Source organism: Quercus lobata, chromosome 2 (assembly GCF_001633185.2).
Source record: "Quercus lobata isolate SW786 chromosome 2, ValleyOak3.0 Primary Assembly, whole genome shotgun sequence".
Classification (NCBI taxonomy): Eukaryota; Viridiplantae; Streptophyta; class Magnoliopsida; order Fagales; family Fagaceae; genus Quercus; species Quercus lobata.
Genome location: NC_044905.1, coordinates 86,494,215 through 86,566,303, shown reverse-complemented (window position 1 = coordinate 86,566,303; position 72,089 = coordinate 86,494,215). Strand labels below are relative to the sequence as shown.

The 72,089-nt window shown below is 35.5% G+C and overlaps 4 protein-coding genes and 1 pseudogene across 5 annotated transcripts; 4 read left to right on the top strand and 1 right to left on the bottom strand.

The window, feature by feature from the left end:
* LOC115973229 overlaps positions 1-3,221 on the top strand; it is a 12,534-nt pseudogene extending 9,313 nt beyond the window's left edge.
* Positions 3,222-5,222: 2,001 nt separating this feature from the next.
* Positions 5,223-8,478, top strand: LOC115976996 (pentatricopeptide repeat-containing protein At5g55740, chloroplastic-like). The gene is given in 2 exon segments (XM_031098611.1): positions 5,223-7,321; positions 7,323-8,478. Coding segments are annotated over 2 exon segments (2,541 nt in total). The 5' UTR covers positions 5,223-5,297; the 3' UTR covers positions 7,840-8,478.
* A 6,608-nt stretch (positions 8,479-15,086) lies between these two features.
* LOC115976995 (probable inactive receptor kinase At2g26730) lies at positions 15,087-19,106 on the bottom strand. The gene is made up of 2 exons (XM_031098610.1): positions 17,531-19,106; positions 15,087-16,077 (listed from the first exon to the last, which is right to left on the bottom strand). Exons 1-2 carry the CDS (start codon positions 18,843-18,845, stop codon positions 15,428-15,430), a joined length of 1,965 nt encoding a protein of 654 aa, XP_030954470.1. The 5' UTR covers positions 18,846-19,106; the 3' UTR covers positions 15,087-15,427.
* Positions 19,107-36,002: 16,896 nt separating this feature from the next.
* LOC115973225 lies at positions 36,003-36,614 on the top strand. Its single transcript, XM_031093470.1, has one exon. It carries the CDS (start codon positions 36,003-36,005, stop codon positions 36,612-36,614), a length of 612 nt encoding a protein of 203 aa, XP_030949330.1.
* A 23,167-nt stretch (positions 36,615-59,781) lies between these two features.
* LOC115976994 (sodium/pyruvate cotransporter BASS2, chloroplastic) lies at positions 59,782-66,153 on the top strand. 2 transcript variants are annotated; one of them, XM_031098609.1, is made up of 13 exons: positions 59,782-60,151; positions 60,384-60,505; positions 60,859-60,982; positions 61,138-61,179; positions 61,264-61,377; positions 61,458-61,520; positions 61,868-61,995; positions 63,060-63,141; positions 63,621-63,672; positions 63,804-63,901; positions 64,027-64,185; positions 65,523-65,612; positions 65,746-66,113. In XM_031098609.1, exons 1-13 carry the CDS (start codon positions 60,092-60,094, stop codon positions 65,821-65,823), a joined length of 1,212 nt encoding a protein of 403 aa, XP_030954469.1. In that variant the 5' UTR covers positions 59,782-60,091; the 3' UTR covers positions 65,824-66,113. The 2 variants fall into 2 exon arrangements, with proteins under 2 accessions (XP_030954469.1, XP_030954467.1); XM_031098607.1 differs by having other exon boundaries at positions 59,785-60,151; positions 60,391-60,505; positions 65,746-66,153.
* Positions 66,154-72,089: the final 5,936 nt, after the last annotated feature.

The window sequence follows — 72,089 nt, the reverse complement described above, 5'->3', positions numbered from 1 at the left end:
CTAACAGAATAAGTGAGACTGAGGTGTCCAAGGCACAAGAAAGTGGAACAAGCTCCAGCAGAATTAGAGGTAAGGCCATTAACCTTTAGCGGGCTTTGTTTGTCAAATGTTGTCATTGTCACTTTCCAAGGATGTGACAATGTTACCCATACGTATTTTAGTTATCCCTTAGAAATGCTAAGCAATATATAAACAAAATACTTTCCAAGTTTTGGGGACATAGGTCTCATGATATCATGCATGCATCAAGAATAATACATGACCATAAAATTTTTACATTCCTGTGAATTTGACAGATATGCATATAACAAACCAAATGTAGAAATGTTATAATACCAATATTACGATTCCAAGATACAAAAATTTCAAGAATACAACATGTGAGAAAATATATGACTCGGTGAATCAAATGGCCCCTTGGAGTTGAGATTGTCCAAATGATGCCTATAAAATGTGATCACTAAGACTATGTATGAAATAACAGAAGCCAATGCAGTTGACAGACATGAGGGGCGCGGAATGCCTCTCCCATTCACACCTATTTCTCTGACCTTTAAGGATATCAGATATTCAGTTACAATGCCAAAGGTAATTATGCTTTATTGCTTTATGATTCATGTGAGTCATACATTGATTGAAAAAACTAAAAAGTTTCTGCTACGAACTCCATAGGCAATTGAAGTTCAAGGTGTTTCACAAAATCGATTGGAACTTCTGAAGGGAGTTAGTGGAGCTTTTAGGCCAGGAGTCCTTACTGCTTTAATGGGGATTAGTGGAGCTGGTAAAACTAAACTTCTAGATGTGCTGGCTGGAAGGAAAAACTCTGGATTTGTAGAGGAAAACATTACCATTTCAGGCTACCCAAAGAGGCAAGAAACTTTTGCTCGAGTTTCCAGATACTGTGAACAAAATGATATTCATTCTCCCCTTGTCACTGTTTATGAGTCCCTCTTATACTGAGCATGGCTTCGTCTGCCACCAGCGGTTCATGCAAAGACAAGAGAGGTTGTGGAAACAATCTATAGTTTATGTAACCTTCTTTTGTATCGTGACTATTTCCTTTTAGAACTTATTTTCAGGTTTATGTGGAGGAAGTCATAGAGCTAGTTGAGCTAACAACATTAAGAGATGCATTGATTGGATTTCCAAATGTAACCGGACTCTCCACTAAGCAGCACAAAAGATTGACCATTGCTGTTGAGCTTGTGGCAAAACCCTCTATAATATTCATGGATGAGCCCACCACAGGTCTAGATGCAAGAGCAGCCGCCATTGTAATGAGAACTGTGAGAAATATGGTGGACACTGGAAGAACTGTGGTGTGCACTATTCACTAGCCAAGCAATGACATATTTGAATCATTTGATGAGGTAAGAAAACATTAATTTATAAAGATACTCTAAACCATTTCTTCTTTCACTTTGGAAATCTTAATGCCTTCGATTCCAAAAATAGCTCATTCTATTGACACAAGGAGGTGAAGAAATATATGTCGGTCCCCTAGGGCCAGGTTCTTGCCATTTGATCAATTACTTTCAGGTAAACCTTAACTAAACTGGAATCTTTCTTGTTTCTTCTCTCACTGGATTATCCATTTACATTGATTTTTCTTTTCCAATTTTTTGTTTTCAAAGGATATACCTGAAATTGATAGAATTGAAGATGGTTATAACCCAACAACATGGGCCTTGGAACAGACAACAAGGGAAAAAGAAGAGGCGTTAGGTGTCAAATTTGCAGATGTATACAAAGCATCAGATCTTTTTAGGTTAGTAAACAAAGAACCACTCTTTACTGTGTTACCCCAAAAAAAACAAAAACAAAACATATTGACCGCTAGTTGTTGAAAATTAATCCCTCTTATGCAGAAGAAACAAAGCTTTAATAAGGGAGTTGAGTACAACTCCTCCTGATTCACAAGAACTTCACTTTCCTTCAAAGTACTCGCAGTCCTTTTTTACTCAATGCACAGTATGTTTGTGGAAACAGCACAAGTTGTATTGGAGAAACACACCATACAATGCTGTGAGACTTCTGTTTGGAATTTCACAGTCCATTTTGTGTGAAATTATATTCTGGGGTCTTGGCACCAAAAGGTACATGTATCCAAAAAAAACCTAGGAACAAGGTGCTCCTCTTAAGGAAGTTCATAAAAAACTTACTTAAGATGTTTGAATTTATAGGACAACAGAGCAGGGCATTTTCAGTGGGTTGGGTGCACTGTACACTACACCTTTGTTCTTGGGATTTAATTCTGCTAGTGCAGTCCAACCAGTTATAGTTGCTGAACTAAAAATTTATTATAAAGATGGAGCTGCAGGAATGTACTCTGCTTTGCCTTATGCAATGGCACAGGTATTCACTATTCAAACTTTGAATTTTTTTTTTCCCAGTTGTTGGACTATGCCAATTGCCAAACAAGAGTTTAAATAAAATGACAATGATACTATGGCCTTGCTTCCAATGAAAGTAATATCTGATATCTCCTGTTTGCCTAAATTTTCTGGACCTAAGTGGTCATATTTTGTGGCCACCAAAGTTTATAAAGTTTGCTTCTATGACTTATCTAGCCTAGGTCATTACTGGTTTCTTCCTTGCCTCAACTTTCATTTTTCAGGTGGCTATAGAGATTCCATACACTTTTGCTATGGTCTTTATGAACTCTGTTATAGTTTATCCAATGATTGGATATGAGTGGACCACAAAGTTCTTCCACTACCTTTTCTACCAGTTCTTCATAGTTCTCTCCTTGATATACTATGGAATGATGGTCATAGGAATAAGTCCTAATCTTCAAGTTTCTTTTGTAATATCTGGTGCCCTTTACACAACATGGAATCTCTTCACAGGCTTTGTCATTCCCCAAAAGGTAGTTTTCTTCTAATCCTTGTTGTAATTCTTTTAGCTTCCTATGAATAGGAGGGATGTGATTTGTGACATTAAAGAAATTAACTAAATTGCAGAGAATTGCCATATGGTGGAGATGGTTTGCTTGGATATCCCCCATATCATGGGGTTTCAATGGGTTGGCCACTTCACTATATGGAGAGGTCAAAAATAAGCTGGACTCAGGCAAGACAGTTGCTGAGTTTATTAAGGATTATTTCGGGTTCAGACATGACCTTTTGTGGGTGGTATGTCTTGCACTAATAGGCAGTTGTGTGTTCTTTGTCTCTCTATTTGTTGCTTCTCTGAAGATCTTTAACTTTTAGAAAAGATAAGGAGGGAAAAGGTTTTCCAACATGAATTTCAGTGATACCATTTTGCTTGTTGAGTGTTGTCTAGGCCCTAATGTAGCAACCATGTAAATGAATTTAGAAATTAAAATGTGACAGTTTTTTTTTTTTATTCCAAATATATAATGGGGGTTGGTTGGGATTTGCACTTGAACATTTCTGTTGAAAACACCACAAGGTGTTAAGTTACAACTTACAAGGCTTTTGGCATGTAATGGTTTTTCAATGGAAATTTTCATTTTGATTTGGACATGAAATTCTTTTGCTATGAAAGAAAAAAATTTATTAGACCAAAACAGGAGTAAATAAGTAGCATTTCAAAAGGATTGGAGAAGTACAAACAGAACCAAAATAGCCACGCAAGGAATTACGTAGTGACCATCGAGCTAGAACATGAGAGGCCTAACTTGTGTCTTTGGGAATCCACATAAAACTAAAAGACAGCACCTACACTTCTCTTTACTTCTAATCTCTACAAGCACATTGGCTATTTTCCATGGAATAGCAGCAGAAGGATAATTAATACTGAGTATACATTCCTTGCAATCCCCCAACATTTGCCAGATTGTAGTTCAAGACTATATTGACAGCCCTGCCTAAAGCTTTGGCTTCGGCTTGAATAGGAAGATTGATGTTCACTTTGATGGAGAAGGCGAATACCAAGCTCCATTTTCAATCTCTATCGATGAGGGTTATAGCTAACCTGTTTGGATCAACTGCCGTGTCACAATTGATCTTAAGACCTCCCTTTTGATGACAGTGTAGATTGGTGCTATGCAAATTTTTTGTACAATCCTCTCCCAACTCCCAAGCTCCTTTGTCGAAAGTTTGAGGCCATAAATAACTTTGTTTCTTAAATTCCACACAATATCAGGGTAGCATACAAAGTGAAACTCTGCCTTTGATCTTATTCTGGCATTTGGTCTTTTGGAGGATCACAAAGAAGTTTAGTTGTCGCGTAGTGCTTACTTGGAGGTTAGATATTCTAAGACCCCAGCTACATCTAAACTAGAGGGCTTTCACCAAAGGACATTAATGGACAAATGCAAGGCAGTCTCTGCTTCATCTTCACATAGAGGGCAACTGAGCTCAACATTAGTGAAAAATTTTGCTATGTTGGCTTTGTAGGGGAGAATACTTGTGTCCCCAACTAGAACGAGTAGAAAAACTATTGAGTTTGAGAACAGAAAAAATGTCAAAGAATTAAAACCCAAGAAACACCCAAAAGGGACTCCTTCCAAAGCAATGGTTGTCCCTGCTATGTCTGCTACTGTGGTATTGAAGTGAATATGATCATTGGTTCAAGCCTCAAGGATGACTACTCCCTACTTCTGTGATACTGCAAATTCGGAAGTTTGTCTTGGTTGCTGAGAATACTATGAGAATTGTTGTGAAATGAACCTTTTTTTTTTTTCTTTCTTGTGAAATGAAACTTCTGTGATATATACTTTCTAATTTTGACAAAAATTTAGTTCAATTCACTGACTTTACTTTTGTGCAATTGAGTGCTCTGACTTTCAAATTTATTCAATTAAGATTTCTCTCCACCCCCAAAGGAGAACTTAAAAAATATATATATAATTTTTTTTTTCAAAAAATTATTTTTATTTGCTAGTTGGATTGTTTAATTTAAAAATTAAAAGAAAAATATATATGACGCCATTTTGGGACACTTAATGGCAATCTCCTAATAGATGTAAATGAGAGATCTTAATTGAATAAATTTGAAATTTAATGTACTTAATTGAACAAAAGTGAAGTTCAAGAACTCGTTTCAAAAATTTTTGTAATTTTTTGAAATTTTTAACGCAAAAACTCATAAATACTCAAAACAATGTTTTTGGAGACACTAACAACACAAATCTAACTTAGACTAACAGGAGATTAACGTGACAAGATTGAATTAAATTTTGGACAAAATTAAAGAGTGTAGTTTGTAATTTTATGGGGAAAAAAACAAATTATCAAATTCCATTGTCGAAAATACCCTTCCCGCTTTGTGTGGCAACTGTCAACAATGATCGCCAACCATATCAACACCTTGTTTCAGCTTCTCTATGCATGGCTTCTCTTGCCTTTACCACCACTCCAAGCCCACAGTTCCCTCCTTTCAAACCCAAAAACTCTCACAAATTCACACCAACCCATCTCACAAAGCTTCAAGAAGATGCCAAAAGCCATCAAGTTTTGTACAAATCTTACTTCCACCACCTCTCCTCTTTATGCAAAGAAGGCCAAGTTCAAGAAGCTGTGAACCTTCTCGCTGAAATGGAGCTCAAGAATATCAGAGTTGGGCCCCAGATTTACGGGGAGCTCCTTCAGGGTTGTGTGTATCAACGAGCTCTCTTCACGGGTCAGCAAATTCATGCCCATATTGTAAAGCACGGCGATTTCTTTACAGAGAATGAGTATATTGAATCAAAGTTGGTGATTTTATATGCGAAATTCGATGTTTTGGAGGTTTCAAACCATTTGTTTCGCAGGCTACTGGTACAGAACGTGTTTTCTTGGGCTGCAATTATTGGTATGCATTGTAGGATGGGTTTTAGTGAAGAAGCTTTGTTGGGTTTTGTTGAAATGCAAAGAAATGGGTTCTTACCGGATAATTTTGTAGTTCCGAATGCGTTGAAGGCGTGCGGTGCTCTGGGGTGGATTGGGTTTGCAAAAGGGGTTCATGGGTATGTGGTGAAGATGGGTTTTGGTGTGTGTGTGTTTGTGGCAAGTAGTCTTCTGGACGTGTATGGGAAATGTGGGATTTTGGAGGATGCAAGGAAGGTGTTTGATGGTATGCTTGAGAGGAATGTGGTCGCTTGGAACTCGATGATTGTGAGTTATGTCCAAAATGGAATGAGTGAGGAAGCGATTGAGGTGTTTTATGATATGAGAGTGGAAGGTATTGAACCAACTCGAGTCACTGTTTCAAGCTTTCTTTCAGCTTCAGCTAATATGGGTGCACTTGAAGAGGGTAAGCAAGGGCATGCTATTGCAGTATTAGGAGGATTAGAGTTGGATAACATATTGGGTAGTTCTATTATAAACTTCTATTTCAAGGTCGGTTTGATTGATGATGCAGAGCTAGTTTTTAGTAGGATGCTTGAGAAAGATGTAGTGACATGGAATTTGCTCATATCTGGTTATGCACAATTTGGGCAGGTTGACAAGGCACTTAATATATGCCGACTGATGAGATCAGAAAACTTGAGGTTTGACGCTGTGACTCTTGCATCCTTGTTGTCTGCTTCGGCAGATATAAGAAATACGAAACTTGGTAAGGAGGGGCATTGTTATTGTATTAGAAACAACCTAGAATCTGATGTGATTGTTGTGAGTAGCATTGTAGATATGTATGTCAAATGTGAGAGAATTGATTGTGCAAGACAAGTTTTCAACTCCACAATTAAGAGAGATATTATATTGTGGAACACTATGTTGGCCGCTTATGCAGAGTTGGGTCAAAGTGGTGAGGCCTTGAAATTGTTTTATCAGATGCAGCTGGAAGGTGTGCCACCAAATGCTATATCATGGAATTCTGTAATTTTGGGTTTCCTTAGAAGTGGCCAGGTCAATGAGGCTAGAGATATGTTCTTGCAATTGCGTTCCCTTGGTGTCCAGCCTAACTGGATCCCATGGACTACTCTTATCTCTGGTCTGGCTCAAAATGGTTTTCCAGATGAGTCAATTTTGGTTTTCCAGCAAATGCAAGAAGCAGGGATTACACCCAATACCATAAGCCTTGTTTCTGCACTCTCAGCTTGCACTGATAAGGCAGCATTACATTATGTAAAAGCTATTCATGGCTATGTTACCAGGCATAATATTTGGCTTTCTATACCTATTGCAACCTCTTTATTGGACATGTATGCTAAATGTGGAATTACTGATCAAGAAAATTGTGCGTTTGATATGATTTTAAGCAAAGAATTGCCTCTCTATAATGCAATGATATGTGCTTATGCATTACATGGTCAAGCTCTAGAAGCTCTATCAGTACTCAAACAATTTGAGGAGGAAGGTATAGAACCAGATAACATAACCTTTACTAGTGTCCTATCAGCATGCAGCCATGCCAGGCTAGTGAATGAAGGTCCTTTTCAATCATATGGTCTCTAAATTCCATATGAAGCCAACTATGGAGCATTATCGCTGTGTGGTTAATCTTCTTTCTTGCTCCAGTAATTTTGATGAAGCATTTAGGCTTATTCTGACAATGCCATGCAAGCCTGATGCAGATATATTAGAATCACTTCTTGCTGCTTGTAGAGATTGCCATGAGATTGAACTTGGGAATTATTTGTCCAAACATTTATTAAAATCGGAACCAGATAATCCTGGAAATTATGTGGCACTTTCAAATGCATATACAGCTTCAAGAAGGTGGGATGAGGTATCATACATGAGGTATTTAATGAAACAAAAGGACCTAAGGAAGGTTACTGGATGCAGCTGGGTTCAAATAAGGGGAGAACTTCATGTGTTTTTTGCCAGTGACAAATCACATCCCAAAATTGGGGATGTTTATACAACATTGGCTCTGTTGGGAATGGAAATGCAGTTTACAGGATACATGCCAACATTTAATGGTGCTGAAATTCTATGCTCTTGAGCACAAGATTTCATAACTGAATTGGGAAGCTCTCAAGATGGCATGCTACTGAAGCAAATATAAAACAGATAATTGTTGCAGACAAACTAATGTTCCCAAAGAAGGATAAAAATATCCTATGAATGCCTGGAAGTTGCACAAAACTTGCGAGGACAAGAGGGACCTTATTTACCTGACTGGAAAAGGACATGATCAGATCGTCCAAAAACTGTTGGGTGCAAGTCTGAATAAACTTGTTAACACTTTGAAGAAGCACAGCTTTGCTTAAGAGGATTCTGTAAGTGCCTGTAAATATGCACCACACTCAGTAGTATATAACATAACACTGCTGTTCTGCAGCTCTGGCTGCTTGCTTGGTTTTGTGACCTGTACCAGGGTATTTTTCAAAGTGATGCTCTTATTTTTGTAATTAACCGTGTGAAATTGATTAGTATAGTGGATCTTTGAGCTTAGACTGAAGTAAAGTTAAATCAAGTATTGTCATGTATATGGAATTAGTCCACTTCTTTGAGCCCAGCAAGCAAAGTGAAGAGTTGGTTCTATGCTGTTGGCTAGATTGATGTAATGACAAACCAGAACAAACGATTCTTATAATGCAGATCTTGCAATTGACAAGCCAGGTTTATGAATATTTTCCTAGGCTGTGGGTGAATACTTTTATTAATCTATTCCTTGTTCAAAATTATAAGTTAGGTACAAATAATTTTTTCCAATCTTCTGAAGCACGTGCCTTAGAAACAAAGGAAAAAGTTGAATAGAGATATGCATATAAGTGGTGCGGTGTAGTTTGTTTGATCATGGAAAACCATGCCAAACTATTCTGAAATACATGTTTTTTATTCAAGTATCAACCTGAAGTCTAAATGCATATGATCAGCAAGCTATCCTAATTTTCCAACCACCCAATATAAGATCCTTTTTCTGGGGTTTTGATCTGCCAGGAAGGTGATGCAGCATGTGGAAAAAGGTTCTTGTTTGGTGACCACCACTAAGTAGTGCACCTTGTTTCAGGCACAAGCTATAACTATAAAGATTGACAAAGGTTAGGTTTTTTTATAGTTGTACTCTGATTATGTAATGTATTATAAACCCGGTTTAAAACACTAATATTACTATTTTTGTGTATGTTCTAATAAATATTACTGTTTACTCAAAAAAAAAATTAGATATTTGAAATCAATCCATTAGAAGCCTTAAGTATTGATTTGTTGCCTTCAATCTGATTCAAAACAAAGTTCTAGATACATCATACATTTGAGCTTTTAAATCTTTCTCAACTAATCGCAACTTTAAAATGCTTTGGCTGTTGAGATACTTCTGCATTATTGATAATCTATTTAATAAGGTTGGTGAGGACTAAATGAAGTACCTTGTAATGGTTTTTATTATCATAATTGATCCAACTAACACCAAATAGACTTCTATATTTAAATTCATAGCTGGAGATGATTACTGTTTGAATGTTCTTCTAGCTATCCAACTCTATACAGTCTATTTTTATTTATATATTTTCAAAAATGAACTTAGAAGGCAAGAAATTGAACTACTCTATTAGTTAAATAAATACCTTTGCAGGTCAATTCTACTTGTCTCTATTTGCTGCTTTTCTCGGGCTGATGACCAATTAATGACTAATTAGTGGTATAAGTTATTGCAGAGTTGCTTGAATAGCACTCTCTCAACAGACAACAGCATTTGGTTTATCTTAATTAGTCCTTTGAAAATATAGGAGGTGTCTCTTTAAAGTCACTAGTCAGTAATTACCTTGATCTGGAGATGATTATTCGAGTCAAATACCAAAGAAATGTATTTAGTTGAACCACTTAATTCGTAGGCTTGTGTTGTATTTAGAAAAAGACGCGTCTCTCATACATATCGCATATTCTATATGCCAAGTGAAAGGTAGTCTACAAGTTAAAGAAAAGGAATTAGGTTCTATGGAGCAAAATTTTAGCTGAATATTATTTGAGGAAGATAATATTAGGTAAACCATATTTAAAGAAAATTAAAGTTTTAGTTTAACTCATGATATATGTAATAATATATTTTGTGTCAATTTCTAGTTGAACTGTACATGAAATACATGCCAAAAGACCCAAACCCCAAATCCCTTCTAGTGGGTTTAGCTTGACAGAGAGAGATTATTATTAACATAATAGACATCTTTATCATATGCATGATGGACCATAAAATGATTTACGTTAGCTGCCAGCCAATGAGCAAAGTGCATCCTCACGTTGCTTGTTAGCGTCCTCAGCTTTTTATCAGTGTCACTAATTATTTTTCCAAGCTCTTCCAGTGGTGTCTCATGATAATAATTCCATGTCTCTTCTCTCCCTTGCATCCAAAGGCTAGAAGCGAAATCGCGGCACACAGATTCATTGACTTGGTGGGCCACGCTGATCTCAGCCAAAAAAAACATTATAAATCAAATAAAATTTTGACCATGTTTGTGATACATTCACTTAGCCTACCACATCATTTTCAGACTACCACTCCCTTATGATTAATAACTCATGGTTGTTCACTTGTTCATGCACAAATTGTCAAATCTAATATCCTTTAAGCTAACAATTCCAGCTTAAGTAAGCGATTAAGTTGGAAGTTTTTTTATGGAGTTAACCAACAACAAAAAATACGAAGTTGAACATAATATCTCAAGTATCTCTATCAAAAGTCCCACCTAGAAAGTGATTTAAGTAAAGGTTACAAAGCTAAAGTCATGGGCCACCCCAGTTCGAAGTAGATGATTATTTATGGGATACTTAACATAGAAGGCCCACATTTGGACTGGTGTTTTTTTCACAATTTAGCCACTTTTTAATTACATGAAAAATATCTTCTCGATGTGAGTTTGTCAAGGGTCAATTTGTGGAGGACCGTGATAGATAAGATGGGTCTCTTTTTTTTTGATGAACAGATAAGATGGGTCTCAGAAAACAAAATCTGGGTTAATTAATGGTAGTAGCAAAAAGATTAGGAAACCGATTAAAACAGGACAAGAATTTAGGGGTATTTTTTTTTTTTTGTCGCAAATGCAAACAGGGGAGGGGGGGAACTCGATTTGTGTCGGAACAAAAGCGTTGCTAAAGTCCACTTTCGGTGCACCAAATCACGAAAATATCAATATGCTTTCACAACGAGGCGCCTGCCTCGGTTGCTCCACCTAGTTTGACATATACCGCATTTCATGAGGGATCGTCACTTACTTTGGACTAAGCACCGAAAATAAACAAATTCCAAAGGAATATAAGTCTAGTAGTGATGATTCTCAATTTTTTTTTTTTTAATTCTTAAGATGACATATTTAGTTGGTACAAAAATAAGTGATGTTAATTATAGATATGAAAATAATGTTGCATTGATCACTAGGATAGTCATACACAAGGGCAAAGCTAGGGGGGGGGGGGTCAGCCTTGCCCTCCTAGCCCGCCCAAAAAAATACATTAAATTATTAAATACTCCTATCTATTTTTGGTTTTTTGGTTTTTTAAATGTCACTATATTTCTTTAACCCTAAAACAAAGTATAACTTTTAAATAAACTATTGAGGAATCTTAAGTCCTCTACTAGCATGCCTTGCATTGAAATTTTTTTAGTTTGTTCCTATCATATTATAATTTGAACATTTTATGAGAACACAATAACCAAAATAATAGAAATTTACATATATTGTACTCAGTATCTATCTAACTACTAATAGTTGCATTCATAAATAAATAAATAATAAAAAATAGATCACTCATGTTAGAAATATCTCAATAGATAAATGCAATATTATGAATAAGCTTTTTTTGTTTGTAGAGCTTCTTCTTTTTTTTGGGGGGTATAATTACATTAAATATCACTTAATATTTAAATGAATAGCTTTTAATTTTCAAATTGATCTCAAATATTATATATTCACATAAAAATTTGTGTAAGTGCATATATCATATATAAATTTTGCCCCCCCCCCCCCCTCCCCCCTCCCCCCTCAACTCAAAATCTTGGCTCCGCCACTGGTCATACTCATACACCTAATATACTTGACTCGTTTGATCAATTTTGTTGGACCTAAAGGTGATCTCAAATATGTTGGTTGGTCACAATCTTCAAATTTTTGGGTGCTTCTAAGGATTATGAGGTAACAAATGTGAGGACAAGGTTTCACCCCGATGGTGAGCTTAACGCCATATGGATGAGAAAATTGGTAATTAATGTTATGTGTGTACCATATGACTATCTTGAATTTAATGACGCTTATTATTATGATTAGATCTATAAGGGCTGAATTCAAATGTTTTGAAAAAAAAAAAAAAAAAAGTCTTATAATCAGAGGAAGACTTGGCTTTATTCATTATGTGAAGGCATGAGAAAGAGAAGGCAAGTTCTTACTATCGATTATTGATAAGATGAAGCTATCCAATGACCATGAGACTTTTCTTCTAATTGTTCACACATGCCCCATAGGATTCAAGATTTGATTTGTCATTTAGAATCTTTCCCTTGCCTTAAATTTGTCTTGCATTTACGCCTTACTTCTATCATTTGAGTCATCCTCATGACTTCCCCAAACCGTGACCATGATGCTGCTGAGTCCTTGAACTTTAGAACATGGCAAAATTCACCTTTAGATTAGGGCTGGATGTCTTCAATTAGGCCATTAGAGATCGGTATGTAACTACGGTAAATTTTAGCGCCTAATATGAGTCCCTTGACTTCATCTCGAGGGTAGCTATATTCTTGCTTGGGCTAACAGATTAGAACTTCGTGCCTTAGAGCCATTTGGATACAATCATCCCTTACATATCTCAAGTAAGTAACCACCACAACATTAATCCGTAAACAATATTCAACAATAAAGTTATTGTGGTCAAAATTACGTATAAAAACCCGCTTGAGGAGTCATGTAAAGCTGACCACGAAGGATTAATTAAATTACATAAACTTTTGGTCAATGTCCAGTGTCAACTTAGCAATCGGTTATTAATTAGACTTTTGGTCATGTGTGGGTTAATTAGACTCTTTTTTTTCCACCTTAATATCAGCTGATTTTTTTGTCTTTATACTAACACACTTAATTAATTATTAAACAGCTTAGAATTCTGTCATGAACTAATGCATAATCAAAATTAATCACTCGAGCCAATTCCTGGAAGTTCAATTCAATATCAAATAGTGTTAAATATTAGTTATAATATATTCCATATTAAATATGTTTGTATAGATGTGGAAGAATGAAGCATAAAATAAGAATACAAAAACATGAGAGTTACGTGGTTTAGTCTAACGGCTTACGTTCACGGGGAAAACCTTAAAGGGTTACATCTTTAATATATTAGACTATAATACAAATCTTATATTTCAATGAACCATGACATGGATATATATAGTAGACTAAACCCTAGACTAATAAACTTCTAGTACAAGTAAGAGACTTGACTTGCACACAAAATAGAATTAGACTTGAGACTATACTAATAGGCTAATATATCTCTAACACCCCCTCTCAAACTCAAGATGAAATCTTGAGATTTGATAAGGTTGAGAAGATCTCTTGAATGAAGTTTGGCTCTGTGATGGTGGTTTAAGAAAGGCAATGGTCTTGCAGTATTAATGCGACTTCTAATGGTAGCATGACTATACTGGAGAGTTTTGATGCCAGCAGTGAGAAGTTAAAGAAGATAAATGCAACGAAAAAACACCGAAGAGGATAAAAATTGCTCTTAAACACACCATAAGACAGAAGACAAAAAACCATAGTCACAGGAAGGTGGCTCTTATACCATGTTAAATATTAGCTATGATAGGGAAGTATAAAATAGGAACACAAAAACACAAGGGTTACATGATTCAGCCTAATGGCCTACGTTCACGGAGGAAATCCTAAAGGACTACATCTTTAATATATTAGAGTGTAGTACAAATCATGTATTACAATGAACCATAATATGGTATATATAATAAACTGAACTCTATACTAATAAACTTTTAGTGTAAGTAAGAGACTTGGATTGCACACGAAATAGAATTAGACTTAAACTTATGCTAATGGGCTAATATATCTCTAACAAATAATACTCTAAAATTCTTGTGACACACTTTTCACACATTTTGCAACAACTAGTATATGTCAAGTAAGAATTAGATTAATTTTCACTAGTACAAGTAATGATATTATGTGTATATAATGTAATCCAATCAAGCATTAAAAAATGTACAAAATTTTGAAGATAGTTTTGAGTTTGGACCTATATCATTCGCTCTAAATAATTACTATTTATCATCATATCAAGATATTTTTAATTCCTAAACTCTACTCTTGAACGTACAGATTGTGTCAAAATATGTTTTTATAAAAGAACTCAAATAGTACAAAGTAAGACGGAGATTGGGTGACCCAAAGGGGGTTCTGGATGAAATTGAAAAGCAGAGCAAGACATGGTGGGGTATTGGGTGTCGAGAATCAACGGCTGACACACTCGTTGGGTCAAAGAGTGTGTCAGATAAGAAGAGGCCCGCCAGCCTGTACGCCACCCATTTTGCCACTATTCCTACATATAAAGGGACAAAATTCTACCCACATTGCCAAATCTACCCCCATATCACAGCCTTTGCTTTTCCACCACGTGGCTAGCTGTACTTACTCAGACCCACCAAGGATGGTCCCGCCACCACAATAATCCCTCAACCACCTACCGGCACCGCTGATACCGGGCTGAACGGTGTGATTAATAAAGCAATTTCTGCCCACAAGGACGGAGTGGGACCCAAAATTGAATACCCAAAAATGTAAGTAACACACAATCATATTTCATATCCAAAAAAATGGTTTTGAAATACAATAAGGTTTAATCATAGCATGGATGTAACATAAATACGCTCTGCTCCGTAGAAATAATGGGTCATGTGAACATGTAAGAGTACCCATGTGAGCCCAGAGCAAAAGGAACCACGCATGCAATGTGCATAACTTTTCTTGGTAAATTCTACTAAAACTTTTTTGCGACCTTCCTAGTTTCCACAGGTCCTACAAAGAAACATAGAAGAGAACAATTCTTCATTTGGCCTTATACATGAAGAACAAGTGGCTGAAATTTTAAGACGTTTTCTTCAATTCCCAGTTGGCTGCACTAGAGTAAAAACAAAACAAAAATCTAATAAAATATTATGTAAAAAACAAAATGACTAAATTTAATAGACAGAAATTATGAACAATAAAGTTATATAGGTAAAGAATCAATAATTAAAAAAAAAAAAAAAAAAAAAAAAACCCAACTAAAAATCCATCAAATGGTCAATTCCAATCAGTTCATGGAACTCCCCAACCCCCCTTCATAAACAATTCAACTTCCTTCACCTGTAAAAATCATTGCAAATTAAACTTTTCAAAATAAAAAATAAAAATAAACTCAAAAAAATGAAAATGAAAAACACATATTGGATTGGACCACCCTGAATCCTTGACTCCCCAATCAACTGCGCATTCCAACTCCATTACTTACGCACTGTGCAGATTTTTTTTTCTTTTTTGAAGACCGGCCACCATGTTATCTTTTGCCTTTTTTCTCTCCAGGCTTTTCCAAAATTCCAAGAATTCCTTTTCCTAAGGTGGAGTCCTTGACTCAGGGGGAGGGGTTTGACCCTCTGATCCTTTTGATGGATCATCAGACGACTGTCGCAATCCATCATCAGTCTCACCTCTATTCATATCTTCCATCATACGCAACACCTCTTGCATTGATGGTCTTTGATCGGGTACGGTTGAAACACTTGCCATTGCTATTTGTAACAATTGTACCATCTCTTCCTCAATGTTTGGATACCTTATCAACTCCACATCAAATACCTCAGCTGTCCATTCTTCTCTTACAACTGATTGCACCCACCTAGGAAGATCAATGCCTTCCTCACCCAATGAAGCTTGGTTTGGTGCTTTCCCAGTTAATAGCTCTAGCAACAATACGCCAAAACTGTACACATCAGACTTGAACGTGACCTTACGGGTTTCGACCACCTCTGGTGCACGGTAGCCCGCGACACGGTTCGGGGTGGTCGTGGCACCGAACAATGGGTTGAGCCCGAAGTCCGAAACGGATGCCTCCTGGTCGGGCCGGAGGAGGATGTTCGAGGACTTTATGTTGCCGTGAACTACTTTTCCCGACACGTGTAGGTGGGTTAAACCTCTTGCCGCGCTTAGTGCTATTTTCATCCGGTTGTCCCAGTCTAGTGGTGTCCGACCTGACCCTCTGCTCCCTGCAAATGCAAAAATACCAATCACAGGAATTGGTCACGCATGAATGTACTTGACTAAATCAAACTATTAAATTTTTTAAGAAGAAAAGAAAAAGTCTAATCTAAAATGCCAATCATGCCTATGTTGGTGCATTCGGTCCAGACAAATAGGTACGTACTAAATTAAATTATATGGTGCCAAAGAATAAACTAACTAACCAATTTATTACTCCATCAAAATTTGGTACACCTAGATGGAATTATGATTTGGGTGCATAGCATAACAAGTCGGCAAAAAAAATAAAAAAGATATTTTATCTTTGGGTGCATAAGCTATGTTGTAAATAACGATGGCTTGTGTGTGCACAAGAGAAATGGTCAAATATTCCTCCCAAAAGGCAAGGTAAATGAGTGAATTGCAATTAAAAAATTCAACAAAAACAAAAAAGAAAGAGAAAGTGCAAAAGTTAACTAGATGAATAAAAAAAAGGAAAAGTGCAAAATGATGTCGGTGACTTATTAATGCTACATCATGAGGGCGTGTTGTAATGTTGGTGGCAAAAAAACGTAGGTCACACTCTTGGAATGTTTGCACTGGTCCGGGAATTAAACAGTGGAATATGCGTACTCTGCGCTGGTTAGAAAATTAGAAAATACTATTAAATCAGAGAAATACCCCCCCTAATTTTCTAATTATAATATGAAAAATGCTAACGAATGCCCTGTGCACCGGTTAATAATCCATATAAAGAAAATTTTTATGAGAAATGAAAAAAAAAAATTAATATTTTGACAATTTTTTTCATTTCCCATAAAAGTAGTATCAAAACTTTCCTAAAGTAGATTTTTAGGAAACTCGTTAACAAAACCCTTATAATATTAATACCCCTCCATAGTGTCACTTAGACAAAATGCAACACCGATATGCATGTGCTTAATAATTTATCCTAATAAGATATTTAATCCACTCTAAAAAGTAAAAAAAAAAAAAAAAAAAAACATACTTTCCATGACTGCAACAGCTGGACCTTCTCGACGGTCAAGATTCGACCAAAAGACTAATCCAAATTTTTTCTTTAGAAAAATCGTTAGCATATTACAAAAAATCAAATGTCCACACTCCACACCAATAAACCATATTCCACGTCGAGATCTTTGTACCTCAATTAATACAACGGTTAACTGTGACATCTTGACATAGCCTAATAGCTCAATAAATACCTCGTATTTTTAACTGTTAACTGTGACATCTTGACATAGCTTAATTGATACTCGTGTTTTTAACAGAGACACTCCAATTATGGTACATCAAAAAATAATTCATATACCTCATTAATAAAAATATAAAAAGTAAATTATTCTGTGCACAAAAAAAAAAAAAAAATTATACTTCAAAAATTACCATTTACATGAATGCAAATTGAAGAAGAAAAAGAAAAAAAGAAAAAAAGAAAGGGAAAGGTTGAAATGATACCGTGAAGAAGAGCAGACAAGCTTCCAGCAGCCATGAAATCATAGACGAGCAATTTCTCATCCTTGGAATAATAAAACGCCCGGAGAGGAACCACATTCTGGTGTTTGATCTTTCCCAGAACCTCCATTTGCATATCGAACTCTCTCTTGCTCACCGACACATCCTTGAGCCGCTTCACCACCACGGTGGTCCCTTCCTCCAACACCGCCTTGTACGACGTCCCCACGCTCCCTTTACCCAACACTTCCGCCGAGGCTCTCAGCAAGTCCTCCAAGTCAAAGCTATAAACCCCACCTTCAAAGAAAACCAGCTTGTTCCTCTCAGCCTCGATGGAACCACCTGTTATGTCTTCCTTAGACGACGACGTTCCAGCCTCCGCCGCTACGGTGCGTGCCGTCGTTGACGGAGGCTTTGGTGGCTTAGCTGTTTGACGGCGACGGTGTCGTTTTTTGAGGCAGAGGAAGAGGATTAGCAATAGGATTAAAGCTAGTAAACCCGCGGCCACTCCGATTGCGATTTTAGCGCCTTTGGATAGTTTTTTGGACTTTTTATGAGACGGGTTCGGAGGCGGGTTTTCGGGGTTGGGTGATGGAGCTGGTGAAGGAAAGAATGGGCTGCACTGATTATTGAGCGGTTTCCCACATAGATCTACGTTTCCGGCGAATGCGGAAGCGTCGAATTTCGACAACGTTTGAGGGATCGAACCGTTGAGGTTGTTGTTGGACACGTTGAAGTTAACCAAAGGGGCTGAAATACTAGGTAGCGCGCCGGAGAAGCCGTTGTTTTCTAAAAAAAGACCGGTCAAGTGGGTGAGGTTGTTGATTGAGAATGGGATTGGACCTGTGAAATTGTTGGATGAGAGATCGAGACGAGTCAGCCGAGTTAGCCGAGTCAACCCGGCTGGGAACTCGCCCGTGAGCGCGTTGTCTTGGACGTAGAGGCTACGGAGGAGAGTCAAGTTGGAGAAATCTGAGGGGATCTCGCCGGAGAGACGGTTTGAACGGAGACTCAGAACTCGGAGTTGACTCAGCCGGCCGAGTGTGTTGGCTGGAATCGCACCCACTAACCCAACCCCTGGTAAACGAACGGAGTACACGAAGCTACGATTAGGGTCGCACTCGACTCCGAACCAGTTGCAGGCTGAGTCAGACGAGTTCCATTGTACGCGGTTCGCGTGTGGGGTCTGGTTGAGAAAAGCAAGGAGAGCTTGCTTGTCCTGAGTCGGCTCAGAGTTAACTCGCCCACTCAGTAGTAAAAGCAGCGATACGAAGCACAATAACCACACTGACCCAGAGTCAAAACCCACTGCCGCCATTTGGGTATCAAATTCTCAAACCCAAACAAAACGAAAACAACAAAGAATGAAAAACAATCTCTCTCTCTCTTATCTTCTACATGCTTGTTTTGTAATGACGGTTTCGGACAATCCCAAAAGCTGTTTTCCGTCGAAATTTCATATGGGAAAGAGAGAGAGAGAGAGAGAGAGAGAGAGAGCTATGTGAGCTCAAGAGTGAGAGGTTTTTGTAAGATAGAAGGTATTTTAGGTATCACGAGGTTGCAAAGTGAAAAAATAAAGCTGTGAGAGAAAAAGAGAGAGAGAATAGCAGCAGTATGTGCTGGCAAAGTGGAAACGTTTTTTTTTTTTTTTTAATTGTTGCAGTAAATTTCAGAAAAACAACGTATTTTTTAAGTTCCTTACGCGTGCTTACGGCGCGTGACGTTCGTTGAAATCGATGGATACCTACTTTTTTCCCTTTGGACTGAAATTTGTCACTTTTTTATTTTAGAAGCCGGTTACCACAAGCTGTGACCGCGCGTGGGAATTGTTGTATTTTAAAGTGCATTTGTGTTTTGTAAAACGGCAATGCGTAGTGCTAATTTAATTAGTAACAATTTTGGTAGCTTTTGCATGTACTAAAAAAGTAAAAGTATATGATGTGGGCAAGTGACCTACACTGATAAGGAAAAGCTGGGCCTAGGTTTTATCGAATGGCTCCTTTCTTAGGTTCTGTTTGTTTCAGCAACGATGTTTTCTACAAAATGAGTCATTTTTCAAAAATCATTTTCTATAAAACTATCTCATTTTTTAATGTTTGATAGCAACTTTAAATGAGTTGAAAAACAATTTCAAAATTTTCCTTATTTAGCTTGCTGTGAGATAGAGTTGTTTTCCAAAAAAATTTAATGGAAAACAATGTCTAAAAATAAGTCATACTTTTTATGTTGATCAAAGATAGTTTTCCTTTGACTCATCTTTTTTTTATGCTACCAAACACTGAAAAATACAGAAAACTATCTTTACACAAGGTTTTCCATTTAAACAAACAAAGCATTAGGTATATGAGTTTTTGCTAAGTTCAGCCTTTTGTTTAGGCTTATGAGCCTGATAACTTATAGGACCAACCCTTTTTTTTTTTTTTTTTTGAGAGAGAGAGAGAGTATGATTACCAGCAAAGTTTTTTTTTTTTTTTTAATTAAACTTTTAGAGCTCTTGACACTTGGTTAAGAGTCTTGTGTGATTTTAATAACACGGTTTAGGTTTCATTCTTGAGGATAATTTTGAGTGTAGATCTCACTTTCCTACTTTGTATAAAACAAATTGTTTAGGCTTGGATATATGGCTTTCTTGAATTGATGCTCTAAATGTCAATAACTACTCCCATCTTTAGGCCCAATGGAGAAGGGGAATATTTTATAAAGAAATAGAGAAAAGTTGTTTTCATTTTATTTATTTTTTTTCCAAAATGCTAGACGGGTGTAATCCATTGCATGTAATATAAAATGTTAACAAAAGAATAATTATAAAAACTAACAAACTTCCTGGTCTTTGGCTTTTGTTTGTTATGTTTATGAGTTTATCCACCTACTTTGGTTGTAACTTAGCTTGAAGCAGATGCTTGGGGGTTAGAATGTTCTGACTTGTGCTTTGTTTTTTTGTTGTTTCTTGTTTAATGAATGCCCAATTTACCAATATATAAAACTAACAAATAAGCATGTGAAGTATTATTACTAGATTAGCAAGAGTTAGATACAATACTTAGATGTTATTCCTTAAATTCCTCTTTTAAGATTCTATCATGTGGATTTTTTCTCATGGGATAGAAGTACATTTTCTAGTTAAGTAGCCACATGGCTGAATCTTAAAAAATGAACCTAAAGAACAGCATCTAAGGTATTGTACCTAAGTTTTGTCCATTATTAGATTATCGATATAAAGAGAAATTAATGAAAAATAAAAATCAATTAGAAATTTTGTGGTTACTAATATTGTTAAGGATTAATTAAGTATAATATATTCATTTTAACATTTGTGGAGAATTAGTTTACATGATATTAATCTCAAAATAATTGAAGACTTCTTTTTTTTAAAACAAATTATTGAAGACTCGAAATATACTATTTAACTTAATTTTTCATTTGCATCTTAAGTGTGATCAAAGGAAATGCAAATTATAACAAAATCCTATTGGAGCAACTTGTCACTTTAATTTTAAAATTTAAAAAAAAAAATTGATTAATTCTAAATATTTTTTTTTTTAAAAAAAAACACTACAACACAATAAACCATGTAGTGAAAAGATGGCAGAATACTCATCTTGGGCCAGATGATGCAACAATGTAAAACTATTCTACAAAATAATTTTAGAGTACTATTTGTTAGAAATATATTAGCCCATTAGTCTAGGGCCAAGTCTAATTCTACTTTGTGTACAATCCAAATCTCTTACTTGTACTAGAAGTTTATTAGTATAGGGTTTAGTCTATTATATATACCATATTATAGTTCATTGTAATACAAAATTTGTACTACACTCTAATATATTAAAGATGTAGTCCTTTAAGATTTCCTTTATGAACGCAGGCCATTAGGCTGAACCACGTAACCCTTAATTTTTGAAGACTCGAAATATACTATTTAACTTAATTTTTCATTTGCATCTTAAGTGTGATCAAAGGAAATGCAAATTATAAAAAAATCCTATTGGAGCAACTTGTCACTTTAATTTTAAAATTAAAAAAAAAAAAATTGATTAATTCTAAATTTATTTATAAAAAAAAACACTACAACACGTTAAACCATGTAGTGAAAAGATGGCGGAATACTCATCTTGGGCCAGATGATGCAACAATGTAAAACCAAAATTTTATTGTACTATTACACAATAATATAATATAATATTTTTTTTGTTTTATTTTCTTAGTAAGGGTCTGTTTGGATACCGCTTATTACTGAAAAATGAAAACCAAAATTTTATTGTATTATTACACAATAATATAATATAATATAATTTTAGTTTTATTTTCTTAATAAGGATCTGTTTGGATACCGTGTATTACTGAAAACTAAAAACACTGTTACAAAATAATTTTAAATGTGTGATTAATGCCGTGTAGCCCAGTTTTAAAGTTGATTTTGTTAAATTCCGTACTTGCAGGTCCTGCGAACAATGCACTGGACCCAACCAAAAAAATGCAAACGCACTATCTGCTGCTATTCAAACCCAGCCTAGTGTACCATCTTACAAATTAAATTACATTTAATACATTATATTGAATACAGTTTTTTATTATTTTTAAAAAGTCAAAGTATACATAAATATTTTTTTAAGTAAATACGAACATCCTTTAATTATGAAAACCAATAAATTATTAAGGTTTAAATATACACTTAATCCTCAACCTTTACCCCATAATTCAAAATGGTCATCATCCTTTGAAATGATTCATTTTAATTCTTATTCTTTCAAGTTTGCATAAAAAAAAGGGACAAAACTACACTATTGGTCCCCTAAAACTTGCCTATTAAGTGCTTTTGGTCCCTAAAATTTCAAATGAGCACTATAAGCCCCTGTAAGATCCAAGACCTATAGTGGCGTTCATGAACGCCACTATAGGTCCTTTTTTTTTTTTTCCAATTGGATTTTCCTTTTTTTAAAGGACCTATAGTGGTGTTCTCCTTTTTTTTTTTTTTTTTTTGGTTGGGTTTTAAAAAAAAAAAAAATTTAAAGGACCTATAGGCCCTTGTAAGACCCATGACCTATAAAAACGCTGCTATAAACCTAATATTTTAAAACGCCACTATAGGGTACCTACAGTGGCATTTTTTGTAGTGAATTAATTAAAGTGATCAATGATTGATCTTTGAATTAGCATGCTCTATATTCTAGAATGATCTATGTGGTGAGAATTTCTTCACAGTCTTGAAAAAATTAATGAGACATGGAATTGAGGCATCGAGGTGCTTAGAGTTTAAGATGAAATGTGAGATGGAGGATTATTAATGGTGCAGATTGAAGACGATGACGTCAGTAAATGCTCTAATACCATGAAAGATTGTTAAAAATAGAGGAAGAATTATTAATGATGTATTGTGAAAGAGATGAAAACTAAGAGTCTATTTGGATAAAACTTATTTTGCTGAAACTGAAAACTGAAAACTGAAAATACTGTAGCAAAATAATTTTTAAATGTGTGAATAGTGTTGTGGGACCCATTTTTAATGAAAAAATTGATAAAAAATGAAATTTGTGGGTCTATGAACAGTGCACGGATACACTGTTCACAGAAGACTGGTCAAAAGTTGCTGCTACTGTTCATGTACCGTACATAAACAGTACCGCTTGTTGGGGGAAAAGGCGTGAAAAAAAAAAAAAAAAAAAAAGGAGAAAACGCAACAAATGCAACGTGGATCCAAACTCAGCCTAAGACATAGAGTAATGCTAAATTATCATTAATTTAAAAGTAGTCACATCAAATGTTATTTTAACACCCAAAACACTAAAATACCCACTACATTAAAGGTGTCAAATCTATAATTTTTTAACACCTAATTACAGTAAGTAATTTGTTATCTCTGGTAGTTTATTGTAGCTCAAATTGCAAACACAAAAAACGTTATTTAAATGAAAGGTAGAGAAAGAGACTCGAATGATAAAAGAAAGAATAAAATAAATAGATAAAGAATATTTAAATGAAGTGGTAAAAGAATAAAGTATTTATATAATATTAGATATATTGTAAAGTGATGGGTTAAAAGAGATAAATTAACTTTTCAAATTGTTAAAAGCTAAATATTGTGAATGCTGTAAATGAACTAAACACATCACTATACACAAGCAGGATTGACTATATACTCGAGCAAAGACAATTATTTCATATAGTCATTGCATAGTAAAATAGGAAATAACAGAAAAATAAACTTTAAGGGACTCTTTTTTTTTTTTTTTAAGAATAATCTCTAAACATATTCAACTTATAACTAATTAGCTACCATAAGACTTGTGGCAAACCATAATGGTTCACTAAACACTGCATTGCGAAGTATTGAGAATAAATGGAACGACAATGTCGCATCACAAATGTTCCAAAACCGTGAGAATCAATGACCTGTCGCTCTCTTAGTACAACAGCTAATACAACATATCATTATCATTTATGAAAACAGCTCAACCAAATACCCTCTAAAAGTCTTCTTCTTCCTTTGAACTTAAATGGGGGACAATACCACGGAGTAGCAGCTTGAATCTAATAATCTCATCCACTAGTTTATTCTGAAGGATGTAGAAGTAGCTAGTAGAATTTTACTTTGAGATTAACACATAAATTACTGGTAAAGCATAATTATTGGAAAATAAATAAAAACTATGTATCACATGTAAGCAACAACAAAAAAGTGGGATACCAACAGACAAACAGTACGAGGTGAGGTTTTTTCTATACTTCAAAAACTGACTTCACTTCAGCATCATCGTTCATTCACATGAGACTCAAGACTCATTCAAAAAGGTTCCTGCGGGCTTATTAGTGATGTACTACGTACCAATGGGATCAAATTCTGTGCTAGCATACACAACAAAAATACTGATGACACACATTTTTGAACAATTTTGTGCCACAACTTGCCACATGGCGAGTTATGGTTGGTTAGAGTGTGTTGATGGCATAGAAATCAGATTTCATACCTGCCTTTTTTTTTTTTTTTTTTTTTGCTTTACACATATCACTCTTAAATTTTAAAAGTGTATCAATTTAATCTTTAGACTTTTGGTTTGAACAATCTACTAAGTGACTAACTACTAAGGGTCTTTTCGTTACTTAATTGACACATCTTCATGCACAAAATACTTAAGAGTTTAAAAGGGAAAATAATTCGAATTGCGGGATTAACAACATATTATAACTATTTAAAAAATAAATAAATAAAGCCTAAGTGACTAACCGTAAATTAGGTTTATGACAAATTAAACTTTTTGTTAGTATTTTTCTTAAAATGCAACAGATTTAATAATGTAGTGTATACATGGTAATAAGTAATAACGACATTCAAAACTATTAAAATATGACAGAAACATTCATATACATGTAATCCGATTAAGTTTTTTAGTCTTAAGTTCTAAATAAATAAAAAAGTTTGTTAGTCTTTAACATAAAATATTAATAAAATGTTTGATGTCTCATAAAATACCTAATGTACAAAGGGATAATTTTTTAAAATGAAAGTTTAAAACCAAAATTTAGCTTTAGGTCAAAATCTAAAAGTGATATTGGTAGAAAGCCCGTTACTTTTGGTTATAGATTAATCTTGTTTATTTAGATGAAACTTCTTGTGCCTACAAATGACATACTCTAAATGATATGACCTCCGTAAGAAGAAAAATGTGCATTTTCAAGTCTAAAACAAAGACCCATGTTTAGCACGAAGAAAGAAAAGTTTCTAAAATTTTGAAAACTTTTTGATAGCTGTTCAACAGCTCTTTGATTGATCGAAAAGGTGTCAAAGCTACGGAAAATTATTGTGTATTTTCGGAATACCACAAATACATACTCTTTCCTCTCACATGAATGGTGGGTCCCACTAATGGTGGATCCCATCATGAATTTGATCCCATCATGAATTTAATTAATGGGACCCACCATTCATGTGAGAGTTCATGTGAAAGGGAAGAATACGCATTTATGGTATTCCATGAGTACCTAATAATTTTCCCAAAACTACTCAATAAATCAAGAATTATTTTGGATTGATAAGAAGTCACAGATTTTGTCAAATCAAGCCTAATACATTGTATGTTTCAGAGAGAGGGAGAGAGAGAACACTTTTGCCATACAAACAAGTCTCATATTTCTCTCTATTGGGGCATTTTAATATTAAATAATTAAAATGAATAAATGTTACAACATAAATGTAAAATGTGGGAGTGAATATGGAAGATGAGGAGTTGTGAAAATGTTTAATCCCACATTGAAAATGAGAGAGACTATTTTATTCTTTTTAATTGTGGTGATTAATGAGCTAATATGAATTGTCTCAGATATTGGGTTAGATACGTGCACAAGGAGGAAGTAAAGAGTGGAGGTATCAAAAATGGAAAAAATTTTGGCCGGTCTTTTTGGAAAGATTTCTTATGGTATTTTTACTTTTGAACCATTGTTCCATTAACTTTTCCTAGATTACCATATTAGGTGTTGACTATTTTTTCGCTAGTATTTATTTTGTTTGCACAATCTTGGTCTTGTTCACATCAATCTAAGGTTGTTCATAATTGGTTTAATTAATAAATTGAGATTAAAATTGGATAACCGGTATTTGTGAGGTCTAAAAAACCAAAATTAACAGGTGAATTATTAACGTTGGCTTAGTTTATATATATGTTCAAAATCGGGTTATTCAAATCATAGTTTTTAATTAAAATTTGTGGTATGTCTTTGTATTAAAATCTTATTCTCTTTTCCCTTGTGTGTATATATTTGTCTCTTAAAAAAATTATTATAAAAAAATTATTCAAAATATGCAGATTTTTCAAAAGCATAAAATGAATAACAGGTGGGAAAATTTTAAACTTCTAATAGAATTTAATTTTATTGTGGTAGGCAGTCGCTCTGTCTCTGTGATGTAACTTGAAGCAACTTCAGAATTTGAATTTTGCCGCTATCTACATCGTAGTTTGACAAATGGAGCAAACATACCTTTTTTTGAGAGGATGGAGCAGACATATCTTAGCCGTCTCGTTCATAATTTAATATTTAGAGGGAAGAAAAATTGAGCTTTTCAAAATTTTGTAGCAATCTTCCTCGTCTCTGAGGAGATAAATGATAGATGAGATGGACACATAGACAGTGGACCGCCAATATTTTAAATTCACAAGATCATTGATCCACAAACTTTGACAAAAAGCTCCATATTCCCATGGGCGGTGCTACACTATTCTCAGGGGTTCAAATGGACCCCCTGACTTCCCAAAAAAAGTATTATATATATAATAAAAAAAAAATAGTTTAATACTATAATTTTTTTTCTTAAAAATATATTTACACATCTTGACTTAAATTTTACACACCCTTATTACAAGTATTTCCAACTCTAAGAATAAAAAGTAAGTGTTTGTGAATTGTAAGTGTCAATATTTTTTATAAATTTATATTATGTGTATGAGTGTGTCTAATATTGATTGTGTGTATTACTTTTTATTATAATATTGATTGTGTGTATTACTTTTTATTATAATATTATTTGTGTGAATTATGATGTGTGTGAATGTTTGTATGTACATTATAATATAAATATATATAATTTAATAATTAGGAAATAGGTATGGTTTGTTTACATGTGTGTATTGTTATCATGTTATAATAAATTTTTGTTATAAAGTTGGTAAAATTAAAAAAAAAAAAAAAAAAAAACGTAAAGTTAGTGATTGTCCAAGCATTTGATTGGTTAAGTAGACATTAGTGTATAATTTTATGTATGAATGAGTGTGGTTATGTACGCCAATAATTAATACAAAGCCAATGAGTTTAATTTAGTCATTTAGTTTAAAATATTTTTATAAAAATAATAACAAATAGATTATAAAAATTGCATAAAAATAAAAATGTTAGATAAACTTAACAAAATAAAGTGATTATAGGCTCATAACTACCCACATTGACAATAAATACTTATAATAAACTATCATATAACAATTCAAATTTTGAATACTTGTAGAAGGAAATTGTAAAACTTCATGTATTAATTTTTTTTTTTTTTTTTGTCGGTAACTCGATATATTTAAGTTCTTTTTTTATTAAAATTTTTTAATGACCTCCCTAAACAAAATTCCTAAAGCCACCACTACATATTCCTTAAATAATTGCAATCCATACCTCTCTGGTTTTCCTCTAAAACAAAGCTGAGGAGCATATGTGTGAGTTTGGATAGCGCGTTTTGCACTATCAATTGCGTTTGCGTTTCAATTCTGTGGGTTCATGGGCACTGTTTATGGGACCCGCAACTTAGGAAAAATGCAAATTTAACTTTAAAACTAGATCCCACGACACTATTCATATATTTAAAAATTATTTTGCTATAGTGTTTTCAGTTTTCAGCAATAAGTCATATCCAAACAGACCATATATATTTATTACCATCAATTATTAAGGTTTGAACCCAAACTATGCCAAAATGTCACATTTCACATTGTAAAAGTTTTTCAATTGTCACAACTATTAATTAAGTATAGTTGGAGATTGGAATTTCATGGCTGGTGTGCCAGCAGAGAGTATATCTGGACCAATTCCAACAAATGATAACCGGCACGGTTTCTCTTTTCAGTTTTCATGATGTTCTAGGCTTCTAGACATATGGCAGAAATGATATCGTTTGCCTTTAATATTATTAAAAAAAAAAAAGGTTGCTATTTTCTTAGCCTTACTAATTTGTATATGAAAAAAAGATATCCTAGAGATCCCTTTTACAAACACTAAAAAGAAGCTTTGATTTCCAATTTTCCATCCTAAAGAAAAAAAAAAAAAAAAAAGCTTTGATAATTCGATGAAGATTGAAGAACAATGATATTCGTTTTCACTAGAAAATGGTCCCCTACACAATTAGGCTCAAAAATGAAAGAAAAAAAATCTTTCTGAGCGATTAATTAGTGAGTGCAATATATATGATATGATGATATTGAAGTGGGTGTAAAGTGAAATTTGTAACATGACAAAATTTAACTGAATTATTACAAGGTAAAAAGGTCATTTCAGTGGTAAGTTTAAATACATAAAAGTTTTTTTTTTTTGAGAAAGTGCAAAAAAAAGTAATATTAGTATTGAGTTTAAATTAATGTTGTAGAGGTAACACTCATCATCATATGATAAAATTTCAACTTTAAAAACAAAAAACTTTATTAGTTAAATTAACTGAAATCTGCTACTATTTTAATCTATACTAGCTTCTGAGCACGCGCATTAGAGGCTCTTTTATTTTTTAGGTAAGATTTAATTTAGAGCATTTATTATAATTTGGGATTACTACATTTTCCAAAAAAACCTAGGAGTGTGATGAGTGTCATGTGTAGAGAAATAATTTTCCAATCACAATAATTTTTCAGCACAAAAAAATCTAGGAGTGTGATTGGAAAATTATTTCTCCACACATGACACTCATCACATCCTTAGGTTTTTTTGAAAAATATAGTAATCCCAAATTATAATAAATACTCTAAATTAACTCTTACCCAAAAATAAAAGAGCCTCTGAGTAATTATTATCCATTTTTGCCAACTTTTTTTTTTATGTAGTAATCAACGTGTTATTGATTGGAAGATGATGCAATAATTTAGTATTAACCTTCAGGCTCCGTTTGAGAGTTCATAAGAGAAGGGAATGGAATGGAATAAAATTATCATAAGGGAATGGAAAGGAACGGAATGGAATGGAATGTATTTAAGCAAGAGAAAGGAATGGAAAAGAATGGAATGGAATGGAATTAAGTAACCTTGATTGGATGTTTTAAAATGAAGGAATGGAAAGGAATGAAATGTAAGTAATTTTGTTTGGGAGCAACATGGAGGGAATGGAATGAATTCATTTTATAACAATATTACTATTAGACCTTTATTTTAAAATAAATAATTGAATATACAGGGGTATTTTGGGAGTTTTAGTAAAAAAATCATTAAATCTAATTTCATTCCCTCCCATTCCTCCCAATTTTGGGGGGAATGAAAATTTGAGGTTTTAAGGGAATAAAGAGGAATGAGTGTTCCCTCCTACTCATTCCATTCCCTTCTACTTAAACTCCCAAACAAGAGAATGAACTTTCCATTCCCTCCATTAAAACTCCCAAACAAAGGGAAGGGAAGAATATTCTAAAATTATTCTTTTTATTCCTTTCCATTCCATTCCATTCCCTCCTCCCAAACAAGGCCTGGGGGAGGAGAAAAAAAAGATCCTCTAAATAAATCTTACAAATAGTGCATATATTGAAAATGCAAAATAAAATTGTAACAATAAAACTATTTACAAAATGCATGTGATGACCTTTACAAAAACTATTATGAAGAAGTTGATGGATCAATGTAGAAAACTGAAATATTTACATCAAGTAAAACTGTAAAATAATGCACTACATCTGAAACATGGAATAGGTGAACTTATTAATATTATGCCGGCTACGGTGGAGAAGTTGGTGGGGCAGTGCTATTTGTTTCACATCCAATTGCTTTCCAGCAATATTTGCCATGAACCTACGACACAAAATGTGTTAGTTTGTGTTATTAATAGAGACTTTAAAACGTACATAATAATGATAACCACAATAAACATCAAACATAAACTTGTAAGATGAAATATTTGAACTGACCTTGTGATGATATTGCATAGCTCCATGTATGTGAAATGGTTTACTTCAGCTTGGGACTTGAAGAACTATCATTTAATTTCCACATTTTTAAAAAAAAAAATTATATAAAAACTATGTAATGAAGTTAATAAAAAATAAATAAAAAAGGTAGATGTGGTAATGATTTGTACCTGTTTTATTATTGCATTGTCCTTGATTCTCATTTTCTGTTTGTCTTTACTGTTTTGGGTGTTGAAGATTGCATCGTTCTTGGTTTTTTTCTTCGTATCTTTTTTTGCTCTTGGATGTTGGAAACCACATTGTCCTTGATTTTCATTCTCTATTTGTCTCTGTTGGCATGAGTGTTAGAGATCACATCGTCCTTCATTTTTCCTTTGTCTTTATTCTTATGGATGTTGGAAACCTCATTGCTCTTGACAATGATTTTTTGTTTGTCTTTGTTCTTGGAACTTCAAAATGATGAAAAAAAATGTTTGTATATTAAGATTATCAATTAGTTATTCTCCTATTTTAAAAAATAGCGTAACACACCTTTCCAATTCTTGTGACTCTAAAACTCGTTTCACTTCTTTCCAAAGCTCTTTCTTGTCAGCTTGAACAGTGAATCCCCAACCAAGTGAATAAATTTGTAATTTTCGAACTTAACCCATACGAAGCATGACATTTTTAATATTAATTTTGATAAAACAATAGAAAGGGATGTTGATTAAAGATATCATTAAAAAGAAATATACCTTGTTATCAATGGCCTCCATGTTCAATATTGATTGATCATCCTTCCACTTCTCCCAATGAGCAGTAGGAACAGCATGCACTCCATTAGTGGACTCAATCCTCACATTTGAGTTGGGCATCCTTCCTGTTACCAATTAATTGTGTATATAAAAAACTTCAAGAAATGAAATATTAAAACGAAGATAGCATAACCATTAAAATTTGTAAATTATTAAAATAAATCTATATGTAAGACAGTTCTTTTCAATTGTTAATTAATACCTATGATGAAGGGAACAAAACATCTTTATACACAATATTTCTTGTGTGAACACCTTCCTCCTCAAGTATTCTTCCTTTTTGCACTAATAGTTTTGTGGTGGATTGGGAGACTCCCATTGACAACGCCACATATTGGTCATGACTAAAAACATGATCAGGAAGATAAATTCCAACAGTTGGAATTGTTTGACCTTGCGCTTTGTTTATTGTAAGTGCAAAGCTCAAACGTATGGGAAATTGTCGTCTAATCATTACAAATGGTAGGTGTACATTTTCTATTGTCTTCAAAGGAATTCTTGGCAAAAAAACGTGTGTACCCACATATTGTCCAGTCAAAATTTCAGCGTCAATTACGTTGTTAAAACATCCCCGGCATATCAATCTCGTACCATTACATTATATAATTGGGTGTATTAAGGAGAAACCTCTTAAATACTTACTTTTTTTTTTTTTTTTGATGAACACCTTAAATACTTACTAGATTTTGATTGAACCATCAATAAAATATGGTACTGACTAGTGACAAGCCACTTAAATAATTTGGTGATTATGGTTATACGTTATGTTGGTGTTGATTAAATTTATTGTTGAAGTTTATGTGCTTCAGAACTCCCTAAACCCTTATTCCACTATTGCCCTCGCCTCCACTTGGGAGGAAGGAATAGAATGGAATGGAAAGGAATAAAAAGAATAATTTTAGAATATTCTTTCCTTCTCTTGTTTGGGAGATTTAATGGAGGAAATAGAAAGTCCATTCCCTTGTTTGGGAGTTTAAGTGAGAGGGAATGGAATAGGTAGGAGAGAACACTCATTCCTCTCTATTCCCTTAAAACCTCAAATTTTCATTCCCTCTGAAATTGGGAGGAATGAGAGGGAATAGTATTAGATTTAATGATTTTTTTACTAAAACTCCAAAAATACCCCTATATATTCAACCCTTTATTTTAAAATAGAGGTCTAATAGTAATATTGTCATAAAATGATTCCATTCCATTCTCTCCATATTACTCCCAAACAAGATTACTTACATTCCATTCATTTGCATTCCTTTCAATTCCTTAATTTTAAAACATCCAATCAAGGTTACTTAATTCCATTCCATTCCATTCTTTTCCATTCATTTCCCTTACTTAAATACATTCTATTCCATTCCCTTATGACCATCTCATTCCATTCCATTTCATTCCCTTATGAACTCCCAAGCGAAGCCTAAGGCTCCGTTTGGGAGAAGGGAATAGAATGGAATGAAAAGAATATTTTTAAAATATTTTTCCCTCCCTCTTGTTTGGGAGTTTTAACGAAGGAAATGGAAAGTTCATTCCCTTATTTGCGAGTTTAGGTGGGAGGGAATGGAATGGTTAAGAGGGAATACTCATTCCCTTCTAAGCCCTCAAAATCTCAAATTTTTGTTCCCCCCAAATTGGGAGAAATAGAAGGAAATGAATTTAGGTTTAATGAAAATTTTATTGAAATTCCTAAATTACCCCTTGAATCTTAGCCCTTTTATTCTCAACCAGTCGTACCAATATTTTTGCTCTCTCTTTGCTGCTCCTTCTTTCTCACGCTGCTGCTAATCACAACCAACCATACCCAAGTGTGAGTTTTTCAATTGTTTTGATTTCATTGATTTAGTTACTATTAAAAAGTTTTTCAATTGTTTCAATTGTTTTGCTTTCATTGATTTTTTTCTCAACTATATGTATTCTGCTTGTGTACGTGTACTATAATAGATAATTGCTAGTGTACATGTACTATAATAGATAATGTACTTTAAGGGTACTTTAAGGGATAGTGTTACAGTTTATCTCTCAAAAACATTAATGTGCGTGTACTTTGAGAGATAATGTTATAATTTAACACTTTGAATCCCAAACAAAATTAATGTTTATAGTTTAACGGTTTTATTTTTAGATTAGTTGTAACACATTCATAATTAGTTAGACTAATAATGTAACTATTTTTTTAGAACATGTGCCCATAATTTTCTAAGTTAGGCTGATAACATAACTATTCTTTTACTTAGATGGATTTGAATGATGAGGTATTTAAGACCATAATTTTTTCAGACTTTATGCGGAAACTAGCCTTGGTTTATGCTGCATGTCGTTATTTGTGTTACATTATCCATTGAAGGCAACAACTAAAAAGAAGATGTGTTCCCCACGTTACTACACAATTAACCATAGAAAGACAAAAAGTTCGTGATGAAATAATGTCTTGACTTAGGAATAGTGAAAAATGCTATGATGTAATACGCATGGGTCCACAAGTTTTTCAAGGTTTGTGTGACATTTTGCAGAGAGATGGTGCTCTTCAAGACACACAGCATGCCACGGTTGAAAAGCAAGTTGGCAAGTTTCTTCACATGCTATCACATCATGTGACGACTCGTACAATGTCCTTCTTTTTTTGTCATTCCGGTGAGACCATTAGTCATCATTTTCATAACATGTTAAGATTAATAATTATGTTAGAGGATCAATTCCTTCGACAATTTGACGGAACCCAAGTGCCACTTTAAATACTACAAAGTAGTAGGTTCAACTCATATTTGAAGGTAAACATATCATGCTATACAGCACGGAACCCCCAGACCCATTTGGGCCTTGGGCCTTGAACTCCAACTTTACGATACAACCCACGGGCCCAACCCTCTTGCCCAAAACTGGACCCTGGGCCTACCAAGGCCATGGGCCCAGGCCTCATGACATTACGCCTAGCCCAAAACCCACGGAGCGATCCGTTATAATGCATGTTCATAGTAACTCGTAACCTAGGACCTACCTGATAAGGTACACCTCGAACCGAAGCATGATTACTCGGGGACATTATACCTCGGTTACACCGGTATCGCCCTAGGAAAAACCTTTGCTGAATATCCCTTCTGAAGTGAGGAGCCAGTTCCAATGCCACTCTAACCACACCCCACTCCCAACTCATCCACTTAGCAATAACGACATTGCACCTCCCCTACCACTAACCGCAAGAGTAATCATAACTCCCCACTAACTCTTGGTTATAAATATGAGAAGATAAAAAAGAAGAAAGGGTTGTTGAGAGGTTCCAGAGAAATCTGTGAATAGGAGCAAGAGAGCAACGGGAGAATAACAATAGTGGGAGTAGGGGAACTCTTAAGGAGAAGTTCCTTCATTGGGTCTCTGTGTTAGGAACTACCCAAGCTAGGAAATCCAAAACCCACATCAAAAATAGATTGTGAGCCCAAGTGAGGCCCAGCCCATCAGCCTCATTTTTGGCGCGCACAATTGGTGCCGTCTGTGGGAATCTTTTACAAAGCCATGGTTCAACTAAGACACAAGCTCCGGAAAATGTTTGAAAGACGCTTAGGGAGTTACACCAAAAGTGGTTCGGTGGGATCTTCTCGGGGATCCACCTAGCAAGAGCAAAGGCATAAGAGGCGTGAAGATAGGAATCGTGAACAAGAAGAAGAGCGGTCCAGCCTCGGAAAGGGGTCATACCAAACCCATCAGACTATTTCCGGTGCTTCAAGGTACAGGCGATTTGACAAGAGAGACGAGGAACTTGAGCGGTTTCGCAGATTGGTAAGAGACCTGAAGTTGGAAGTAAGGGGTGGGCACCAAAGAAGGGATCGAGATAACTAAGAAGGGAGATCTGATAATGGGAAAAATCATCATAAGCCAGGGTCTAGTCGGTCTAGTTCCCGTCGACGTCAGGATCATTCGCATACACGGGAATCCCGTCGACGTCGACACCATTCACATTCACAAGAGTCCCGTAAACGTCGGGACCGTTCACATTCACAGGAGTATGCAGACCGGGGTTTGGATTCCCCAGAAGAACGAACGGCCCCGTAACGCCACCATGGATGCTATGAGCCGTGCCTTATGCAAAGCTACTCAGTCGTCGTTCTTGGACAACATTGAACGGGCCCAAATGCTGAGTAGATTTACGCGCCCACCGTTCAATTCCTACAATAGGAAAACGGACCCGGTGAAGCACGTCAGCCATTATATCTAGATGATGTCTCTGTATACTCACAATGACACGCTGATGTGCAAGGTATTTTCCTCAAGCCTTAAGCCCACTACTTTGAGACAATTTAATGGGTTACAAAAGGGTTCGATTCATAGTTTTGCCGAGTTGATCCAAGAATTTGGTGTCCGGTTTGTAACTTGTAGCCGGGTACCACAACCAGTGGATGCATTACTATCCATAAAGATGAGGATCGAAGAAACCCTTCGCAATTATGCTAGTCAATATTGAGAGTTTTACAATGAGATCGGTGGGGGCAACGAGAAGATCACTGCAAGCACCTTTAGGATGGGGCTGCCTGAGGACTTCGAGCTACGGGAGTCACTGACAAGGAAGCCTCCCAAGGATATAAGGCAGCTCATGAGGCGTATTGAGGAATAAAAACGCCTGGAGGATGATCGACTGCAAAGTAAGGGTAAGGCCCTGATAGTGAATCGTCCTCTATAGAATGGGTTTCAGCCAAGGCCTCGAAGGGATTTAAGGATGTAAGGGCCTAAGTTGCAACTACGGGAGGTGAACGTGACGTTTAAGGAGCCAGTACACAAAATTGTAGACCGGATCAAGAACGAGCCGTAGTTCAGATGGCCGAACAAGATAGGGGGTGACTTGTCTCGCAGGAATCAGAATTTGTACTGTACCTATCACAAGGATAAAGGGCATACCACCGAGCCGTGACGGGTGTTAAAGGATCATCTTGGGCAATTGGTGAAGGCGGGATATTTGAAGGAGTTTGTGGCGGATACAGGGAATAGGGATGCCGAGCAAGGTACTCAGCAAAGGGGGAACCCTCTCCCGCCCCCATTAGGAGTGATCGAGGTTATCCACGCTACCCTAAGGGGTACTGCAATGGCCGGGAGAAGAGGATTGCTTACCGTAGTTCCCGTGGAAAATGGCTCGGGCAAGCAGCCACCCGAGAAGAGGCTAAAAGTTGCTCAGGAGCCCATTGCTTTTAACGATGATGATTTAGAAGGAACGATTCAGCCACACGTTGATGCATTGGTGGTGACAGCCCATATAAAGAGTTTTATAGTAAAGAGGGTAATGGTGGACCAGGGAAGTGGGGCCGATGTGATGTATCCAGAATTGTTTAGAGGGCTCAGACTGAAGAAGAAGGACCTCTCAAAATACGATACACCCCTGGTTGGTTTTGATGGTCAGGTGGTGATTCCCAAGGGGCAAATATCACTTCTCGTGAATATGAAAGGAAAGGAAGTGACAGTGGCTTTTGTAGTTATCGCTTCATTTTCTCCTTATATGGCTATTCTAGGAAGGTCGTGGATCTATGCGATGAGGGCAGTTCCCTCCACCCTGCATGTGAAGGTTAAATTCTGCACCGAGCAGGGCATTGCTATAGTAAGGGAAAGTCAGCAAGCAATCAGGCAATGTTTAATGGCCGTAGTCGATTGGAAGTACAAGCAGGCTAAACAAAATGAAACCACCGAGGAGATTCCTTTATAGCAATTACAGAAGCCCCAAAAGAGAATGGGGGCTAGTTGTGCTGAGGAATTAATCAGAGTAAAGATACCACCAGATGTTGACTGGTATTTTTAGATAAGGGCAAATATGAAGGACGGGGAAAAGGTAGAAGCACTGTTATTTCTTATACATAATGTAGATGTGTTTGCCTGGAGCTCGTATGAGGTGCCTGAGGTTGATCCCGAGTTCATTGTTCACAAGCTTAACGTAAACCCATCATTTCCTCCAAACAAGCAAAGGCCAAGAAGATCGGCGAAGGAGCACGTTGAGGAGGTGAGATAGGAGGTCGGAAGGTTAAAAAAGTCCGGGACAATCAAGGAAATCTTCTTCCCGGAATGGCTGGCGAATACCGTGATGGTTAAGAAGAAGAATAGCAAATGGAGAGTTTGTGTAGATTTCATGAATTTGAACCGAGCATGCCTAAAGGACCCGTTCCCTATGCCAAAGATAGATCAATTGGTCGATGCCACCTGTGGGCACCCGAGGATGAGTTTCTTGGATGCTTTTCAGGGTTATCATCAGATCGTCCTAGTTGCCAAGGAACAGGAGAAGACGACATTCATCTCTCTTGATGCAAACTACCATTACACCGTGATGCCCTTCGGGTTAAAGAATGTCGGGGCAACATATCAACGTATGATGACTAGAATGTTTCGGGACAAGATTGGGCGTATGGTTGAGGTGTACATCGACAACACGGTGGTAAAAAGTAAACAAGAAACGCGGTATATAGAAGATCTCCAGGGGGTGTTTGAAGTTCCTTGGTAACATAAGTTACGCCTGAACGCAGACAAGTGTGCTTTCGAGGTGGAGACTGGCAAGTTCCTAGGTTATCTGATCACTAACCATGGGATAGAAGTCAACCCCAATCAGATTGAAGCCGTGCAACGCCTCAAGCCGATGTGCAATCCGAAGGAAGTGCAAGTGTTGACTAGAATGTTAGATGCCCTTAATTGATTCATTTTTAAGTTTGCCCATCGTTGTCGTCCATTCTACCAACTTTTGAGGAAGTGAAAGGGGTTTCAGTGGAATGAAGAATGTGAAAGAGCTTTTTAGGATTTAAAGAAGTATTTGATGCGGGCACCCATGTTAACAGCCCCAAAACCTGGGGAAGACTTATTCATGTACCTCTCGGTGTCTGATCATGTTATGAGTGCCGTGCTATTAAGGGATCAAGGAGTACAACAGCCTATGTATTACATCAATAAGATCTTGGTTGATGCCGAGACAAGGTATTTACCCTTGGAAAAATTGGTGTTAGCACTAGTATACGCTACGAGGAAGTTGTCTCACTATTTCCAAGCTCATACTGTCTACATCTTGATCAAGTATCCTTTGTAGTCATTATTGAAAAGGTCCAACTTTACGGGTCGGATAGCTAAATAGGGGACCCGGCTTGGATCCTTTGATATAAGGTATAGGCCGAGAAGTTTGATGAAGGGCCAAGTTCTTGCTGATTTTGTTATAGAGTTTTCCTCTAGAAACAAAGGGGAGATGGTTTGTCATGTGGAATGTCGCCCATGGAAGGTATTTGTAGACGGTGCATCAAATGTTGTGGGAGCTGGTGCCGAGACTGTCATTATCACCCCAGAAGGAATACAGTTAGAGCATTCTTTTAGGTTGGGGTTCAAGGCCTCTAACAACGAAGCTGAGTACGAGACCTTACTTACCGAATTAAGAACCATTTTGGGTATGGGTACCCGGGATGTGGAGATTTATTCAGATTCTCTACTGGTTGTCTGCCAAGTGTAGGGCAGTTTTGAAGCCTGAGATTCTCGAATGAAAGAGTACTTACGAGTAGTAAAGTAAATCATGAGTGAGTTTTTTACAGCAAAGTTGGCCCAAGTTACCCAAGGAAAAAACAGACGTGCTGACTCTCTAGCCATGTTGGCATCATCAATGACGGAGGATGTGCCTCAGTTAATCAAAGTAGAGCTCATAGCGGAGCCGAGCATTAATACGGTAGTTGGCGTTGGAGTTGTAGTGATTTCAACGACCGAGCCATGTTAGATGGACCCGATCATTTATTTCTTAGCCAAGGATCGAGTCCCAGATGATGAGATGGAAGCCAATAAGGTTCACCAAGTAGCTGCTCGGTACTGGTTGTCAACAGATCGCAAGCTGTACCGGAGGTCTTTCGAGGGGCCGTACCTTTTGTGCTTGCACCTTGAGAAAGTCAATGAACTCTTGGTCGAGCTACATGATAAGGTGTGTGGCAGTCATGTGGAGGGACGCTCATTAGCACACCGAGTAATGACTCAGGGGTTCTGGTGGCCTCAGATGCAGAAAGATGTAGCCGAGTATGTACGGAAATGTGAACGGTGCCAAAAACACGCCCCTTGATCCACCAACCAGCAGGCCATCTGAACCTGGTAAGTAGCGCTTGGCCTTTTGCACAATGGGGGCTGGATATTCTCGGCCCGTTTTCCCAGGCCACAGGCAATAGGAGGTTTGTATTGGTAGCTGTTGATTACTTCACCAAGTGGGCGGAGGCAGAGGCATTAGCCAATATTCGAGATGTGGATGTTAGGAAGTTCATGTGGAAGAATATAGTTACGAGGTTTGGGGTGCCAAACTCTCCTATGTTTGATAATAGATTGCAATTCGATAGCAAAGTCTTTCGTGAGTTTTGCAGCAGTCTCAGCATCAAGAACAAGTACTCCACCCCGGCATATCCTCAGAGCAATGGCCAAGCAGAAGTCACCAACAAGGCAATCGTGAACGGATTGAAGAAAAGGTTAAATGGTGCAAAAGGTAGGTGGGCCAAGGAACTACCCTATGTTTTGTGGGCATACCAAACAACTCCTAGAAGGTCTACTAGGGAAACTCCGTTCTGTCTCACGTATGGAGCAGAAGCTGTAATACCGGCCAAGGTAAATTTATGCAGTGCATGGGTTGGCGGATTTATCCCCTCCCAAAATGATAGATTGTTGGTAGAACATTTGGATTTACTGGAAGAACACTGAGAAGCAGCGACTATACGGCTAGCGGAGTATCAACAAAAACTTGCCTGGCGATATAACCGGGGCGTAGTAGAAAATATGTGGGATACGAATGGCTGGAAGCTAGCCCCGACCTGGGAAGGGTCCTACAGAGTTACTGCCATTACGGGTGCAGAAGCGTACTATTTGAAGGACTTAAGCGAGAGACCGCTTCCCCGACCATGGAATGTTCATAATCTGAAAAGGTTTTATCACTGATCATCTGTACATGGGGGTGTGAATTCAATTAGATCTTAAATGTACATTTTGTTAGCTAATATGATGATGATATTTATCCATGCAGGTGCATCACTACTTATGATTTTATCGTTATTAACTCATTAAACTCCGGTGGACACACGTGGGAAATCTCGTATTAAATTCTCCCAGGGACAGAAACATATCCTCGGTTTGATTTTCATCACTGAGCAGGTGGAAACCTTGTACTAAAATTATCCTAAGGACAGAATCTATCCTCAGTTCGATTTTCATCACGGTGCAGATGGAAACCTTGCATTAAAATTATCCTAAGAACAGAAACCTGTCCTCGGTTCGATTTTCATCACCGAGCAGCTGGAAACCTTGCACTAAAATTATTTTGACAAAAACCTGCCCTTGATTTGATTTTCATCACTGAATAGGTGGAAACCTTGCACTAAAATTATCCTAAGGACAGAAACTTGTCCTCGGTTTGATTTTCATCACTGAGTAGGTGGAAATTTTGCACTAAAATTATCCTAAGGACAAAAACCTGTCTTCGGTTTGATTTTCATCACCGAGCAGGTGGAAACCTTGCACTAAAATTATTCTGACAAAAACCTGCTCTTGGTTCGATTTTCATCACCAAGCAGGTGGAAACCTTGCACTAAAATTATCCAGAAACCTGCTCTCGGTTCGATTTTCATCACCAAGCAGGTGGAAACCTTGCACTAAAATTATCGTAAGGATAGAAACTTGTCCTCAATTCGATTTTCATCACCGAACAAGTGGAAACCTTACACTAAAATTATTCTAAGGACAGAAAACTATCCTCAGTTCGATTTTCATCACCGAGTAGGTGGGAACCTTTCTCAAAAACTATCAACTTATATCAAATTTGATTATTACCGCCGAGGAGCCAATTCTTTCTAAATACAAGTGATCCCGTCCATGCTGGTCCGAGCCACCTTGAATGGCCGACAATTACCTGACCTTTTGACGAGTTGAGAAAGTAGTTTCAATCACGGGGTTAAACCTCCCGATCATTTGGAATACGTGCATATTTATAAAACAGAAAGACAATCGAAAAACCTAACAGAAAAGATAGCAGCAAACATTTGTAAACATGACTAAAGCAAGCAAATAAAGGTTAAAACAATGTTTTGTCACCACAACCCGATGACGGTAGGAAAATTAAACCCGGAAAAATAATTATTCCATCAATACAATCCGGTGATGTAGGTAAGCTGAATAAAGAAGTTACTTAAGTTAAAGAAGAATAAAAAGTAGTTCTGGAATCAAGCTGAAGGGTTTGCGGACTGGAGTTGGGCAACGTCCTCAGGAGGCTGCTAGGCTGCAAGAGGTGGCTGAACATTTCCACCAGGCTGATCACCAACATCGGGGTTGTTGGTGGCTTCCCAGTCAATCGGCTCCACATGGGAGTCAATTGCCTCCACCAACTCCCTCATACTAGTAGTCTCTTCCTCATTAATTGCACCAGGGGTGTTCTACACGATAGTTGGAAGATTCGGGAAAGGGATTTGGTTAGGGTTCCTTAAAGGAGAATCCTCAGGTACCTCCATAGCTTGCAGGGCAGCCAACCACCCATACTCGAACCCAAGCTTCTGGGCTTGACGGACGACCGGCTCTGCAGAATTGTCGGCATCAGCAAAACCCTCATTGTACCACTTGTCTTCACAAGCTTCTAAGGCTGCCTTCAGATTAGCCAACTCTTCTGCTAGAACGGTGTTCAGACTCCGAGCCTCCGCCAACTTGAGCTCGGTACCACCCAGCTGCACCTCCAGTTTTGCAGACTTGCTCTCTGCCAAAGCCCTAGTCTTCTTGGCCGCAGCAACCTTTTTCTTCGCAGTCCTAGTAGCTTTCACTTTTTCTTTCGCTATAGCCTCGGCGATGTCCTTAAGAGCTTTTTCCTGCTCAAGGTCTTCGAAAAGCTCCTTCAGCCTCCCATCAATGATATGAGTCAGTTGCACGGGATAAAGCAATAATGATGAGTATGAAAATGAAAAGAATATGAATGTGTGAAAACAAATAGAAAACCAAGGGACAAGAGATTACTGCTATAGTGTGCCATTGCAACCGCCTGCCTAATGACTTGTCCGTCCTGTCCTCAAAAGCGTGTATATCCTCGGGCAAAAAGAGGTCATGCACCAAACTCTGGGTAACACGACCCCCTTGGCCCTTATCCCATACTCTTACACTGGCGGACGCAGGAAAAGGTTTACCGTCAAGCTGGAAGGTAGGTTGCCATTCTGCCGCGGCCCGAGAAGTAGACGCCACGTTCATCCTAGTTTGGACCGTTAGCTCCCGGATGACGATACCCGCCAATGGTCGGGGAGGAGTTCTCGCGAGCACGTCACCCATGCTAGCATGTCTCTACTCAGCCGTATGCTGCCTCTTCTGGGAACGGCCTGAAGGAGGGGGAGGAGGTGGTGGATCTCGGCCTTGCGGTTCTTACTGTTACGCGGCTGGCCTGGTGCCGGGCACAAAACGACTGATCGTCATCGTCTTCCTTGTCACAATGTCATGACCCTGATAAGATTCGGTTTCTAAAGAGCTAACTGATTCAATGGTTGCTTCCTCGGCTTCTTAAGCGGGAGCCTCAGGTTCAAAAGGAGCATCGGGTTCTACTTAGACCTCAAGTTGAACGAGGACTTCCGGCTGAATCGGCACATGTATCTGTTCTCGGCGGCATTGAGACACGCGTTCAGCCAACTCGTCCTGTATGGGTGCAAGTTCATCCAAACAAGTGTACTGTGGACCAAGGTCATGAGCTTTACCTCCTGTAAACCTTGGAGGAAGGAAATTCGCGTGTCATACGTCGATGTATGAAAGGAGGGGACTGTTAACTAATAAAGCTTGTCTGAATGCTTGCCAAGTGGAATACACGGGATCAACGCTGAGGATTAAATGGGATGCTCAGAGTTGTCCGTCCCAATGTACAAAAATTTCTGACCTAAGCACAAAATTTAGGTCCCAAACATGCACTACTCTAAGATCCTTCTTAAACCTTTTGCTCTCTGCACGAGAGCAGCACAAAAACTGGTTAGTAATTACTTAATCAAATCAAAATTAATAAATTAATAAAATCATGTTAATAAAGTATGTTCGAAATCAACCAATATCGCTCAGTGAGAACAAGCAAGGGAGCTCCTCGACAAACAAGTTGCCGCTCACCCGTACAAACTCTCCAACTGAGTTCCTATTTGAGTCAGGCAGGCATGAAATGAGCCGTACCCTCATGTTTCTGGTTTTTAAGTAATAATCCGAATCGATATTGCCGCACAAAGTATACATGAAATTGATGTCATGGTAATTCAGTTACAACCCGAACAACTGGTTCAATCTATTGACGCAACTCACCACTAGGTAAAAGTTATGGGGGAGTTGATCGGGACATAGACCGTAAAATATAAGGGTACCTATGACGAGGGGGTTAATGGGGAACCTAATCCCACCCTCAAGAATTGCCATCAAGGGAAAGAAAACTGTATTTACACCACGGCGCCTTTGGATGTCAATATCGCCCTCATGACAGTAGGCGATATCAACATCCTCAGGGACGTTGTAGGCAGCCCTAAAGGTAGCCAAAGCGGCTTCTGAGGAAAGGAGATAGGAGTTGCTCATTCTCTAAGCTAGGATTCCTAGAACTATGATTACGAAAGAACATAAAGAAATAGAACAAAATGGAAGGAAAGGAAGAGGGTACTTACTACGGGCTCTAAGGAAGAAGGATGTTCTGGGCTAAAAGATGAACGCACAAAGAGTGTATGCTCGGCAAAGTGAAAGTTTGAAGAATGAGGAATGCAAAAGTGAAGGAGAGACTCAGAGATGGCTATTTATAGTGGCCAAAGGGGGAATAAATGGCATTTAATAATCGAGAAGTGGGAAACGCTACGAATCCCCATCTTAACTGCCACACACGCACCGCCTTGGTTCACGAATTGTCAGACAAAGATGATGGCTGAACCAACAGTCAAACGCAACGCACCTTTTGAGGGTGCATTAATGGGTTTCTCAACCGTCCAATATCTGCCCATTGAGCTTCTCGAATAGTTATTGCCTCTTAAATTCCTTGATTCATCCCCGAGGACCGAGCACGAATCAAGGGGGGCTAATGTACGGCACGGAACCCCCAGACCCATTTGGGCCTTGGGCCTTGAACTCCAACTTTATAATATGGCCCACGGACACAACCCTCTTGCCCAAAACTGGACCCTAGGCCTACCAAGGCTATTGGCCCGAGCCTCATGACATTACGCCCGGCTCAAAACCCATTGAGCGAACAGTTATAATGCATATTCATAGTAGCTCGTAACCTAGGATCTACGCAGCAAGGTACCCCTCGAACCGGAGCATGATTACTCGGGGACACTATACCTCAGTTACACCAGTATTTCCCTAGGAAAAACCTTTGCCGAATATCCCTTCTGAAGTGGGGAGCCAGTTCCAATGCTACTCTCACCACACCTCACTCCCAACTAAACATCCACTTAACAATAACGACATTGGACCTCCCTTACCACTAACCGCAAGAGTAATCATAACTCCCCACTAACTCTTAGCTATAAATATGAGAAGATAAGGGAGAAGAGGGGGTTATTGAGAGGTTCCAGAGAAATCTGAGAATAGGAGCAAGAGAGCAACAGGAGAATAACAGCAGTAGAAGTAGGGGAACTCTTAAGGAGAAGTTGCTTCGTTGGGTCTTTGTGTTGGTAACTACCCAAGTTAGGAAATCCAAAGCCCGCATCACAAATAGATTGTGAGCCCAAGTGAAGCCCAGCCCATCAGCCTCATTTTTGGCGCGCACACATGCATATAATTTATATTTGATAGTAGTTTAGTACAAATATATTTTAGGATAAATGTTTTTGAGAGATAATGTTAATCTCATATTGTAACCTATTTCATGCCATTATCTTCATCGATTAAATTATTGATTAGCGTGATGCAATCTATTCACTTTGACAAAACTATATTGTAATTCAATAATCTAACACATACCCAATTGTGGCTAACTAGTTTCACATCATCCACTAAATACTAAACATTTCAAAGCAATTATAAGTTCTCATTGATTATTTTTTACGTTCTTTAAAATGAGAGGTATAATAGTAATGTTATTATAAAATGATTTCATTCCATTCCTTCCAATGTCACTTCCAAACGATGTTACTTAGAGCATTTGCAGCAGTGGAGCTAAAATATTAGCTTTTTAGCTCCACCAAAAGTTACTTTATCTATTTTACCTACACACATGCTGCAGCAGTGGATCTATTTTAGTTTTCAACACAATAAAATAATATATCCACTATAATAAAATAATATATCCACTACAATAAATAACAATTACAACCACCTGCAACCGCCACCGCTACCGTCGCCGCCACCACCACTTCCGCCGCCACCGCCGACTCTTCTACCGCCACCGTTGTCATAGAAAATTCTAAAATACCGCCACGGACTCTTCTAAACTTCCCTGCACACAGAAAATTCCCAAACTTACATTTATATCAAAACTTAAAATTCTTAGAATTATATCAATAGAACATGATTATGCATATCAAAACTCAAAACTTCCCTGCACAAAAAAAAATTCCCAAACGTACATTTATATCAAAACTCAAACCAAACTAACAATTTCCCATTAAAATGACCACAAAAAATGTGTGCTCTGTTTCTAGTTTTGTGCAACAAACATATCCAACAAAATCCACCCAAATCAGAGCACACCATCTTACAAAATCCATATCACAAAATCCATAATCATCATCATCATCATCATCAATGAGAAACTACCGTATTCATCCATTAAGAACATTAATCATCATCATCATCACTCACACTTACCAAATCATAATCATCATCAATCTACCAAAATAATCTACCAAAATCACCAAGCCAATAATCTAGAACAACAATAAAAAATCATATATCAAAAATAAAAAACAGAGACATCCACATGAAGTGGATCCAAATCAAAAACCCAAAGTGGATTGGCGGAAGAGTATACCCAAATCAAAAACCCAAAGCATCCACATGAAGAAGACAGAGACTGACCTGAAGTGGATCGGAGGAAGAGAAGTGCGTCAAGGCAAATCGGCGGCGTGGGTCTGAACTTGACGATGGCAGCGACGTTGACGATGGTCAGGCCGGCGTTGTTGAGAGAGTGAGCTTGAGAGGCTTGAGATGAGAGCTGACAGTGAAATAGAGAGAGTGAATGAGACCGGATTTGAAAAAAAAAAAAAAAAAAAAAAAAAAAAAAAAAAAAAAGAAGCAAGTTGTACCGGAGTGAGCTTGAGGTGGATGGGCCGGCGATGACAGTGAGCTTGAGAGAGTGAATGAGTGCTCTGACCGAGAGAGAGTGAAAAAAAAAAAAAAAAAAAAAAAAAAAAAAGGAGAAAAGTTGTACCGGCTGTGAATATATATATATATATATATTTTTTTTTTTTTTTTGCTCCAAGCTACAGTGCACATCTATAGATAGATGTGCACTGTAGTAATTCATCTAAAATTTTTAAGTATGGCTCCACTGCTGTAAGAGGTTTTTTGTGTTTTGGTGGAGCTAAAATAGCATTATAGCTATTTAGCTTCACTGCTGCAAATGCTCTTACATTCCATTCCATTCCTTTATTTTATAACATCCAAACAAGATTTTTAAATTCTATTCCATTCCTTTCTCTACTAAATCCATTCCATTTCATTCAATTCCATTTCATTCCTTTAATAATCATTCAATTCAATTCCCTTATGAACACTCAAACGGAGCCTAAGTTAGCAGAATTGGTGATTGTTACAAGTCAAATGCTAATTTGTGTTATCAACTTATTATAAAATCTTCAACGTCAAATAGATTTGAATTTGATATTGTGTTTTCACTTTAACCATGGTTGCGCCAAGTAACTAATATTACTAATTAGTAAATTAATTTTATATTATTTGTTAGGATATATTTCCTTAAATTAAGGGATAATATTTAACAACTGTTTAATTTAAGTAAAACTTTGTCATTTAAATTTAAACAAATTTAAATTCTATTCAAACTAAAAGTATATTATAAAAAATTCTAAACATAAATCCCAAACAATAACCTAAGGTTTTTTTCTCAAAAAAAAAAAAAAAAAAAAACACTCCACGCTTTGACTTCTACTCCAACTAAAAGTCTATTATAAATATTTTAAGAAAAACTAATTAGTAAATTATTTTTATACATTTAAACTTCAACAAATTTAAATTATATTCAAACTAAAAGTCTATTATCAAAAATTTCTTAACTTAAATATTTCAACTAATTTAAATTCTATTCAAACTAAAAGTCTATTATAAAAAATCCTAAACTTAAATGCTGACAACAACCCACATTTTCTTTCTTAAAAAAAAAAAAAATCCTTTTGACTTCTACACCAACTAAAAGTCTATTATCAACATTTTAAGAACAACTAATTATTAAATTAATTTTATATTATTTGTGATGATATATTTCCTCAAATTAAGGGATAACATTTAACAATTGTTTAATTTAAATAAAACTAAAAGTCAATCATCAAAATTTTCTAAACTTAAATCTCCCTCGATCAGATTGTTTCAAAATCAATTACGATGGCACTTTATTTCCTCAGGAAAATAAATCAAGCATAGGTGTTTTAACAACTGTTTAATTTAAGTAAAATTTTAACATTTAAATTTAAAAAAATTTAAATTCTATTCAAACTAAAAGTATATTATAAAAAATTCTAAACTTAAATCCCAAACTATAACCAACATTTTCTTTCTCCAAAAAATAAATAAATAAAACCCATGCTTTGACTTCTACTCCAACTAAAAGTCTATTATAAATATTTTAAGAACAACTAATTAGTAAATTATTTTTATACATTTAGATTTCAACAAATTTAAATTATATTCAAACTAAAATTTTATTATCAAAAATTTCTTAACTTAAATATTTCAACAAATTTAAATTCTATTCAAACTAAAAGTCTATTATAAAAAATTCTAAACTTAAATGCTGATAACAACCCACATTTTCTTTCTTTAAAAAAAAAAAAAAAATCCTTTTGACTTTTATTTCAACTAAAAGTCTATTATCAACATTTTAAGAACAACTAATTATTAAATTAATTTTATATTATTTGTGATGATATATTTCCTCAAATTAAGGGATAACATTTAACAAATGTTTAATTTAAATAAAACTAAAAGTCTATCATCAAAATTTTCTAAACTTAAATCTCCCTTCATTAGATTGTTTCAAAATCAATTACAATGGCACTGTATTTCCTCAGGAAAATAAATCAAGCATAGGTGTTATCATCTGAAATAGTGAAGGGCTGATGATTGCGTCTCTAGCTCAACAACTGTCACAGGTGTATCAGGTAGCTGAAGTTGAAGCAATGGCAGCTGTTCGTGCTTTGCAATTTGGGATGGAAGTAGGATTGGCCTATGTTTGCTCTGACAGAAGTCAACACAGGTTTGTCTGTATATAAGCAGCTGGCAAAAGATGCAAATTTATTTTCTGGTTTTTTCTGAAAATTGCTATACTCTCATACTAAGAGAGACGGCAATAAGGTAGCTCACAATTTGGTTAGAGTGTCAATTAATTTTCCAAATTATGTCGTGTAGATGGAGGATGTTCCATCACCTATTCTTCATATACTTCAGGCCGATAAGGCTATCTTGATTTAAATATTTATGAAAATCTTGTTTCTCAAAAAAAAAAAAAAAAAACTTAAGTTTTTGGTTTTTTTTTTTTTTTTTTTTTCATCAAGTTGTATCTTATTAAATTAATATTTGGGGTAATTACACTTCCTTCCCTTGAGATTTGGGAGAATAACACTACCCAAAACCTAAAAAGAAAAAACAATTTCTCCCTCTTGACATCCAATTGACCAAATTTTGTTAAATTAATATTAAAAATGTTGTTTACTAACCTACCATTTGCTTAAGGGCGGGTTTCAAAAATCATCCTCAATTTCAAAATTAAAAATCATTGTTTTTAATTTTTAATTAAAGCATATTTTAAAATATTAAGTATGAATTTTACTTTTGTCTTTTTCTTTTTTCAACGGGTTATCAAGAGATTTGTCATTGCAAGTGTTTTGGTGCTTGAAAATTTTTGCAATTTCATTCTAAATTTATCAGTTTTTTTTTTTTCACTAACCCTAGTTAAACTTTTGTAATGAAATTCTTATAAAAATTTAGAATACTTCATTACTAATATAGACAGAAAGGGAGGAGTGTTAATTTTTTCCAAATCTCAAGACAGTGCAGTATTTTTTCCTTCAGGTTTGGGGTGGATTGTTATTCCCCCAAACTTCAAGGGAAGGGAATGTAATTACCTCTTAATATTTTATTAAGATATTAAGCTACAAAATTCTTGACTAAGGGATAAGATTTAACAATAATTCAATTTAAATAAAACTTTATCATCTAAGTATTAGAATTTTTTTCTCAAAAAATAGTATTAGAAATTTAAATTCTACCAACTAATAATCTATTATCAAAATTTTCAAATATATATATACATATATATATTAATCCATGGCTTTTCGATATAATTTCTTTTCAGTTTTAACCAATAAAGTCATTCTTATAATTAAATCCCACACAATTCACCCCATGTTGCTGTATTTTTTTTTTTTCACTTTTTCCCCCAAGATGCAACTTAAGTATTATGTTTTAATCTAATCAATTCATTTTACTTATTTTTCTTTACTTCTGAATTTGTGTGCAGGATATTATGCTAAATGAAGTTTTCTATAAAGAAGTAAAACAAAGGGCACCCATTTGAGTTCTTGATTCTCTTATGTATGTTTTTATTTTTATTTTTTATATTCTCAAATTTTGAACTCTTTTGTTTATGTTTTGATTTTGGGTTTTGGTTATTATATTTAATTTGTGAGTGTGTTGATTTTCTTTAATTAGACTATTACTGGGAAAAAATTTGTATTGATGTACTATTTCGTTTATTATTGTTTATGCTAGTTAGAGCATAGATTAAACATAACCCAAATAAGAATGATCAAACTTATTCAATATCTCATATTAAGAAATTAAGACAAAGCACAAAGAGAATTTTCAAATATAAAAATAGATAAACATTGATAAAGTCCAAACTCTTAAACAATTAGAACTTAAAGCAATTTTTTTATTAAAATTATTTACTTATTTTCTAATTTATTATTAATATTTATTTAATTATTTTATTTTAATTATTTAAAAAAATTAGCTTACATATGAATCTACATTAAGCCATGCATGTATCGCACACAAATAATACTAGTGTGTTTGTGTGTGTCTATATATATATATATATATATATAATTCACTATTACTAACTCAGCCGCCTTACTTTCAAGTATAGAATGGGTGAAAAGAAAGAAAAACTATAAAGAGATTATGATGGTTGTCATCGATAAGCTTGACCTTCATAACGGCCTATGGAGTTGTGACTTTCAAGTGAAGAAAAGAATGAAGCATGCGCAGTGAGTTGTATGAGTGAACCTTTTTTTTTTTTTTTTCCTTTTTTTTCTTGGGTAAAATATATTATATTGTTTGTCTCCAGGCTCGGACTCTTGAACGAATTTAGTCTATGAATTTTAAAATAGTCAGTTTTAATCTTTATCAAACTTAAAATGATCGTTTTCCGTCCTTCTGTTAGCATTTGTTATATGCTTAGACATGTTAGGGACTAAAAACAATCAAGATAAGTTTGTTATAGACTAAAAATACTTTAAACTTTAGGGACTTAATATATATGATAATTTTGAGTTTGATAGGAATTAAAAACAAACACTTTAAATTTGAGGATCAAAAATCACTCATGAAATAAAATTTAAAGACTAATAATTTCTCAAGATTCAAGTGATAGTTCAGTAGTAATGACATTCTTTGTAATGTCTCATGTTTGTGGTTGAAATCCCACCATCCACTCTCCAATTATATCACAAACAAACAGAATCAACAATTTCTTTTTTAAAAATTGTCATAGATTTTAAGCAATCATTAATCAATTATTTGGGGTAATTAATTATGGCCTTATGTACTAAAATTAAAAGTTTGGACGCGAAGATAACAAAAATAAATCATGGTTGCTAGAAAAGCCAAATTCCCACATGAAAAAAGGGGACAATATTCTGTACATGTCTAGAGCAGATTAGCTCTTTTAATTTGTATTTTTGCATGAGAGAATAGGAGCTCTTCGGAATGAAAGAGTGGACCTTTTAACTATAATTTCCACCCGTTGAGTTGAAAGATGCAGTTGATGGGATCATGGAATGGAAGTCCGGATGGGATGTGCAGGATGTGCTCCACAACTGAGTGTTAAAAATTGAGTACGGATAGTTGTCAAAACTCAAAACTGTCTATAGGCATGTCCTGGATTGAGCTATGACCTAAAATTATTGTGCCGACCTACTAGAAAAGCTGCCATTCTTAGTGAACGTTTGGATACCGTCCAGCGTTTGTGCGTCCAGCGTTTTACACGTGGATCTCGTGCACTGTTTACGAGACCCACAAACCTCATTTTTCAGTAAAACTCTCATTAAAAATGAGTTTCACAGCACTATTTACACATTTAAAAATTATTTTACTACAGTGTTTTCAGTTTTCAACAATAAGCGGTATCCAAACAAACCCTTAGTGTCCAATTGAGTATCTTATAATTTTCAGTAGCTTATGTTCATAGTATTTACTAAAATATATAATTTTTAATAGTTTTTATGCGTGCTAAATGTGTGATAAAAGGTTAAAAGTTGGTTTTGTTAAACTTTTAAAACAAAATCAAAAAGCTAAAAGTTTATTGCAAAGAAACCTTAATATACCAAGAGCAATAGCAACAAGCAATTGAATTGAATGGCATACAAAAAGTTAATTTTTCAACTTTTTGTATCAAATAGAAAATGGTTAAAAAAATTATTTTTTATGGAACAAAAGAATTTTTTTTTTTCTTTTTAACAAAGAGTACTTTCATTAAATTGACAAAAGAGTAACATCCAACTTCCGAGCATCCCAAACTAAAAGAGGGATTGAAGAGTTATAACACACTAAAACATAGTTATGGAAAGCTGTACTCTTAGCTATGGCATGGGTTTGCTAAATTCAATTCTCTCTTAACCCAACAAAAACAAAAACTAATTAACAAAAAAATTCTAAAGTTCTAAAACATTATAAGTAAAGTAGCAATATTCCAGCAGCAGCTATTGAATCCATTCAAGGCATCAAAACATACTTTGACTGATTTGCATTTCTCTCCTCAATAATAGAACGGTAGTTTTCCTCAGCAACTTGATACATACTTACATAGTCCAATCAATTGCAGGCTTTGCAGCACCTCAACATTTTCACAAGAAAAAATACCTTTGATCCAAACTTTCAATATTTCCCCATTAGCATTGCAAGCTACTGCTACAATGGGTGAGGAGCCGACCACGTCAACGTCAACATTTTGTTTTATGATTCCTAATGGAATGGTTTGCCATTTTCCGTAGAGTTATTGAGAAAGTGGTATTAAACTTAACTGTAATATATAACACTCCTCTTACATAGGTCAGATTACACACATATAAGACCTACTCCTATGAGTGAGGGGGTGTTAAATATCCCAGTTACACAAAATAAAAAACCATTATCTAAAAACTTTCTTTCTTTTTTTTTTTTGAGAAACTATCTAAAAACTTTCTTATACTTATGTTTCTTTCTTTTTCTTGTGTGTGTGTTTTTTTTGGGTTTCCTCAACAGTGATATTGACTAACATAGAGTTTAGCCAGTTTCATTAGGATTCGGAATTCAACATAGATATGAGCAATTACCAAACAAAGCAAGGCTTTCTCTTATGTTACTATTTACACGTGCAGTAAACATCATCTCAGATTCTCTTCTTCTCTTTTTCTTTTTTCTTTTTTTGGTTTTTTTTAAGATAGCATAGCTGGTCCATATGGGCCAAGAGTAAATATGCAAAAAGCTAAAACTTATAGAGTAGGATCTATATCGTCCCAAAGTCAAGCCCCCCTAACAAGGAGTCCCCCTTTGCCATACTAGCTGCACTACCTTGTCTACCATCAATAATTAATGCACATATATTCTTTCAAGTTTCAAACAAACATTGTAATTTGGGGTAGCTGGATAGATAACCTTACTTTTCGTTAAATTGAACATACATTTTGGCTGGGCCGTCTGATAATCTTGATCAGTAGAACACAACTGAGTCTGAGTTATAAAATAACGAATGGAGTTCCCCAAGCAATTGTAGGAAGGCCCCGAGAATATGTTCCTTGAAGCTTGGACTTATGATAAATACTTTAGTCAAGGAACATGATCTCTCTACTTCATAGTTAATATTTACTTATTTATATAGTATGAAACATGAAATAAATCCATTTCAAATGTAAAAGATCCAATAATAGTGGGGTAGTACCTATCCCTCCCTAAGGTTTTGGTCCATTCAACTAGCGAAGGGATGTTTACAAGTAAAGCAAGGCTAGCTAGCTACTTTCTTTATGTAGTCCACCAAATACGTATGCCAAATAATTATTTACTTTGCTTCGTAGATCCATCTACTTCTCTTTAAAACCAGCAGCAGCACAGTACTGCAGTTATTAATTACTAATTATAATCCAAGGTACATCCAGTCTCTAGTTTTGTAATGCAAAAAAGTCTGTATATTTTTGAGGATAAAAACTATTACACACATTTTTTTTAGCTGAAATTTTGAGTTAAACACATGATTTCAAAACTGTCTTTCAACTCAGAATTTCAATCAAAAAATTAGGTGTGTGACAGAGTATGTGAACAAACACTACCCATATTGTTAATTAGGACTGTCATTTTTTTTTCTTTTGGACACATGAATAGACTCTAGAGGGCTTCCTTCTACATAAATGTCCAAATGACAATTTTGTCAACATTAATCGCAGTAAGCTATAAAACAATCAGGAATGGCCAAGAAGGGCCAACATAGTCACTGACTCACTGGCCTCTTGACTTCTTAAAACAGTACTCAGGCTGGTTTATGCATAATTTCACTAGAGATCCAGGAAGTCACCATGCAACTAGCGAGGTCCACCGCTAGTGATCCCACAAATTTGTTCTCTTCATGTAAAAGTTCCCAGAAATCCCAAATAATATTATTGAGCTAGCTAGCTGTCCCATGGAAATAGCCACTGTTGCTACAGCACGCAAATTTGCTCTAATTGGTACGTACGACAGACTAGTTTGAACATTTGTGTATACCTTGACAAACATTGCACGGCGGGCCTGGGAATGCAAATTCTTCATTTGGCACTGCCAGTGGCTTTGAACCAATTAGGAGAAGAGGTATCATAGCTAGTTATCACAACAAAACAATTTTGATATTGACCTACGATTGACATTGAATCGAGGTTTTTATATTCTAGTCCATGGGTCATTGCCTTGCTCGACAAAGTGTGGGACTGAAAGCTTTATTCAGATGAGTACAATCAACTCAATACCATCAACAGTGGCGAAGCTCAGCGAGGCACACAGGAGTGCCAATGTGCCATGGCCCCAAGCGTTATACTTAGTTATAATTGGAGTTTTTTTACATTTGTTTATGTAATGATTTGGGACTAGTTAAAGCACATGCACAAAAATAATAAAATAAAACAATCATACACGAAAATAACATTTAACAGGGTGCAATAAACTCCAAGCCCATGTTCACGAGCAATATAATATGCCAATATCTACCAAAATTTCCTATTAACAATATGGATTTCAACCAGCCTTATAATCAAAACTCACAGCCTAAACTCTCAAGTTCAAACAAACAACATTCATAAACCTCATAAACACAAACTATTCAGAAATTAAATCACACACACAAACTCACAACCCTAAAGATCCAATACACCTAATAACTCTCTTACACACAAAAATAAAATAAAATAAATACTCAAACTACTCTTAATTCAAAGAAACCTACTCCATATTCTTCGACGAGTCTTCTTCTCTCCTCATGTGGGAGTAACTTGGGCCAAAGGCCCCAATGGCTATTAAACTAGCTGTCCCAAAAGCTTGTATGGAGAAAATTGTGAAACCAAATACATATCCCAGTTGGCAAATTAAGGCAATTGTAGATGATGACAGTTTAGTGAATTCCCCTTCTAACATTCTGTTGGGTTCCTGTAAAAAAATATTGTTAAATGTTAGATCCACTTACTTCTTTAACAGCTTATTATACTTTTGGTATAATATATTGATAATTTATCATTAAGTTATTTCTCTCTTTTTTTACCATCATTAACTTTTTTTTTGGATAATTGGTAACTTATTCGTTCTTAGCTAGGGAAGCAAACAAAACTACTCGTGAATTAGCTTCTTTTTTTTTTTTTTTGAGAAACAGCTCGTGAATTAGCTAGGTGGGCATTAAACTCAAAAACTGATATGCTTTAATATGTTTCCTCCTGGGTTGGTTGATGCTTTGAAGGAGGAAGTTTCTTTATTATTATTTTTCTTTTGTAGTTTGATTCTTGGATGAGTTGTCTGCTGTTCTTTTTTCTATTCTTCGTACATTTCAAAGTTGAGACTTTTCTTTTTCTCTCAGCGTATGAGGTGGACTTTTTCTTTTCTTTTTTACTTTCGGTTTTTAGTAAGGTCTAGGTGGAGCACAAATATTTGATCATCGTAATTAAGTATATCTCATAGGTACAGCACCAAGCTACAACCGCAGATCATCCCTAATTTGACAACCAGTGCACACTAGTTGTTACATATACCTGTATATACACACTTTTTGCATTGAAAACGTTTAAATCACTATTTCAATTCAAATTTTTAAACAAATTGTAACTTTTTTTTTTTGGTTAAAACAAATTGTAACTTAAAGTCACGTTTTCAATGCAAAATGTGTGTACAATTGTGTGTATAACAATCAAGTATAAAATTAATATTGTCCTTCGACAAATGTTAGAATTATGACATATGGTATTATAAATGTTAAAATTATGACATAAAGTATTATTCAACTGTATGAAAAATAAATGTACATAGAGAGGTTCTTTGAATTCTTTCACAAACACAACAAAATTTTACAATATTTTCACAACAAACTAAGTTGTCCATTCAACATAAATCAAATTAAAAAGAAAAAATATATATGTACCTTAACCCACCACAACTTAAAATAATGGTGTTATAAAAATGTTTTAAGATTTTATTATGTCCCTAAACTCACTTGTCTCTTTTATAAGCACGGCATATGCTTTGGTCTTCAGATGTACAAGTAACTAGGAATGTTGTACCAGTAAAGATAATGGGTTTGGGATTGTTATGTGTAGGCTTGTACAAGTTACAACTAAAGCAATGAATGCTAACAGTTAGAAGTGACTATCTGCAATAAGATTGCGGAGGTACAAAACCAGATATTCCACAAAGAAGTAGCAGATTGGCTAAATTCCACATCAAAAGTCGCATCTGAGAAAGAAATTGAACAACATTAAAACAAAGGCCATATACTTCACACTTTCACAGCTACCATCCAACATAACAAGGCCATGATGAGAAAGGAGGGGAATTTCATTCAAATGAGAAAAGGAGAAAAAGATAGCAGAATATATGGTACAAGACCAGAAAAACACAAAATATCCGTAAGCAAATAGGTATAGAAAGAAAAGAAATGGACCCTTAGAAAGGTAAAGATGAGTTCGGAGAAAGACAAATATAATTGAAGGGGAGCCACAATGTGTGGTTGGCTGGTAAAGTGGAAGAGTAAGCTATGAATTATGACTCCTCACATGGAAAGAGCCAAACCGTTTGTCAGTGACTACAAGGGCTTTGTTAATCTAAAGGATGACATAATTGGTCGACGACCATATCTTATAAAGCAAAAGTTATTAGTTCGAATCTTCTATTCTCTTCTTGCACAAAATTCACTATCCCAAAAAGAAAAGAAAAAAATTCCTGACAATGCTTCAAGTTAGTCTAATAAAAACCTTTGACAGCGATCTCTATATATTTTTCATTTGCATGTAAGTAGCTCTAACTTAGATAAGAATTATGTTCATCTTAGATGCAAATTGCAATGATCCATCCATCATGTGATCCCCCATAGTTGTGTGTGAGGGACTGCATGGTATCCCATGTTCGAACAAAGACTGCTTTAAAAGGTAGAAAAGAGCCAAAATACCAACAACTTAGAAAATGAAAAGTTAGTGTAAGAGACATAGAAAATGAAATATTCATGAACATGGATGATGCTTTGAGCATCAACAACCTATCATATAATAACTGATAAGGAAGTAAAAAAGATGATGGTGATCTAAAATTTTGGAACAAATTCCAATTTTAGTTTGTTATATTTTTCAATAATAATTAAATTCAATGCAACTCTAATTCTACGGAATTGTTCCCAAATTTTACTCAAATAATCTGATAAGCACAAATTAATGTAGTAATTTAAGTCTTGAAAGTAGCCATTCCATGCAAAGATGTTGAACGGCACAATTGTACCTAAGCCACACCCTTAATTGAGTAATCAATGAGGAACTTCATCCAATATTCTCTTCAAAAAGTTGGGTTGGTCTAAAATAACTAGGGATATATAAGGTTGTCCTCTAAACCAATTTGAAATAATATTCTCCAACCCATTATAATATAAGACTATTATCGCGTATTATTTAAACAAATTATATGATTTATTAAAAAGGTCATGTGACTAAAAAACCACATAGATAATTCTTTCAACCGTTACATAATGAGTTGAAGGAAAATTCATCCAAACTGGTCTAAAGTTAAACTTTTTCCAATAACTAGACTCATTCTCATGTTATTATTTGAATTTAAAGTACAATGCAATTACTTAAGTAATTATATATTACAAGTTTGTTTGAAAGTTTGGAAATAAATATCTCTTCCCTTGAATGTTCTAAAAGTTAAAGGAGAATAGGAGAGGGAAATTGTCATATAAATTGACAGTTATGACTTTTTTTGGTTAAATTTAAAGAAATATAGTATATAATTTTATATCAAATTAATATGATATTTGAAGATGATTTTCGGGAATCCTAAAAGATTACCCTAAATCTAACAACTATTTAATACAATTTTAATATAATATGCATACATAGCCTATCAAATTAATTACAGTACATAGTTTCTCAACAAAAAAAAAAAATTACAGTACATAAAAAATAAAATATCAAGGTGCATTGCAACAAGTTGCTCAAGTTCAGCCCACATAGGGTGGGGAGGAGACAATCCTTGTAGTAAAAGCACCAATATTGGGCCGCAAAACAGAAAAAATTACGAGTAAAAAAGCAATATGGGCCAATCCGGAAAGTCGATTCCTTTCCAGGGGGCGATGCTCAACCATTGTAGCTGAATTCCCCTAATACAGGCCCATTGGGCTAAATCGTATCTCTAGTATTAACCATTCACCAACCTTCATAGCATAGCTTATGGACTTCAACCCCTGAATAAATTAATTAAAAAAAAGGACTACAACCCCATACTTGATTTTGAAGTCATGACTCATGCACTTTGTGTTGGTTTTGCATTATTTATTCTAATCGATTTATTTATTTTTTTCCCTGAATAAATAAATTTCTTTTAAAAAGACTACGACTACATACTTGGTTTTGAAGTCATGACTCTTGCACTTTGTGTTGGGTTTGCATAATTTATTCTAATCGATTTTTTAAAAATAAAAATAAACTTAAGAAAAGTATAATAGTGTGTGTATATATATATATTTAAAGGTGAAGCCTTAAAAATGATATATAAACAAATAAGTAAACTAAGGAAAAAAAAAAAAAAAAAAAGCTAAGCCAAATCAAAGGCTTAAAACTATGTCAAAGGTCTTGTAACTGAATTGGCACCTCCTCATGCACAAAATACTTGGGGATCTAGGAGGGAAAGGATTTGAGTTGCGGGATTAGCAGCATATTGTAATTATTTCTCCCCAAAAAAAAAGTTTAAAACTATAAACACTTATTCTTGGTCAATGAGATGATTTTTATTTTTTAATAAATTTAGATGATTGATTTTTTTTTTTTTTTTTTTGGTTGTTTATCACTTTTTTGGTTTTAATTGGGCATCATTTTTTAACTTTTAACAAGGGTATATGGGTAAATTTATACAAACTCACTTTTTCCATCCCTCCATTTTTCTACTTCCAACCAAACAAAAAGGAGAGAAATTAAAATCTTTTCTATCCTCCCACTTTTTTATCCCGCACTATTTTTTATCCTCCCACTTTTTCACTCTTCCAACCAAATGGATCTTTAAAGCAAAATATTATAATTGGTATATAATAATAAAAAATAAAAATTACACTTTTCCCCCTTAACTATACTTCTTTTATATTTATCCTCTAAATTATGAAAATGCACACGTAAGCCCTAAACTATGAAAATGCACATGTATCGCCTAAATTATTACCCATGTAACATTTTATACCTCACTCCATTAATAATAGTTTAGAAAAGTAAGTATACATTCTCATAATTTAAAAACATAAAATGTAATTTCTCCTAATAAAAATAATGTCTGAACCTTATTATTATTTTTTTTTTTAGAATCAAGTAATGTCTAAAGCATATTAGACTAATCATAATCTCTCACCAAATGAGGTTTTTTTTTTTTTTGAGAACAAGTCATTGTTAGGTGTGTAACAAGTAACAACCATTACATATCATTAGCTAAGTTAATATCATTTACAATAATTCGAAAACTATTTGAACATTAGTCATAGATTAATGTCCTTTACTATGACAAACTTCTTAAGCACATTACAGAAATATCATTTTCTGTTTAAAAAGCTATAAGTCACAACTCATAAGACGTGAGATATCTATTTATAGGAGAAAATACACTCTATTACAGGTATATGTTTCTTTTCTCTTTCAACTGATAGGACCCACCAACTTGTGAGAGGAAGGAAGCATACACCCATAATAGGGTCGATAAAACTCGAAGTCAGCACAAAAGACAACTTTGGTTCATCATGACTATGAACAAACGAAAAAAGGCAATTGGTTTTACTTGCAAAATCATTCGGATGGCCCAAAAATATTGGTTTGTGTGTTTTCGGTTCATAGGTTTCCACGACTGCCACGTTTATTATCCACTATCAAATTTGGGACCAAACCTCCATGTCCCATGTGAAAACTCCTTCACTTCACCTATCACTTCCCACTTTAAAAGCCACTACGTATCTAATCTGATCCCCTTCTTTTGGTACTTGCAATCTTACTTCAATGGCATCGTTGTCTAGAATTGTTCTCAAGGACTGTAAGTTAGGGACATATGACGCTGTGTACAGACCAAGCTCTTCTTTTCCTGCTAGGAAGCTTCAAACTTATCTGGGTATGTATTATTTTTTTTGCTTGTTTACTATTGTTTGCTTCATTGTACTATTGCTTATTTGCTTGGGTGGCACATGGGTTTCCATTTTTTTTGATTTGTTGTTTGGAAAATTTGGCATTTTGGGGAGTGAAAATTGCCTTCTTTTGAGCTTTTCCGTTTGTTGTTAGTTGTGGCACTTAGTTGCTCTGAGTACCAACTAAAATTCTTGTTTTTGTTGTTTTAATGATTTGAGATTTTAGACGTAAGAGATGGGTTTCCTGTAGCTAAGAATGGAAGATGTTGCACAATCCGGAACAGGCCATGGAGTCCAATAGTTGCTCTTACACCCCCTTCTTTGATCGTTCAGACTTCAAGGTATCCATTAAAACCATGAGCGTGTTTGTGTGTGTGTGTGTGTTGGTGGGTTCAATCAAATTGATGCTTGCATCAAGGAAATGAGCATATACATGTTTAATGTAGTAATTACAAATGTATGATTAATATCGCATGCTGAAGTGGAAGAACCTAGTTAATCGATTTGGGAATCAAAATCTTATCTTTCTTCACTAAAAGTAAGATAGGGATAAGTTGTATTCTTGATGTATGCCAATCAAATGAAATTAAAATATCTAATCCTGGGAAAGCATCCTTTGTACTCTCTGGCTTTGTTGTTGCATCTGTGCATTCTTAATATTTTGTGATAATAATTTGTTAAATCCTACAATTAGGAACTCCCAAGTTTTATGCAAGGCTGCAACAAATGTATCTGGGGATTTTCCTAGTGGCGCCCCTAGCAGAATGAGTCCGTATGAGAGAGTAATTGAAACTTTGACAACTCTTTTTCCTGTGTGGGTATGTGTCACATGTCTTAAGCACAACTTCCTGTAGTGATGGCGTACTTTTGTTTATCAATTTTTTTAAGTATCATACTTTTCATATTTTATGTGCATTTTAAAGGTTTATTTCCTAAGGACTAATTTTAAATCCAAATCTACTTACCTGAACAGGTCATATTGGGCACCATTATTGGCATCTACAAGCCAGCTGCTGTAATATCATACCCTTTTTCTGCTGCTTTGTTGGATGAGAAATCAAGTGTTGGTTGATTAGCTGAATTTGGGTTCTTCCTACAGGTAACATGGTTGCAGACAGACCTTTTTACACTTGGCCTAGGTTTCCTCATGCTTTCAATGGGATTGACATTAACATTCGAGGATTTCAGACGTTGTATGCGGAATCCATGGACTGTAAGAATTAATTTGTTTACTTTGTCAATTTGATCTCTTTTTTGTTTCGCCTGTGTAAGATTATTGTTTTAATGTTGCAGGTGGGTGTAGGATTTCTCGCTCAATACCTGATTAAGCCCATGTTGGGTTTTGTCATTGCATTGGTACTAAAATTTATAGTATTTGATTTTTAGCTGCTCGTTCAGTTCTGTATGTTTTTAAAATTTGTCCTTCAGTTCCTTAAAATCATAATAACTAGACACAAAAACATTGCGTTTATCAATTGACTCCCTTTTATACTGAGAAAAAGAAAATATCTTAGAGAGAAAAGGGGGCCCCTTCCAGGAGGGGGCATATGGGACAGAGGTGAAGGATGTTGGATCACCTAAATTATCTTTCAGGTAGAAACTGTAACATATTTTGGATTGTGTAATCTGGAAAAACAACTCCTCCTAGTGTTATATGTAAGAAAATAACCTTGGTAATTAACATTTATCTCTATGATTTTCAGACTCTAAAACTTTCTGCACCTCTTGCAACCGGTCTTATTTTGGTCTCATGCTGCCCAGGAGGTCAGGCATCAAATGTTGCAACATACATATCTAAGGGAAATGTGGCACTTTCAGTTCTCATGACAACGTAAGCTCAACTTGATCAAATGCTTTCTCAGCCTGAGCAGACTGGCAAGTTTTTGCTAATCATGGGTTTTTTTGCTTATATTTTGTTGTACTCATTCACAACATTGGCTATAGTACTGAACCTTTAAATATATCTATACTACTTGGTGTCGCTGAGTTGGAAAAACTCAAGATACTGGGACTGAGTATGGTTCTTCACTTATTTATTAATTTAAACTCTTTTTCCTAGAAGTATGCTATAAATTTGTCTTCTGACATATTAAACTATTAAAGGTCTCAACGCCATTTTTACTGAACTGTTTTGTTGATGAGCATTGATACAAGTGATCCAAGTGGTTGTGTCAGCCCAACAAGTTTTTAAAAAATTCGGTATAGTTTCTTGTTTTTCTTTGGCAGAGTTTGGACATCTTGAACTTCAGTAAAAATTCTGAGTTATTTGTCTTCCTTAAAAGACATAATCCTTGTAACTAAAATTTGTAATTTATTGAGTAATTTGTTATAAATCCTATAATATAATTTTCTCAGCACGAGAGACAAATTGGTACAGATGAAACTGGCTAGAGCTTGATTGTATGGATATACATGGCAGATCAAAGTTAGACACAGCGTTTTAATTTATATCAGACAGTGCTTTTGGGAATAGGAAAAATAATGGCATGTCCCTTTACTAATAATGAAAAACACATTATTAAATAACTTTTGTTCCTAGCACGATGGCTTCATCATAGCACATTTGTGACAGGGAAAAAATAAATTATATTGAGCACGCTTTTGAACGTGAAGGTTAAAACACATGGTGAAGGATATTCATGGTGGAAATCTCCAATATACTTCTTTAGTGCTCAATTTATATGGTTGTTACTTTAGCAATATAACATTAAACAAGCAACAGTTACATAGGTGAATGGGTTGAAGTTATATTGCCATAAAGAAAAAAGTAATTTTGGCTTCCACCATAGTGAAATAATTTCTAGCACCAAGGAGCATAGTCTCCTAATTCATATCAATGTTATTTATAGTATATGAGAGTACTTTAAGTTCATAATCATTTTTGATTTTGTGTAGGTGTTCAAATATTGGAGCTATTATTATGACACCACTCCTCACTAAGCTTCTTGCTGGTCAGCTAGTCCCAGTTGATGCTGCGGTAAGTTCAGATGTAATTGATAATTACCTTAATAAATTTTCCTTGAATTTGTGTGATAAATCCTTTATTTTCTTGGTCACATGGATATCTCTCTGGATTGCAAACTGCTGCTATTACTGTACGCGGCTGATGCAGAACCACCTTGTGGTTTCCAATTCTTATGACCCTCTTTCATATTTGTTTGCTTTGCTATAAGATCCTACCAAACTGTATGCAATGTCCTTCCAAATAGCTGTTTGATGGACCTGTCCTTCTTAAAGATTATCAGTCATATTCATTATAAATTTTGAAAATATATGTAAATGAAACAAGGTTCACCGTCATCCTTAGCTGATCATTAATTTGTGAAGTATATAGGGTGGAAGCCATCTAAAGATATGTAGTCTCTATTTACTGCTTACTAACAGGTCTAAGAATTTCTTGTAATTACCCACATATAGAAATTTATCTTGGGTTTTGGTGTTCCTCAATCATTGCAGGGTCTGGCAATCAGTACTTTTCAGGTTGTTTTAGTGCCAACAATAATTGGAGGTAACTAAAAGGTGTATAAAATTTTTATTCATTGAAATTAGTTGCATAGAAAATTTGTAAATTTTCTAATACAGATTATAGAGGTTAATAAATCTGCACATATATAATTTAGTTTCTACTCTCTGTGGCAGTGTTGGCAAATGAATACTTCCCCAAATTCACTTCTAAAATAGTGACAGTGACACCTTTAATTGGAGTTATTCTCACCACCCTTCTTTGTGCCAGCCCTGTAAGTTCTCCAAATAATCAGGAAATGATTTATCATTTTTTACAGCTTTTGCATTACATTTCAGTATTCTGTTGATGATTACCTCACATGGAGGGAACTCACTTTGATATCTTATGACTTTTAAGATCGGGCTAGTTTCAGATGTCTTGAAAACTCAAGGAGCACAACTAGTACTGCCAGTGGCTATCCTCCATATTGCTGCTTTTGCTCTTGGTTATTGGATTTCAAAAATATCATTTGGTGAATCCACTTCTCGTACTATATCTATAGAATGTGGGATGCAGGTCAATATCTTCTCCATGAGTCTTTTTCTACCGATTTTCCTTATAATCTTCACCATTAATACAATGATAGTCTATATGAAAATTTTCAGCAGTCATATTTTGTCCCCACCCCCCACCCCACCCCCAAAAAAAAAAAAAAAAAAAAAAAAAAAAAAAAAAAAAAAAAAAAAACTATATCAAAAATCAGAGTCTAGAAAAATAGAAAATAAGATAAAGTGAAAAGGAATTCTTTAACTAATTTTGATGCTTTGCCATGTTTTGGTGGGCGAGAATTGTTAAATTACTGATTGTCCCAAAAGCTTAAACTATTGGGATATAGTAAATTTAACCACATACTTCTAACAGGAATCTTTGCCTTGCTGCAAAAATGATTCTTAAACTAGAGATATGCATGTGCCAAATGTGAAGGTTCTTCATGTGCCTATGCAGGCTAAATTGGTGAATTGCTTAAATTAATTGTAACAGAAAAAAAGAATTGGGAAAAATGATTTCATTGATTAAGTTACAGAGTACATCATATATATACAACCATATAACAGAAATACCCGCCAAAACTACAAACAGAAAAACAGAAACAAACTAACTACTTCTAACACGCGTGGTATGTGTGATTACTAAAACAGAATATGCATAAAGGTATACTACAAGTCGTTCTATTAACAAATAACTAAGACTAAGTCTAAGCTACTGTCCTTTTATTTCCTTCTTCATTATTTCACAGTTTCCAGGTTCTTCTTTATCTGCAAGTTCTTCTTCAGTCACTTTGTTTCTTTCATGAACTTGATAAATTGCTCAACATCAAATAATCTCAGACCAATGAAGAATAAGAATAGACGTATTGAAGAGCCTAAGTGCCCCATTTTGTGTAAATCGCTGCATCCATAATGATGCTTAATGCTATATGCAGCCATCTAGAATCAATTCAAACGGTGCCTTAGGTTATGCTCATCTAGTGTTGTTTGCATGGAGTTTTTTTTTTTTTTTTTTTTCCTTAATTTTTTTCATGGGTTTCCTGCTTCCCATCATGTGTGTTTGTGTGTGGAGAGAGAGAGAGAGAGAGAGAGAGAGAGGGAGAGAGTGAGAAAGTAGGAGGCACTAAAATCTTCAAATGATTGACTAAACATTACTTTGCTTGGAAGTTGCTAACGAATGTTCTTAAGGTGCCTAAAGATAGTAGTTTTACAAGTGAAATTCCTATATCTAATTGAGTAGAATAAAACTCTCACAATGCCAACAAATCATACCACCAGCTTATGACTCATATGTTGCATAACTAGTAAGTACTACATAATACATGTGCATTATAATGCTATTTATTCTTTCATTCATATCTGCAGAGCTCTGCACTTGGGTTTTTGCTTGCCCAGAAGCATTTTACAAACCCCCTTGTTGCTGTCCCTTCTGCTGTTAGCGTTGTTTGCATGGCGGTAACTGTCTTTCTTCCACTTGCTCAAACTTACTATTTTGAGTATTTTCATTCTCTGCAGACCCTTGGATTAGTATTCCTTTTTATGAATTTACTGCTGACAATCTTATTGAATCAAACATTCTCCTTTACAGCTCGGTGGCAGTGGTCTTGCAGTCTTTTGGAGGAACAGTCCAATACCTGTTGATGACAAGGATGACTTCAAGGAATGAGAAGTCTTGGGCCCTTTTTTTTTTTTTTTTTTTTTTTTTTTTTTTTATTGTCTTTTTCTAAATTTTGCTAGTTTGAAGGGATATTTTTTCTGGTCTTCTTAATATAGGGTTCTTATTGAGCATACATTGTGACAACCTCATTTGGCAATTTCAGGGGACTTTGAATTTTTTTTTTCCCGGTAGTTGTTTCTGGGTCATAAGCATTTACACTGAAATTTAGGAACTGAACATTTTTTGTTTCATTACAAAAAAGAATAGAAAATTTTATTCGTCTGAGTAACACAAATATATTTCCAGCTTCCTGTATGGTTCCATCATTTTTATTTGGAAATTGCAAATCTGAATAGGTTACAAAAGAGACTGAACAGAAAGCATTTCTTGAACTCACAAATGAAAGTAATTTTTAATGGCATGGAGATTCTTGCATAAATCATGCTTCTCTGGCAAAATCCCGGTGTCCGGCAATGTGATTTATGTCACATTTGGATCCTCTCGTTCATGGAAATACCATGATTCATGTTGGCAATCCAAATCTGATGCATGTCATCCCAGTGTGGGAGTTGCATGATTTAGTGTCAGGGACATCTCTTGATTTTTTTTTGATAAGAAGAAAGAAGTATATTCAAGAAGCTACCTTATACAAAAGAGCATTAGGCAAACCAAAGATTACAAAAAGTACAAAAACAAAAACAAAAAACAAAGAAAGAAACTAATTACAAAGGAGAGATCTAAAGAACGAAATGAGAGAATCACTAGAAGTGAGTCCCCAAGCCCTACACCAATCAAAAAGGGAACCACTTAAAGAAGCAAGCAACTAGTCTCTGGAACTTTCCATGTCCTCAAAAGTCTGCCAATTTCCGAACTAGTTCCACCAACCAAAAAGAGTATCTGCAACCAATCTTGGCAAGACTCGTGAAATCCCAAAAGATCTCTTGATTTTTGGGGGGGGAAAAGTTTACCAACAAACCGATTTAGAGGAAAATTTCTTCAATCCACTACGAGTTGGTTGAGAAGATAGTCCACGTATCTTTTTATTCATATGATTTTTTTAATGAGTTAGGTGATATTTTATTTTTATTTTTATAATCAATATATTATGTGAGTTGTTTAAATAATACACATGAATAGTCTTATGCATTGTCATATAATAAGTTGGAAAAGATTCCTCTAAACTGGCTTGGAGAAAAATTAGTGTCCAAGATTTCATTTTGTACCCTGAAAGTGTAAATGGCTTAAGGCTTAAGATGCAAGTGTCACACATACATGGCAGAGCAACTTGGTCAATGAGTTCTAAGCAATTTCTATGCATTTGAATGTATCTTGAATTTATGTTCGGATTGTTTCAATGGAAAATTCTTTTATGTTTGATACGATAAAAAACACAAATTAACATAAAAAATATACCTAATAGACCAAAAAAATGTTTTCCCCAATAGCACAACTAGTAAAGTTTTTTATGGTTGAATAAGAGATTTGGGGTTCAATTCCCGCCTACAACAAAACCAATTGGTATCTTGATTTGATGATAAAGAATTATCATCAAAATCGAACGTTATAGATTGAAACTTTCTAAAAAAAATCTCCCAATAATGGTTTATCTATCTCTACCGCCTCTCTCTCACTCTCTCCCCACCAAGGTCGGCTCAACAACTTTGGGGGGCCTTAGGCAAAAAATTTAAGTGTGGTGTTTTTTATATTTAAATATTAATCAAATAATATATATTGAATTTTTTTTATTTAAAATCCATTTTTCTTACTTTTTGATACACATCAAATTATTAATTGGTATGATAATTTATAATGATTGATAAAGTAAGAAAACGTGTTATCCTATAATTGTGGGTTGTGCAACCTGTGCAATGTGCTGCTATGCAATATGCAACTGTGCAACCTCTGCTACTGTGCAGTGTGCAACTGTGCAAATGTCCAGCCTGTCCTATGGCTATATGCAAAAAACGTGCTCTCCTATGACTCCTATCAATCAATCATGCAGTGAAATAGACTACAAATATATATATATATATATATATATAATTTAAATTGAATAAATAGCAGACTCCTTATCTTAATTTTCGGAAAAATAGAGAGGGAGAGAAGATTACTTCTGGTATGCCCATGGCCCACGCTGCCCCTTTTCAATTTTGAATTTACTGTGAATTGAAGGGAATCAACAAAGAAATATTTAAAACTAGACTGAGTTTATAGAAAAAGGTCAAGAATCAAGATGAAGAAAAAAAAGGTAAGAATATAGATGAAGAGGCAAAGAGATAGAGAGATAGAGAGATTTTTCTTTTGTTTTTGAAATTTATAATCTCTATTTTAGCATATTTCAAGACAATTACATTGTATTATTAATAAATTTGTCTAGTATTAATTTTGATTTTAGCATATTTCAAGAATAAGTTAATAAATTTTTCTCCTAAAATTTAATTTTGTTAGCTGAAGTTTGACTATTTTTGTTTTTTCCCTTTTTAATCTTTTGCATTTTAGTATATAATGGAGCATTTTTAATGTATTTTATTGACCAATAAAAGTACTTAAATTTTTTTTAAATTAAAATATATAGATAAATATATATATATATATATATATTTTTACAAATGGGGCCTTCTATCATTTGGGGGCCTTAAAGCATCCACAACAGTTGAGCTATTTTTTTAGCTATTTCGCACTACAAAAAACAACTTTATCTATTTTATCTACTCATTTTACAAAATATCTAGTATCAGTGGATCTATTTTAGCTTTCAACACAATAAAATAATATATCTACTATAATAAAATAATACATCCATTACAATAAACTACCAACAACCACCACGCCCCAAACCCAATCACAACCAACAGCCACGATTGCCACCATGTACATTCCACTACCAAAAAAAACACCATAAACCGATCAATGGCACAAACAACAACCACTACCAACCAAGAACAACCACCCATAACCACCCAACAACAACTAGCAAGCCAAGAACAACCACCTACAACCACTACCAAAAATCCAAATTAGCCAACAAATATCTCTTCAACTCTCATCTCTCTCTGTGTCTCTGAAGCATTCTCTATTTCCTTTTTTGGACAATTTATTTGAGAGGAGCCAACATGCTGTACCTTATATTCTAATCCTTATTCTATTCGAATCTCAATGTTTCTTGATCTAGGTATCCAATATTTCACCCTCAAATCATAGTTTTTTCCATAAAAAAATCCTTTTTTTCCTTAGCTTTTCACTGTTGCAAGACAAAAAACCCATCTGGTACCTGCTTTCTATTTTAAGTTTATATGGGTGTTTAAACAGATTCAAAGTGATGGATTTCATGTTGAAGATGCAAAGAAGCTTGAATCGGCGGTGAGATAGAGGACTAGGCTTGTTGGCATTGGGTGAGCGATGAGATGGATGACTAGGCGAGATGGGTTGGCGGCGTGGGGTAGGGGATGGGCTGGTGACAGTTGAGAGAAAGTTGAGAGTTGAGAGTTGAGAGAGAGTGGTGACTGATAAAAAGAAATAGAAAAAAAAAAAGAACAAACAAATGATAATTTAAAGGGAGGGAGAATAAAAAATAATTAAAAAAAGTAGCTTTCAGCTACAGTACACAGCCATATATAGCTGTGCACTGTAGCAATGTAAGTAAAAAAATTTACCTATACTACCATTATTGCAACAGTTTTTTTGTATATAGTGGTGCTAAAAATAGCTTTTTAGGACCACTATTGTGGATACTCTCTATTTTTAGCAACACTATTGTGGATACTTTTAAGCGATTACATCAATTGCATCAATTATTGAGCCGGCCTGCTCTCCACAAAACCGTTGACCAACTGTTAATTTTTTTTCTTAAATGACATTTTTTGCTCACAAGCTAATCACTTCCTCACATAGTTTTTCATGTAGACTTTAAATTAAGATATGTTTACCTATTTAAGGTCTTTAAGTGCCCGTTTAGTACATGTGTTTAAAAACTGAAAATTGTTGTTTGAAAACATTTGTAGAAATACGTGTGGGTGAAAAAGTGCGTTGAAATGCGTGAAATGTTGTTTAAAAACTGAAAATAGTTGTTTAAAAACACTAACCAAACACCCCTAAGTGGCCCCAAAAGGAAAATACTTTCTTGCTTGAGGTATGTTTAAAGCTTTTTATTATAATATTATTTTGAAATTATTAGAAATATCAATTGTAAGGACACGATTCGCGACGGACCGTAACAGTATCGGGTTCGCGCCACGTAAAAAGGCCCAAACAATATCATTTGTAGAGCGTGGGTTTAAAAGGCTAGGCCTTGATCGCCAGACGGTGGGTTTTTCGTGGTATTCGTGCGTGTCTAGGTTATCTTAACCCATGGAGTCTTTCTCCTGGAGGTGGGCTGGGAGGCTCTGGTTTTTGGCCATTTTTCCCAGCCCCCTGGTTGGTGCACCTTCCTTTTTATTATATAGTCCGTCTTGATTGATCCTGACCCTCCACTTGTAGGTCAAGCAGGAGCTTATTTCTGTATCCATCCCATCAACCGTCCCGTCTAACTTTCTATTAGTTGCATGGATCGAAGTTTACACCGTCCAAACGTCTTTTCTCATTAATCAGTTCTGGGTATTGGCAGGTGCATTTACTGAAGAGGGGACGCATTTTCCTTGGTCCAATTTCACACCCTGCTTCCTTATGGGCCCCATTCCGTTCACATCCCCTTGAGGGGGCTGTTTGGGGATTGCCTCCACCATGATGTTGGTCTTCCCATTGAAGCTCTGGAATGCCGAGGACAGGGTAAGTTCTCAGCCGTTCCCCTTGTTACCCCGGCCATTGATCATTTGTCCTCGGCAAGATACCTCCTCGGCACGGGCCCTGGGCCCAGATAGAGTTTGGGCCGGATCGCAGACCTCTCGGACCCACAATAGCCCCTCAAAATCCTACTATCCGTCTCCTCGGACGGATAGGAGGGTTTTGATGACATCAGAGATCTGCCAATGTCTATCAATCCTTGTCATCTATCGATTCTCGAGGTTTTTCACCTGCCCAAGGCACGTTCCTAGAGCCGTTGGAAGGCGAAACGTGGCCTCATTAAATACGGGCGGCTTTGTGCTTCCCACGTTCAACGGTGTGATGGAAATCGAACGGTGGTGATCTCCTGGCCTCTTTGGGCGGGAAAAAGGGCGTGCAGTTACCCTAGAAAGTATAAAAGATTTTTTTGGAGATGGATTCGTCTCTTCAGTTCTGCACTTAAGAGTTTTAGTGCGTGTATCCTAGGTTCATCTGAACTTCCGCCCAAATTCAAGTCTATCTCAAGCACATATAGCCCATCCGAAGCGTAATTCTCCTTTTAGGTAAGTTCCCTACCTCCATTAACTCGCGTTTTTTCTTTTATGAGTTTAGTTCTCTTTGGCTCCCTTTCTTTTCCGTCGTGGGTTAGGTTTGTTTTAGTAAATGACAAAGGCGACTAAATTGAGATTGAGGAAGTTGGTCGATACTGAAGAGGCGATGAATAAGTTCATCATTGATTATAGGATTCCCCCCAACGTAAGTCTGGAGCACTGTAAGATGGGGGAATGGCACTATAGGAGGGGAACGGGCGCGGTGGTAATTCCCGTCCTTGCCTTTGTTGAGGGAGGCATGAGAATCCCTATGGGGCCAGTGACGAGGGGTTATCTCAAGCATTTCTGTTTAGCCCCCACCCAATGTGCCGGCAACATTTTTAGGATTCTGGGGTGCGTGGACGCTTTAAATGAGAAGATGGGTTTAAGACTGACCCACCATGATGTAAACTGGTGCTATAACCTCCAGAAATTGAAAGGAAAAACCTACTACATGAGGTCGAGGGACGAAAGGGTTCGGTTGATCCAGTGCCTCCCAGATTCCAACAAGGGACTGAACAAGGATTTCCTTATTGTCTCTGGGGAATGGCATGATGGCGATCCATGCCCCGTAGTAGAAGGAGAACCAGGTGGGGTACTGGGAATGGAAGAGGGATAACCCTTTGAACCATTCTAATCTAATGTCGTTCGATAACTAACCATGCATATATGTTTGTTGCTTTTGTAGATGAACACGCCTACACACGGCATTTTCATTTAGTAAATCGGGCGGACTTGGAGACCGTCTTACAAGCGGCGGTTTTTGTGAATGACAGTGATGGCCAAGTCCGAGCAGCTCACAAAATACTAGGGTACCCTCCTGTTCAAAAGTCATTTGGGGACGCAAAGCACGTGATCAGTGCCCGCCGTCCTTGGCTTCCCAAAATTACCGTAGTTGAGAAGGGATTTTTAATCTCCCAAGAGCCA

What these genes read in the sequence shown, in the direction of transcription:
- LOC115976994 (XM_031098607.1), top strand. Translation starts at nt 60,043, where the DNA reads ATGGCATCGTTGTCTAGAATTGTTCTCAAGGACTGTAAGTTAGGGACA. An exon ending in GCATCTACAAGCCAGCTGCT is followed by an intron (nt 61,180 to 61,263) that starts GTAATATCATAC and finishes TTCTTCCTACAG; the next exon opens with GTAACATGGTTGCAGACAGA. An exon ending in TGGGTTTTGTCATTGCATTG is followed by an intron (nt 61,521 to 61,867) that starts GTACTAAAATTT and finishes TATGATTTTCAG; the next exon opens with ACTCTAAAACTTTCTGCACC.
- LOC115976995 (XM_031098610.1), bottom strand. Translation starts at nt 18,845, where the DNA reads ATGGCGGCAGTGGGTTTTGACTCTGGGTCAGTGTGGTTATTGTGCTTC. An exon ending in CTTGTCTGCTCTTCTTCACG is followed by an intron (nt 16,078 to 17,530) that starts GTATCATTTCAA and finishes TTGCATTTGCAG; the next exon opens with GGAGCAGAGGGTCAGGTCGG.
- LOC115973225 (XM_031093470.1), top strand. Translation starts at nt 36,003, where the DNA reads ATGGCCGGGAGAAGAGGATTGCTTACCGTAGTTCCCGTGGAAAATGGC.